This window comes from Ranitomeya imitator, unplaced genomic scaffold (genome assembly GCF_032444005.1).
Source record: "Ranitomeya imitator isolate aRanImi1 unplaced genomic scaffold, aRanImi1.pri SCAFFOLD_166, whole genome shotgun sequence".
Classification (NCBI taxonomy): Eukaryota; Metazoa; Chordata; class Amphibia; order Anura; family Dendrobatidae; genus Ranitomeya; species Ranitomeya imitator.
The window spans coordinates 120574-192662 of record NW_027194586.1 but is presented as its reverse complement, the minus strand read 5'-3'; positions in this window follow the sequence as shown (position 1 = coordinate 192662).

Here is a 72089-nt window from a genome sequence, read left to right as displayed (position 1 = left end):
CAGCAGGCAGGCTGTCCCTGCCCTGCACAGGCATGTTGAGGCAAACATAAAACATGCGCTACTGAACGCCGTCAGTAGCAAGGTCCACCTCACCACCGATGCGTGGACCAGTCAGCATGGACAGGGGCGATATGTTTCCCTCACTGCCCATTGGGTTAATGTTGTTGAGCCAGGTACAGATCGTGCGAGTGGCGCAGGACGTGTCCTGCCCACTCCAAGGATTGCAGGAATCCAGGTCTGTACGCATCGACTCCTCCTCTTACACCAGTTCCTCTGATTCCTCTCTGCAGGATCCGTCACAGTCCACCCCCACATGGACCCCGTGAACGTTTACCTATGACCGACATGAGCACAGCCGTGGCCAAACGTCAGCAGGCCGTCTTGAAACTAGTTTCATTGGGGCATCGAAGCCACACAGCGCAGGAGCTCTGGAATGCCATAAAGCAGGAGAGCGATGTGTGGTTACTGCCAGCGAATCTCCAGCCAGGCATGGTAGTGTGTGACAATGGCCGAAATCTGGTGGCAGCTTTGGCCCTTGGCAACCTCACTCACATCCCATGTCTGGCACATGTGCTCAATTTGGTTGTGCAGAGTTTTCTGAGGGACTATCCGGATCTTGATGCCCTGCTGCACAAGGTCCGCCTAGAGTGTGCTCACTTGCGGCGTTCCAGCTTGGCCAGATCCCGCATTGCTGCTCTGCAGCGCCGATTCCGCCTTCCGGAACACCGCATCATATGTGACCTACCTACCCGGTGGAATTCCACGTTACATATGTTGGAGCGGTTGTGTGAGCAGCAGCAAGCAGTTATGGAGTACCAGCTGCATCAGGCGCAAAGAAGTCGCAGTCAGCGCCGATCAGACTTCACAACCACAGAGTGGGCCACTATGAAGGACGTCTGCCAGGTTTTGCGTCCTTTTGATTATTCCACGCGGATGGCAAGTGCAGATGATGCACTAGTCAGCATGACTGTCCCCCTTATCTGCCTGCTTCAGCAAACTTTGCAAGGGTTAAGGGATGATGTGGTGGAAGAGGTGGAGGATGAGGGAGTCACCTTTTCCATCAGCTTCTGGAGAGTCAGCGCCACGTGGTTCCTCACAAAGGGGTACGCAGGGGCCAATTTGTGAGGAGGATGAGGAGGAGTCAATGGAGGAGGAAGAGCTCCGTCCAGAGGAGGGAGCGACACAATTGTCCAGTGGTCAGTGTGTACAGCGAGGGTGGGGTGATGACGAGCGGGCAGAGATCATGTCTCAAGCAGGGGACAGCGTTTCTGGCCGGTTGGCACTCTGCAGCACATGGTGGATTTCATGCTGCAGTGCCTGAGAAACGACCGCCGCATCGACCACATTCTCAACATGCCTGATTATTGGGGTGTTCACCCTCCTCGATCCTCGCTACCGGGACAACGTCCAAAACCTCATCCCTGCGTTGACCCGGGAGCGTAAATTGCGGGAGTACCACGACACACTGGTGAATTCCATCATCTTCTCCTGTCCAACTGAGAGGAGTGCTGCTAGTGCTTTACAAAGCAGCTCAGTGCGTCGAGGCAGTGGGGGAGGCTCTGCCCAAAGAGGGAGCAGAAGCAGTGCCTCTGCCCAAGGCAAGCCCAGTATGGCACAACTCTGGCACACTTTTGTGTGCCCGCCCCAAATGTCTACACCATCACCGGCGGCTCCAGTCAGCAGGAGGCAACGGTTCCGTCAGATGGTGACAGACTACATGGCTTGCCCTCTTACTGTACTCCCAGACGGCTCTTCCCCGTTCAAGTTTTGGGTCTCTAAGCTGGATACATGGCCAGAGCTAAGCCAGTATGCATTGGAGGTGCTGGCTTGCCCTGCGGCTAGTGTCTTATCGGAACGTGTCTTTAGTGCCGCAGGTGGTGTACTAACAGACCGTCGCATGCGACTATCCTCCGATAACGTTGACCGGCTTACTTTCCTGAAAATGAACCAGGCCTGGATCTCGGCAGGAATTTGCCACTCCTCTGCCTGATTAAGTAATTGGGTGTCATCCAGGTCTCCTGCTGTGTTCATCTTTCTACCACCTGAACTGCTATTCCTGGGCTCCAACACCGCCAGTTGCGGCTCAGAAGTGCAGGCTGCACAGTAAAAACATACGACCCAGTGTTATTGGGTTTCAGTAACGTCAGCTGATCCCCAGCTGTGTAGCCGGCAATGTGTCCTGCGACCGCCACGCTGGCACAACAACCTAAATGTAAGGGAACCTGTCCCCCCCCCCCCCCGTCGTTTGTTACTGAAAGAGCCATCTTGTGCAGCAGTAATGCTGCACAAGGAAAAGGTAGCTCTTTTTTTTTAGCTCTTTGCACACGCAGAACTTAACACTTATAAAATGTGTTCACTGATACCGTTATACCGTCCCGGAGCTGGGACTTTCCTTCGTAATGTGACGCAGCACAGCCGTCATTCCTACCCCCTTGGTGCCATGCGCTGCCTCCTCAGCGTTGTTTTAAGCTGTCACGGAGCCTGCGCTGTTCTGTTATCCCTTGGGCATGCCCTATTTGCGCTGCCTGTCTTCTGACATAATTTGGTGTCAGGCTGGCTGCGCCTGTGCGGCCGCGGTGCCCGAGATCCCGCCTCGCAGTGTCTTCTGATTGAGTCACACTGCGGGCCTGGGATCCATGGGCATGCGCAGTGCATATCTTCCCCTCGGGCTCTCGCTCATTTCCCTCCGCCTTCTTTAGACTGTGCGCCGTCAGCTGATCCCTAGCATGCCACGGCCGTGACACCGCACAGTCTGAAGAAGAGGGAAGGAGGGGAGTGAGAGTCGAGGTTATGCACTGTGCATGCCCATGGTTCCAAGGCCCGCAGTGGGATTACGTTAGATGAGACTGCGAGGTGGGATCTGGAGCAGCGTGGACGCACAGGCACTGACAGCCTGACACCAAATTATGTCAGAAGACAGGCAGCGCTAATTGGGCATGGCCAAGGGCTAACAGAACAGCGCAGGCTCCGTGGCAGCTTAAAACAACGCTGAGGAGGCAGCGCACGGCATCAAGGGGATAGGAATGACAGCTGTGCTGTGTCCCATTACGAAGGAAATTCGCACCTCCGGAACGGTTTAACGGTATAAAGGGACACATTTTTAGTGTTTACTTCGGTGTTTGCAAGGAGCATAATTAAAAGAGCAACCTTTTCCTTTTGCATCCTTAGTGCTGCACAACATGGCTCTTTCAGCTACAAACGTCTTGGGGGGGGGGGGTTAAAGGTTTCCTTTCAACTTGCTCCAATCAGGCTTCGGCCTACACTCTGTTCCTCTGCTCCTCCTGCTGTCCCTGGGCTCTAACACCGCCAGTTGGTGCCTGGAAGTGCTGTGTGCACAGTCAACAGTCGCTCCTCTGTTATTGGGGTTCAGTAACGTCAGCTGATCCCCAGCTGTGTGTGCGGCAATACCTCCAATCTGCTCCTCCTGCTGTCCCTGGGCTCTAACACCGCCAGTTGGTGCCTGGAAGTGCTGTGTGCACAGTCAACAGTCGCTCCTCTGTTATTGGGGTTCAGTAACGTCAGCTGATCCCCAGCTGTGTGTGCGGCAATACCTCCAATCTGCTCCTCCTGCTGTCCCTGGGCTCTAACACCGCCAGTTGGTGCCTGGAAGTGCTGTGTGCACAGTCAACAGTCGCTCCTCTGTTATTGGGGTTCAGTAACGTCAGCTGATCCCCAGCTGTGTATCCGGCAACGTGTCATGCGACCGCCACGCTGGCACAACTAAAATGTAAGGGGACCTGTCCCCCCCCCCCCCTAGGCGTTTGTTACTGAAAGAGCCACCATGTGCAGCACTAATACTGCACAAGGGAAAGGTCGCTCTTGAAATTATGCTCCTTGCAAACGCTGAACTACACACTCATGTAATGTGTCCCCCTCACACCGTCCAACCGTCCCGGAGGTGGGACTTTCCTTTGTAATGTGACGCAGCACAGCCGTCATTGCTACCCCCCTTGGCACCGTGCGCTGCCTCCTTAGCGTTGTTTGATTCCGTCATGGACCCTGCGCTGTTATGTTATCCCTTGGCCATGCACAGTTTGCGCTGCCCGTCCTCTGACATCATTTGTTGTCGTCCTGGCTGCGCCTGTGCGTCCACGCTGCCCGAAATCACACCTCGCAGTGTCGTCTAATGTGATCCCACAGTGGGCCTGGTATCCATGGCCATGCGCAGTGCATATACTAGCCTCTCACTCCCCTTCTTCACGCTTCTTCAGACTAGGCGGCGTCAGCTGATCCCTAATAGCATGCCACGGCCGTGACGCCGCACAGTCTGAAGAAGCAGGAAGGAGGTGAGTGAGAGGCGATGATATGCACTGCGCATGCCCATGGATCCCTGGCCCGCAGTGGGACTACATTAGATGACACTGCAAGGTTGGATCTCGGGCAGCTTGGACGCACAGGCACTGCAGCCTGACACCTACATGATGTCAGAAGACGGGCACCGCTAACTGTGCATGGCCAAGGGATAACATTACAGTGCGGGCTCCGTGACAGAACCAAACAACGTTGAGGAGGTGGTGCCCGGCACCAAGGGGGTTGGAATGACGGCTGTGCTGTGTCACATTACAAAGGAAAGTCCCACTTCCGGGATGGTTTGACGGTGTGAGGGGACACATTATATGAGTGTGTACTTCAGCGTTTGCAAGGAGCATAATTTTCGGAGCCACCATTTTCCATGTGCAGTATTACTGCTGTACAAGATGGCTCTTTCAGCAACAAATGCCTGGGGGGGGGGGTTAAAGGTTCCCTTTCAACTTGCTCCACTGCAGGCTTCGGCCTACACTCTGCTCCTCTTTGATTCCCTGGGTTTCAACACTGTCAGTTGCCACCTGGAAGTGTTGTCTACACAGAAAAAAACACTAGGTGATGTGTCAGTGGGGTTCAGCACCGCCAGCTGTTCCCCTGCTGTGTAGTCGGCAACGTGTCCAGCACAAGCCACGCTGGCACAACAGAACAAAAGCTGCCACCAGTGCAGGCTTCGGCCTACACTCTGCTCCTCTCCTCCTCCTGCTGACCCTGGGCTCAAACACCGCTAGTTTTTGCCCGGAAGTGCTAGCTGCACAGAGAAAAACACCAGCCAATGTGTTAGTGGGGTTCAGCAACGCCAGCTGTTCCCCTGCTGTGTAGCCGGCAACGTGACCTGCAAACGCCATGCAGGCACAGGAACTGAAATTAAAAGGGAACCTGGCCCCACCCCCCCAGGTGTTTCTATGTATAACAGCCACCTAGTACAGCAGTACTGCTGCATTTGTACAAGGTGGCTGACTTTTTCTCCTTGCCCACGTGGAACTCAACACGTACAAAATGTGTCTCATTGAGACCATTCCACTGTCCCTGAGGTGTGACTTTCCTTTGTAATGATACGCAGCACCCCCCTTGGTAGCGTTTCCCGTCTTTTGTCATCATGGTTAGCTGGCTGCGCCTGTGCATCCGCCCTGCTAGAAACAACGCCCCTCGTTGTCATATTTATTTTGTCAGCGAGGGTGTGGTTTATGGGCACGAGCAGTGCATATGTTCGCCTGTCTTAACTCATCTCCTTCCGCCTTCTTCAGACTGTGCGGCCTCCTGGCCGTGGTAGGCGATAAGGGATCAGCTGAGGCCGCCCAGTCTGGAGCAGGTGTAAGGACATGTGTAAGCGGCAAACCTATTTACTGCACAAGGCCACGAATCCCAGCCACGCAGTGTGATTTTTTGAAAACACACTGTGGGTCTGGGATTCATGTCCATCGCTAACCGCAACGGCCGACATGAAATGAGGTCAGAAGACAGGAAGCGCTCACAGCGCATGGCCAAGGGATCACAATAGCGCAGACTCCTGTACAGCAAATAACAACGCTCAGGAATCTGCGCCCAGTACCTAGGTGCAAATTTTGACACCTGTGCTGCGTCTCGTTAAAAAGACAAGTCACGCCTCCACAACTGTTTGACAGTATAATGGGCTAAATAGTGTACGTGTTTTAGTCAGCGTGTGCAAGGAGCAAAACAAATAGAGCAACCTTTTACTTGTGCAGCATTAATGCTGCACAAGGTGTGGCTCTTGTACCTTGCAACACCTGAGGGGGGGGTTAAAGGTAACCTTTGAAATTGGTTCAACTAGGCTTCGGCCTACACTCTGCTCCTCTACTCCTCCTGCTGACCCTGGGCTCAAACACCGCTAGTTTTTGCCCGGAAATGCTAGCTGCACAGAGAAAAACACCAGCCAATGTGTTAGTGGGGTTCAGCACCGCCAGCTGTTCCCCTGCTGTGTAGTCGGCAACGTGTCCAGCACAAGCCACGCTGGCACAACCGACCAAAAGCTGCCACCAGTGCAGGCTTCGGCCTACACTTTGCTCCTCTCCTCCTCCTGCTGACCCTGGGCTCAAACAACGCCAGTTTCTGCCCGGACATGCTAGCTGCACAGAGAAAAACACCAGCCAATGTGTTAGTGGGGTTCAGCACCGCCTGCTGTTCCCCCGCTGTGTAGCCGGCATCGTGTCCAGCACAAGCCACGCTGGCACAACCGACCAAAAGCTGCCACCAGTGCAGGCTTCGGCCTACACTTTGCTCCTCTCCTCCTCCTCCTGCTGACCCTGGGCTCTAACACCGCTAGTTTTTGCCCGGACATGCAATCTGCACAGAGAAAAACACCAGTCAATGTGTCAGTGGGGTTCAGCAACGCCAGCTGTTCCCCTGCTGTGTAGCTTGCAACGTGACCTGCAAACGCCACGCAGGCACATGAACTGAAATTGAAGGGAGCCTGCCCCCCACCCACAGGTGTTTCTATGTATATCAGCCACCTTGTACAGCAGTACTGCTGCATTTGTACGAGGTGGCTGACTTTTTCTCCTTGCCCACGTGGAACTCAACACGTACAAAATGTGTCTCATTAGAGACCATTACAATGTCCCTGAGGTGTGACTTTCCTTTGTAATGACACGCAGCACCACCCTTGTTAGCGCTGCCCGTCTTTTGACATCATTGGTTAGCTGGCTGCGCCTGTGCATCTCCCCTGCTCGAAACAACGGCCCTCGGTGTCTTATTTTTTTGGACAGCGAGGGTGTGATTGATGGGCATGTGCAGTGCATATGTTTGCCTGTGTTCACTCATCTCCTTCCGCCTTCTTCAGACTGGGTGTCCTCATGGCCGCGGCAGGCGATAAGGGATCAGATGAGGCCGCCCAGTCTGAAGCAGGTGTAAGGACATGTGTGAGCGGCAAACATATTTAGTGCACCAGGGCACGAATCCCAGCACCGCAGTGTGATTTTTTAAAAACACACTGTGGGTCTGGGATTCATGTCCATCGCTAACCGCAACGGCCGACATGAAATGAGGTCAGAAGACAGGAAGCGCTCACAGCGCATGGCCAAGGGATCACAATAGCGCAGACTCCTGTACAGCAAATAACAACGCTCAGGAATCTGCGCCCAGTACCTAGGTGCAAATTTTGACACCTGTGCTGCGTCTCGTTAAAAAGACAAGTCACGCCTCCACAACTGTTTGACAGTATAATGGGCTAAATAGTGTACGTGTTTTAGTCAGCGTGTGCAAGGAGCAAAACAAATAGAGCAACCTTTTACTTGTGCAGCATTAATGCTGCACAAGGTGTGGCTCTTGTACCTTGCAACACCTGAGGGGGGGGTTAAAGGTAACCTTTGAAATTGGTTCAACTAGGCTTCGGCCTACACTCTGCTCCTCTACTCCTCCTGCTGACCCTGGGCTCAAACACCGCTAGTTTTTGCCCGGAAATGCTAGCTGCACAGAGAAAAACACCAGCCAATGTGTTAGTGGGGTTCAGCACCGCCAGCTGTTCCCCTGCTGTGTAGTCGGCAACGTGTCCAGCACAAGCCACGCTGGCACAACAGAACAAAAGCTGCCACCAGTGCAGGCTTCGGCCTACACTTTGCTCCTCTCCTCCTCCTGCTGACCCTGGGCTCAAACAACGCCAGTTTCTGCCCGGACATGCTAGCTGCACAGAGAAAAACACCAGCCAATGTGTTAGTGGGGTTCAGCACCGCCAGCTGTTCCCCCGCTGTGTAGCCGGCATCGTGTCCAGCACAAGCCACGCTGGCACAACCGACCAAAAGCTGCCACCAGTGCAGGCTTCGGCCTACACTTTGCTCCTCTCCTCCTCCTCCTGCTGACCCTGGGCTCTAACACCGCTAGTTTTTGCCCGGACATGCAATCTGCACAGAGAAAAACACCAGTCAATGTGTCAGTGGGGTTCAGCAACGCCAGCTGTTCCCCTGCTGTGTAGCTTGCAACGTGACCTGCAAACGCCACGCAGGCACATGAACTGAAATTGAAGGGAGCCTGCCCCCCACCCCCCCAGGTGTTTCTATGTATAACAGCCACCTTGTACAGCAGTACTGCTGCATTTGTACAAGGTGGCTGACTTTTTCTCCTTGCACACGTGGAACTCAACAAGTACAAAATGTGTCTCATTACAGACCATTACAATGTCCCTGAGGTGTGACTTTCCTTTTTAATGACACGCAGCACCCCCATTGTTAGCGCTGCCCGTCTCCTGACATCATTGGTTGGCTGGCTGTGCCTGTGCGTCCCCCCTGCCCGACACAACGCCCCCCGTTGTCTCATATATTTTGACTGCGAGGGTGTGATTGATGGGCACGAGCAGTGCATATGTTCCCCTGTTTTCACTCCCCTCCTTCCGCCTTCTTCTGACTGTGCGGCCTCATGGCCGCGGCATGCGATAAGGGATCAGCTGAGGCCGCCCAGTCTGAAGCAGGTGTAAGGACATGTGTGAGCGGCGAACATATTTACTGCACAAGGCCACGAATCCCAGCACCGCAGTGTGACTTTAGGAAAAGCCACTGTGGGTCTGGGATTTATGGCCATCGTTAACCGCACCGGCCAACATGAAATGAGGTCATGAGACGGCCTGCACTAACAGGGTATTGCCAAGGGATAACACAAGAGCGCAGTTTCCTGTACTGCAAATAACAACGGTAAGGAATCTGCGCACAGCACCTAGGTGTAAATTTGTACACCTGTGCTGCGTCTCCTTAAAAAGACTAGTAGTCACGCCTCCACTACTGTTTGACAGTATAATGGGCTAAATAGTGTACGTGTTTAATTCAGCGTGTGCAAGGAGCAAAATTAAATAGAGCAACCTTTGACTTGTGCATCAATAATGCTGTTCAAGGTGTGGCTCTTGTACCTTGCAACACCTGAGGGGGGGGTTAAAGGTAACCTTTGAAATTGGTTCAACTAGGCTTTGGCCAACACTCTGCTCCTCTACTCCTCCTGCTGACCCTGGGCTCAAACACCGCTAGTTTTTGCCCGGAAATGCTAGCTGCACAGAGAAAAACACCAGCCAATGTGTTAGTGGGGTTCAGCACCGCCAGCTGTTCCCCTGCTGTGTAGTCGGCAACGTGTCCAGCACAAGCCACGCTGGCACAACAGAACAAAAGCTGCCACCAGTGCAGGCTTCGGCCTACACTTTGCTCCTCTCCTCCTCCTGCTGACCCTGGGCTCAAACAACGCCAGTTTCTGCCCGGACATGCTAGCTGCACAGAGAAAAACACCAGCCAATGTGTTAGTGGGGTTCAGCACCGCCAGCTGTTCCCCTGCTGTGCAGCTTGCAACGTGACCTGCAAACGCCACGCAGGCACATGAACTGAAATTGAAGGGAGCCTGGCCACCACCCCCAGGTGTTTCTATGTATAACAGCCACCTTGTACAGCAGTACTGCTGCATTTGTACAAGGTGGCTGACGTTTTCTCCTTGCCCACGTGGAACTCAACACGTACAAAATGTGTCTCTTTGAGACCATTCCACTGTCCCTGAGGTGTGACTTTCCTTTCTAATGATACGCAGCACCCCCCTTGGTAGCGCTTCCCGTCTTCTGACATCATTGGTTGGCTACTTGCGCCTGTTCGTCCGCCCTGCCTGAATAAAATGCTCCTCGTTGTCTTAATTATTTTGACTGCGAGGGTGTGATTGATGGGCACGAGCAGTGCATATCTTCGCCTGTCTTAACTCATCTCCTTCCGCCTTCTTCAGACTGTGCAGCCTCATGGCCGCGGCATGCGAGAAGGGATCAGCAGAGGCCGCCCAGTCTGAAGCAGGTGTAAGGACGTGTGTGAGCGGCCAAAATATTTACTGCTCAAGGCCACGAATCCCAGCACCGCAGTGTGGCTTTATGAAAAGACACTGTGGGTCTGGGATTTATGGCCATCGTTAACCGCACCGGCCAACATGAAATGAGGTCATAAGATGGGCAGCGCTAACAGGGCATTGCCAAGGGATAACACAAGAGCGCAGACTCCTGTACAGCAAATAACAACGCTCAGGAAGCTGCGCCAAGCACCAAGGCGTTATTTTGGACACCTGTGCTGCGTCTCATCAAAAAACCAAGTCACGCATCCACTACAGTTTGACTGTAGAATGGGGTAAATTGTGTATGTCTTTCATTCAGCGTGTGCAAGTAGACAAATTAATAGAGCAACCTTTCACTTGTGCAGCATTAATACTGCACAAGGTGTGTCTCTTGTACTTTGTAACACCTGAGGGGGGGGTTAAAGGTTTCCTTTGAAATTGGTTCAACTAGGCTTCGGCCTACACTCTGCTCCTCTCCTCCTCCTCCTGCTTCAACACGGGCTCTAACATCGCAAGTTTTTGCCCGCAAGTGCTAGCTGCACAGATAAAAACACACGCCATTGTGTTAGTGGGGTTCAGCAACGCCAGCTGTTCCCCCAGTGTGTAGCCGGCAAAGTGTCCTGCAAACGCAACGCAGACACAAAGCTGCCTCCAGTGCAGGCTTCGGCCTACACTCATCTCCCCCTGCTTACCCTTTGCTCCAACACCGCTAGTTGGGGCTCTAGGAAGACAATCTTTAATAGGCAAGGCAACGCATCCGGGTTCCAGCACCGCCAGCTGGTTCTCGGCAGTGTTCTTGTCACAGGTACTCCCTCGTGCCAAGCCTGGTTTCAGCACCGTCAGCTGTTTCCGGGTTGTGTCAACTTCACTGAGACGCCTATGCTTGCCCCGTCGTGGGGCGGTCGAGTTAGCCAACTCCAGGGTGCCTCCAGTTTAGGAGCTTCCTATGTGGGCTGCGTGAACTGGTAGTCAAGGCTGGTTCTGTAGTGCCAGTAGGCCCAGCTCCCCCTGTAGGACTGTTGGGGTTCGGTAACTGCGGCTGCCTCGCGGCCTAGCTGTTCTCTCCTCTCCTGTGGGCCTTGGGGTCCACCACCTGGTTCCAGCACCGTCAGCTGGTTCCGGGCCGAGCCTTTGGCTTAGGTGCCTCCTCCTGGGTATCCGAGTTCCGCCAACGCCAGGCGGTCCTTGGTAGTGCTTTTAAGCGCGGGCACCTACAGCTTAGTAACCGGGTTCCAGCACCGTCAGCTGGTCCTCGGTCGTGCCATTGGCTCTTGCACACTGGGGCAACGCATCCGGGTTCCAGCACCGCCAGCTGGTTCTCGGCAGTGTTCTTGTCACAGGTACTCCCTCGTGCCAAGCCTGGTTTCAGCACCGTCAGCTGTTTCCGGGTTGTGTCAACTTCACTGAGACACCTATGCTTGCCCCGTCGTGGGGCGGTCGAGTTAGCCAACTCCAGGGTGCCTCCAGTTTAGGAGCTTCCTATGTGGGCTGCGTGAACTGGTAGTCAAGGCTGGTTCTGTAGTGCCAGTAGGCCCAGCTCCCCCTGTAGGACTGTTGGGGTTCGGTAACTGCGGCTGCCTCGCGGCCTAGCTGTTCTCTCCTCTCCTGTGGGCCTTGGGGTCCACCACCTGGTTCCAGCACCGTCAGCTGGTTCCGGGCCGAGCCTTTGGCTAAGGTGCCTCCTCCTGGGTATCCGAGTTCCGCCAACGCCAGGCGGTCCTTGGTAGTGCTTTTAAGCGCGGGCACCTACAGCTTAGTAACCGGGTTCCAGCACCGTCAGCTGGTCCTCGGTCGTGCCATTGGCTCTTGCACACTGGGGCAACGCATCCGGGTTCCAGCACCGCCAGCTGGTTCTCGGCAGTGTTCTTGTCACAGGTACTCCCTCGTGCCAAGCCTGGTTTCAGCACCGTCAGCTGTTTCCGGGTTGTGTCAACTTCACTGAGACGCCTATGCTTGCCCCGTCGTGGGGCGGTCGAGTTAGCCAACTCCAGGGTGCCTCCAGTTTAGGAGCTTCCTATGTGGGCTGCGTGAACTGGTAGTCAAGGCTGGTTCTGTAGTGCCAGTAGGCCCAGCTCCCCCTGTAGGACTGTTGGGGTTCGGTAACTGCGGCTGCCTCGCGGCCTAGCTGTTCTCTCCTCTCCTGTGGGCCTTGGGGTCCACCACCTGGTTCCAGCACCGTCAGCTGGTTCCGGGCCGAGCCTTTGGCTAAGGTGCCTCCTCCTGGGTATCCGAGTTCCGCCAACGCCAGGCGGTCCTTGGTAGTGCTTTTAAGCGCGGGCACCTACAGCTTAGTAACCGGGTTCCAGCACCGTCAGCTGGTCCTCGGTCGTGCCATTGGCTCTTGCACACTGGGGCAACGCATCCGGGTTCCAGCACCGCCAGCTGGTTCTCGGCAGTGTTCTTGTCACAGGTACTCCCTCGTGCCAAGCCTGGTTTCAGCACCGTCAGCTGTTTCCGGGTTGTGTCAACTTCACTGAGACGCCTATGCTTGCCCCGTCGTGGGGCGGTCGAGTTAGCCAACTCCAGGGTGCCTCCAGTTTAGGAGCTTCCTATGTGGGCTGCGTGAACTGGTAGTCAAGGCTGGTTCTGTAGTGCCAGTAGGCCCAGCTCCCCCTGTAGGACTGTTGGGGTTCGGTAACTGCGGCTGCCTCGCGGCCTAGCTGTTCTCTCCTCTCCTGTGGGCCTTCGGGTCCACCACCTGGTTCCAGCACCGTCAGCTGGTTCCGGGCCGAGCCTTTGGCTTAGGTGCCTCCTCCTGGGTATCCGAGTTCCGCCAACGCCAGGCGGTCCTTGGTAGTGCTTTTAAGCGCGGGCACCTACAGCTTAGTAACCGGGTTCCAGCACCGTCAGCTGGTCCTCGGTCGTGCCATTGGCTCTTGCACACTGGGGCAACGCATCCGGGTTCCAGCACCGCCAGCTGGTTCTCGGCAGTGTTCTTGTCACAGGTACTCCCTCGTGCCAAGCCTGGTTTCAGCACCGTCAGCTGTTTCCGGGTTGTGTCAACTTCACTGAGACGCCTATGCTTGCCCCGTCGTGGGGCGGTCGAGTTAGCCAACTCCAGGGTGCCTCCAGTTTAGGAGCTTCCTATGTGGGCTGCGTGAACTGGTAGTCAAGGCTGGTTCTGTAGTGCCAGTAGGCCCAGCTCCCCCTGTAGGACTGTTGGGGTTCGGTAACTGCGGCTGCCTCGCGGCCTAGCTGTTCTCTCCTCTCCTGTGGGCCTTGGGGTCCACCACCTGGTTCCAGCACCGTCAGCTGGTTCCGGGCCGAGCCTTTGGCTTAGGTGCCTCCTCCTGGGTATCCGAGTTCCGCCAACGCCAGGCGGTCCTTGGTAGTGCTTTTAAGCGCGGGCACCTACAGCTTAGTAACCGGGTTCCAGCACCGTCAGCTGGTCCTCGGTCGTGCCATTGGCTCTTGCACACTGGGGCAACGCATCCGGGTTCCAGCACCGCCAGCTGGTTCTCGGCAGTGTTCTTGTCACAGGTACTCCCTCGTGCCAAGCCTGGTTTCAGCACCGTCAGCTGTTTCCGGGTTGTGTCAACTTCACTGAGACGCCTATGCTTGCCCCGTCGTGGGGCGGTCGAGTTAGCCAACTCCAGGGTGCCTCCAGTTTAGGAGCTTCCTATGTGGGCTGCGTGAACTGGTAGTCAAGGCTGGTTCTGTAGTGCCAGTAGGCCCAGCTCCCCCTGTAGGACTGTTGGGGTTCGGTAACTGCGGCTGCCTCGCGGCCTAGCTGTTCTCTCCTCTCCTGTGGGCCTTGGGGTCCACCACCTGGTTCCAGCACCGTCAGCTGGTTCCGGGCCGAGCCTTTGGCTTAGGTGCCTCCTCCTGGGTATCCGAGTTCCGCCAACGCCAGGCGGTCCTTGGTAGTGCTTTTAAGCGCGGGCACCTACAGCTTAGTAACCGGGTTCCAGCACCGTCAGCTGGTCCTCGGTCGTGCCATTGGCTCTTGCACACTGGGGCAACGCATCTGGGTTCCAGCACCGCCAGCTGGTTCTCGGCAGTGTTCTTGTCACAGGTACTCCCTCGTGCCAAGCCTGGTTTCAGCACCGTCAGCTGTTTCCGGGTTGTGTCAACTTCACTGAGACGCCTATGCTTGCCCCGTCGTGGGGCGGTCGAGTTAGCCAACTCCAGGGTGCCTCCAGTTTAGGAGCTTCCTATGTGGGCTGCGTGAACTGGTAGTCAAGGCTGGTTCTGTAGTGCCAGTAGGCCCAGCTCCCCCTGTAGGACTGTTGGGGTTCGGTAACTGCGGCTGCCTCGCGGCCTAGCTGTTCTCTCCTCTCCTGTGGGCCTTGGGGTCCACCACCTGGTTCCAGCACCGTCAGCTGGTTCCGGGCCGAGCCTTTGGCTTAGGTGCCTCCTCCTGGGTATCCGAGTTCCGCCAACGCCAGGCGGTCCTTGGTAGTGCTTTTAAGCGCGGGCACCTACAGCTTAGTAACCGGGTTCCAGCACCGTCAGCTGGTCCTCGGTCGTGCCATTGGCTCTTGCACACTGGGGCAACGCATCCGGGTTCCAGCACCGCCAGCTGGTTCTCGGCAGTGTTCTTGTCACAGGTACTCCCTCGTGCCAAGCCTGGTTTCAGCACCGTCAGCTGTTTCCGGGTTGTGTCAACTTCACTGAGACGCCTATGCTTGCCCCGTCGTGGGGCGGTCGAGTTAGCCAACTCCAGGGTGCCTCCAGTTTAGGAGCTTCCTATGTGGGCTGCGTGAACTGGTAGTCAAGGCTGGTTCTGTAGTGCCAGTAGGCCCAGCTCCCCCTGTAGGACTGTTGGGGTTCGGTAACTGCGGCTGCCTCGCGGCCTAGCTGTTCTCTCCTCTCCTGTGGGCCTTCGGGTCCACCACCTGGTTCCAGCACCGTCAGCTGGTTCCGGGCCGAGCCTTTGGCTTAGGTGCCTCCTCCTGGGTATCCGAGTTCCGCCAACGCCAGGCGGTCCTTGGTAGTGCTTTTAAGCGCGGGCACCTACAGCTTAGTAACCGGGTTCCAGCACCGTCAGCTGGTCCTCGGTCGTGCCATTGGCTCTTGCACACTGGGGCAACGCATCCGGGTTCCAGCACCGCCAGCTGGTTCTCGGCAGTGTTCTTGTCACAGGTACTCCCTCGTGCCAAGCCTGGTTTCAGCACCGTCAGCTGTTTCCGGGTTGTGTCAACTTCACTGAGACGCCTATGCTTGCCCCGTCGTGGGGCGGTCGAGTTAGCCAACTCCAGGGTGCCTCCAGTTTAGGAGCTTTCTATGTGGGCTGCGTGAACTGGTAGTCAAGGCTGGTTCTGTAGTGCCAGTAGGCCCAGCTCCCCCTGTAGGACTGTTGGGGTTCGGTAACTGCGGCTGCCTCGCGGCCTAGCTGTTCTCTCCTCTCCTGTGGGCCTTGGGGTCCACCACCTGGTTCCAGCACCGTCAGCTGGTTCCGGGCCGAGCCTTTGGCTAAGGTGCCTCCTCCTGGGTATCCGAGTTCCGCCAACGCCAGGCGGTCCTTGGTAGTGCTTTTAAGCGCGGGCACCTACAGCTTAGTAACCGGGTTCCAGCACCGTCAGCTGGTCCTCGGTCGTGCCATTGGCTCTTGCACACTGGGGCAACGCATCCGGGTTCCAGCACCGCCAGCTGGTTTTCGGCAGTGTTCTTGTCACAGGTACTCCCTCGTGCCAAGCCTGGTTTCAGCACCGTCAGCTGTTTCCGGGTTGTGTCAACTTCACTGAGACGCCTATGCTTGCCCCGTCGTGGGGCGGTCGAGTTAGCCAACTCCAGGGTGCCTCCAGTTTAGGAGCTTCCTATGTGGGCTGCGTGAACTGGTAGTCAAGGCTGGTTCTGTAGTGCCAGTAGGCCCAGCTCCCCCTGTAGGACTGTTGGGGTTCGGTAACTGCGGCTGCCTCGCGGCCTAGCTGTTCTCTCCTCTCCTGTGGGCCTTGGGGTCCACCACCTGGTTCCAGCACCGTCAGCTGGTTCCGGGCCGAGCCTTTGGCTAAGGTGCCTCCTCCTGGGTATCCGAGTTCCGCCAACGCCAGGCGGTCCTTGGTAGTGCTTTTAAGCGCGGGCACCTACAGCTTAGTAACCGGGTTCCAGCACCGTCAGCTGGTCCTCGGTCGTGCCATTGGCTCTTGCACACTGGGGCAACGCATCCGGGTTCCAGCACCGCCAGCTGGTTTTCGGCAGTGTTCTTGTCACAGGTACTCCCTCGTGCCAAGCCTGGTTTCAGCACCGTCAGCTGTTTCCGGGTTGTGTCAACTTCACTGAGACGCCTATGCTTGCCCCGTCGTGGGGCGGTCGAGTTAGCCAACTCCAGGGTGCCTCCAGTTTAGGAGCTTCCTATGTGGGCTGCGTGAACTGGTAGTCAAGGCTGGTTCTGTAGTGCCAGTAGGCCCAGCTCCCCCTGTAGGACTGTTGGGGTTCGGTAACTGCGGCTGCCTCGCGGCCTAGCTGTTCTCTCCTCTCCTGTGGGCCTTGGGGTCCACCACCTGGTTCCAGCACCGTCAGCTGGTTCTCGGCAGTGTCTTTTGCTCTTGTACCTTCTGCTCCCCATCCTGGTTCCAGTACCGTCAGCTGGTTCCGGGCAGAGCCTTTGGCTTAGGTGCCTCCTTCTGGGTATCCAAGTTCCACCAATGTCAGGTGGTCCTTGGTAGTGCTTTCAGGCACGGGTACCTCCTGCTTAGTAACCGGGTTCCAGTAACGTCAGCTGGTCCTTGGTAGTTCCATTGGCTCTTGGACATTCGGCTACCCATCCGGGTTCCAGTACCGTCAGCTGGTTCTCGGCAGTGTCTTTTGCTCTTGTACCTTCTGCTCCCCATCCTGGTTCCAGTAACGTCATCTGGTTCCGGGCAGAGCCTTTGGCTTAGGTGCCTCCTTCTGGGTATCCGAGTTCCGCCAACGTCAGGCGGTCCTTGGTAGTGCTTTTTAGCACGGGTACCTCCTGCTTAGTAACCGGGTTCCAGTAACGTCAGCTGGTCCTCGGTAGTTCCATAGGCTCTTGAACCTTCGGGTAGCCATCCGAGTTCCAGTTCCATCAGCTGGTTCTTGGCATTTTCTCAGCCTTCTTGTACCTTCTGCTACATTTCCAAGTTGAAGACCCTAACGTCGACAACCCGGAAGACCACCCCGATGACGACGACCCGGAAGACCACCCCGATGACGACGACGACGACGACGGCGGAGACGACGACGGCTGAGACGACGACGGCGGAGATGACGACACTGGAGACGAAGACCCTGGAGACGACAACATGGAAGACCGAGAAGCAGAAGAACAAGAGGCTGCAGAACAAAGAGCAGAAGAACATTAAGCATAAGACTTAATATCAGAGCAAAAGATATTATCTAAATTATATGCAGAAGAAGACTAAGCAGTGTATGGGGGTGAGTCCGTTCCTCCTCGTGGTGCCCCTGGATAAAGCCTGATGCTGCAGGCCAAACTGAACGCGGACAAATGTAACTTTTGTGACTGGCAGAACGGAAGGTGTAATCTTCCAACTTTTATAGATAACAACTACGGGAATGCCTGTCACAAATGAGAATATGATGAAGAAGTAGAATAGGAAGAATAATAACAGTGGAATAAAAAGAATATGTAGAATAGGAAGAATAATAATAGTTGAAGAAAATGAATATGAAGAATGTAATAAAAAAAAAAATAGGTAGAAGATGAAGAAGAAGATGAATAAGGTGAAGAAGTTGATGTCAAGGATGCTGATGATGATGAAGATGAAAGTGTGGGAAAAGAAAAAAAAAAAAAAGAAAAAAAAGAAGGGGAAGGGCGTGGAATAGTGAAACATCAATATCTGACAAAATAAAAAAAATTTACATACTCAATATCTTTTTCAATCCGAACTTCTTTAAAAAAAAAAAAAAAACATGCTATTCTATTTGATTGGACTAATCCTCATTGCCTTTAATGTCTCCGCCACCTCCCCCATACATCCTACATTATTCTTAGTTGTTTTCCTTCAGGTAGAATGAACCTACAAGGAAAGAAAGGGTTTATTTTAATTCCGATATTTTGGTCCCATTGACTTGCATTGGGATCGGGTATCGGTATCGGCGATATCCGATATTTTTTGAATATCGGCCGATCCAAACCGATACCGATACTTTCCGATATCGGAAGGTATCGCTCAACACTAATAATCACTATACCACCTATATGATGTATGTATAGCAATCTATATCTTATATAGGTGACACTCTGCTACTGATGCGTATATACCTTATATAGGTGACACTGCGGTGTGTATGTATATATATGTACATGTATACACAGCAGTATCACCTATATAACGCATATACTGTACATCAGTAGCAGTATTGCCTATATAAGATATAGACTGCTATACATACATTAGGTGGTATAGTGATTATATACAGCAGTTGTACCTATATAATGTGTATAGACTGTTCTATATACCTTATATAGGTGATACTGCTGTATATAATCAGTATACCACCTATATAATATTGTCTATATGTTATATAGATGACACAGCTACTGATGCGTATATACCTTATATAGGTGGCACTACAGGGTGGGTGTGTATATATCACACCATTGTTATACACAGCAGTATCACCTATACAACGTATATACACACATCAGTAGCAGTATTGCCCATATATAAGATACAGACTGCTATACATACATTATATACAGTAGGTGATACTGGCTGCTACTGCTGTATATAATCACAGTATCACCTATATAATGTATATACAGCAGTCTATATACATTATGTAGGCAATACTGCTACTGATGTGTATATCGTTATATAGGCGATACTGGTGTGTGTGTATATACACACACACACGTACATATACACAGCAGTATCACCTATATATAATGTATATACACACCAGTAGCAGTATTGCCTATATAATGTATATAGACTGCTGTATATACACTATATACAGTAGGTGATACTATCATATACAGCAGTAGAAGTATCGCCTATATAATGTGTATCTAACATTTGCAGTATCACCTGTATAATGTAGACCACTGCATATACATTATATAGTTGATACTGCTGTGTATATTCGCACTATATATCTATCTATGTATGTATGTATGTATGTGTGTGTGTGTGTGCTATATATATATAATATATAGCAGTTTCACCTATAGCAGTTTCACCTATACAATGTGTGTACAGCAGTCACAGTATCACATACAATATATACTGTAGGTGATACTACAACTATACACATCAGTCGCAGTATCAACTATATATTGTATATACAGTAGTTTCAATGTGATATATATTCAGCAGTCGCGGTATCTCCTATGTGATGTATGCTGTTGTGAATTCTGTGGCAGAGCTCCCTCCTGTGGTCACAAGTGCTACTTCGGCTGATTCTCTCTGTGAGCTTCCATTGGTGGAGGAAAGTGGTACTGCGGCTTCTGAGTTTCCTTCCTCAGGTGATGTGGTGAAGTCGTTAGGTGCTGCTCTATTTAACTCCACCTAGTGCTTTGATCCTGGCCTCCAGTCAATGTTCTAGTATTGGACCTGTTTCCTCCTGGATCGTTCCTGTGGCCTGCTGCTCTGCATAGCTAAGTTCCGCTTTGCTATTTTGTTTCCTGTTTTTTTCTGTCCAGCTTGTCTATTTGTTTTTTCCTGCTTGCTGGAAGCTCTGGGACGCAGAGGGTGTACCTCCGTGCCGTTAGTTCGGTATGGAGGGTCTTTTTGCCCCCTTTGCGTGGTTTTTGTAGGGTTTTGTGTTGACCGCAAAGTTACCTTTCCTATCCTCGCTCTGTTCAGAAAGTCGGGCCTCACTTTGCTAAATCTATTTCATCTCTATGTTTGTCTTTTCATCTTAACTCACAGTCATTATATGTGGGGGCTGCCTTTTCCTTTGGGGTATTTCTCTGAGGCAAGGTAGGCTTATTTTCTATCTTCAGGCTAGCTAGTTTCTCAGGCTGTGCCGAGTTGCATAGGGAGCATTAGGCGCAATCCACGGCTGCCTCTAGTGTGGTTGGAGAGGATTAGGGATTGCGGTCAGCAGAGTTCCCACGTCTCAGAGCTCGTTCAATGTTTTTGGGTTATTGTCAGGTCACTGTATGTGCTCTGACCTCTATGTCCATTGTGGTACTGAATTACCTTATCATAACAGTACTGGAGGCCTAAAGTACTAATGATTCTCAATAGAGGGAAAAAAGAAGTTCTGAGACCATTTTTTTTTCTCTGCACTGTGTTTTGCCTTTTTTTCCCCTAGACATTTGGGTGGTTCAGGACACAGGTGTAGCGATGGACATTAAAGGTCTGTCTTCATGTGTGGATCAGCTCACGGCAAGAGTACAAAATATTCAAGACTTTGTGGTTCAGAATTCTATGTTAGAACCGAGAATTCCTATTCCTGATTTGTTTTTTGGAGATAGAACTAAATTTCTGAGTTTCAAAAATAATTGTAAACTATTTCTGGCTTTGAAACCTCGCTCCTCTGGTGACCCAGTTCAACAAGTTAGGATCATTATTTCTTTTTTACGTGGCGACCCTCAGGACTGGGCATTTTCTCTTGCGTCAGGAGATCCTGCATTAAGTAATATCGATGCGTTTTTCCTGGCTCTCGGATTGCTGTACGATGAACCTAATTCAGTGGATCAGGCAGAGAAAAATTTGCTGGCTCTGTGTCAGGGTCAGGATGAGATAGAGGTATATTGTCAGAAATTTAGAAAGTGGTCCGTACTCACTCAATGGAATGAAGGTGCGCTCGCAGCTATTTTCAGAAAGGGTCTCTCTGAAGCCCTTAAGGATGTCATGGTGGGATTTCCTATGCCTGCTGGTCTGAATGAGTCTATGTCTTTGGCCATTCAGATCGGTCGACGCTTGCGTGAGAGTAAATCTGTGCACCATTTGGCGGTATTACCTGAGCTTAAACCTGAGCCTATGCAGTGCGATAGGACTTTGACCAGAGTTGAACGGCAAGAACACAGACGTCTGAATGGGCTGTGTTTCTACTGTGGTGATTCCACTCATGCTATCTCTGATTGTCCTAAGCGCACTAAGCGGTTCGCTAGGTCTGCCACCATTGGTACGGTACAGTCAAAATTTCTTCTGTCCGTTACCTTGATCTGCTCTTTGTCATCGTATTCTGTCATGGCATTTGTGGATTCAGGCGCTGCCCTGAATTTGATGGACTTGGAGTATGCTAGGCGTTGTGGGTTTGTCTTGGAGCCCTTGCAGTGTCCTATTCCACTGAGAGGAATTGATGCTACGCCTTTGGCCAAGAATAAGCCTCAGTACTGGACCCAGCTGACCATGTGCATGGCTCCTGCACATCAGGAGGTTATTCGCTTTCTGGTGTTGCATAATCTGCATGATGTGGTCGTGTTGGGGTTGCCATGGCTACAAGTCCATAATCCAGTATTAGATTGGAAATCCATGTCTGTGTCCAGCTGGGGTTGTCAGGGGGTACATGGTGATGTCCCATTTCTGACTATTTCGTCATCCACCCCTTCTGAGGTTCCAGAGTTCTTGTCTGATTACCGGGATGTATTTGATGAGCCCAAGTCCGATACCCTACCTTCGCATAGGGATTGGGATTGTGCTATCGATTTGATTCCTGGTAGTAAATTCCCAAAAGGTCGACTGTTTAATTTATCTGTGCCTGAGCATGTTAGGACTGGCGGAACGCACCAAGAGAGATGATATAGATGCGTTCGCAGTCCGGGGTCCACCGTGCAGGTGAAACCTGCTGCTAGGAAATGACAGACTATATGGCGGTATCCAAAAGTATACACGCGTGGGTTAAACCTCACCCAGCGTGAAGAAAGCGATCCTGTTGCGTCACAGGACCGCGGTACCGCACATAGAGCGCGAGCAAGTGGTCAGCGAACTTAACCACAACAGGGATTGTAGTCCGATTAGACCCTTGCTGGCACTACACCGCTACTGGGTGTGTAAGTAAATATATAATTATAGCACCGAAGTGCGAACTGTGCCGTGCTGGCATGTACCACAAAGCACCCAGACGTGGGTCAGGAAGCGCACACTGGCGCGTGGCACCGCACTGGCGGTCACAGCAATAGACGCTGATACGTGTGTGACACGTTGAGTGATTAGTCGGGCGCTAGATAGCAGCCATACACCATACGCGAACAGTCATACAATAGGGTAGGGGTATTTAAAGAACGACTTGCACTCACAACAAACACACGTATTAAATTGTACACTAGCGCATGGCCGTGCGGTCATGCGCAGTTTATATAGTTGCAGGACAGGAAGTGGCCACAGAAACTTTGCCCTTCCAAGACCTGCCAAGAGGACCAATAGAATGCGCTGCAGAGTCTGAGCACAGGACCCTCGATCTCCAACGGGAGATCTTGCCCTGGGCATGCTCAGTGTGCGCAGACAAGGACTTAGTCCCAGAGAAGTCCACTCGCTGCTGACCAGCACTGACTTTAATGGCAGGAGCTGAAGAAGCAGCAGTAACTCTCTGAACAGAGTGAGACCGAGCAAGACGCTGGGACCGACGTCCCTGCTGAGCAGGCTCCACTGCGGCTGGATAGGAATGGGGGACCGCAGCGGAGACGGCTCGAGATTCCCCATGTGCAGAAGCGGGAACTCGAGACCTAACAGAGCACGCCGCTATGCGGAGTTATGTGAAGGAGTCCTTGGAGAAGGGGCATATTCGCCCGTCATCGTCGCCATTAGGAGCATGGTTCTTTCTTGTAGCCAAGAAGGATGGTTCGCTGAGACCTTGTATAGATTACCGCCTTCTAAATAAGATCACGGTTAAATTTCAGTACCCCTTGCCGTTGTTATCTGATTTGTTTGCTCGGATTAAGGGGGCTAGTTGGTTCACCAAGATAGATCTTCGTGGTGCGTATAATCTTGTGTGTATTAAGCGAGGCGATGAATGGAAAACTGCATTTAATACGCCCGAGGGCCATTTTGAGTATCTAGTAATGCCATTCGGACTTGCCAATGCTCCATCAGTGTTTCAGTCCTTTATGCATGACATCTTCCGAGAGTACCTGGATAAATTCCTGATTGTGTACTTGGATGACATTTTGATCTTCTCGGATGATTGGGAGTCTCATGTAAAGCAGGTCAGAACGGTGTTTCAGGTCCTGCGTGCTAATTCTTTGTTTGTGAAGGGATCAAAGTGTCTCTTTGGTGTTCAGAAGGTTTCATTTTTGGGGTTCATCTTTTCCCCTTCTACTATCGAGATGGACCCTGTTAAGGTCCAAGCCATCCATGATTGTAACATAGTAACATAGTAACATAGTTAGTAAGGCCGAAAAAAGACATTTGTCCATCCAGTTCAGCCTATATTCCATCATAATAAATCCCCAGATCTACGTCCTTCTACAGAACCTAATTGTATGATACAATATTGTTCTGCTCCAGGAAGACATCCAGGCCTCTCTTGAACCCCTCGACTGAGTTCGCCATCACCACCTCCTCAGGCAAGCAATTCCAGATTCTCACTGCCCTAACAATAAAGTATCCTCTTCTATGTTGGTGGAAAAACCTTCTCTCCTCCAGACGCAAAGAATGCCCCCTTGTGCCCGTCACCTTCCTTGGTATAAACAGATCCTCAGCGAGATATTTGTATTGTCCCCTTATATACTTATGTATGGTTATTAGATCGCCCCTCAGTCGTCTTTTTTCTAGACTAAATAATCCTAATTTCGCTAATCTATCTGGGTATTGTAGTTCTCCCATCCCCTTTATTAATTTTGTTGCCCTCCTTTGTACTCTCTCTAGTTCCATTATATCCTTCCTGAGCACCGGTGCCCAAAACTGGACACAGTACTCCATGTGCGGTCTAACTAGGGATTTGTACAGAGGCAGTATAATGCTCTCATCATGTGTATCCAGACCTCTTTTAATGCACCCCATGATCCTGTTTGCCTTGGCAGCTGCTACCTGGCACTGGCTGCTCCAGGTAAGTTTATCATTAACTAGGATCCCCAAGTCCTTCTCCCTGTCAGATTTACCCAGTGGTTTCCCGTTCAGTGTGTAATGGTGATATTGATTCCTTCTTCCCATGTGTATAACCTTACATTTATCATTGTTAAACCTCATCTGCCACCTTTCAGCCCAAGTTTCCAACTTATCCAGATCCATCTGTAGCAGAATACTATCTTCTCTTGTATTAACTGCTTTACATAGTTTTGTATCATCTGCAAATATCGATATTTTACTGTGCAAACCTTCTACCAGATCATTAATGAATATGTTGAAGAGAACAGGTCCCAATACTGACCCCTGCGGTACCCCACTGGTCACAGCGACCCAGTTAGAGACATAGTTTTGTATCATCTGCAAATATCGATATTTTACTGTGTAAACCTTCTACCAGATCATTAATGAATATGTTGAAGAGAACAGGTCCCAATACTGACCCCTGCGGTACCCCACTGGTCACAGCGACCCAGTTAGAGACTATACCATTTATAACCACCCTCTGCTTTCTATCCCTAAGCCAGTTACTAACCCATTTACACACATTTTCCCCCAGACCAAGCATTCTCATTTTGTGTACCAACCTCTTGTGCGGCACGGTATCAAACGCTTTGGAAAAATCTAGATATACCACGTCCAATGACTCACCGTGGTCCAGCCTATAGCTTACCTCTTCATAAAAACTGATTAGATTGGTTTGACAGGAGCGATTTCTCATAAACCCATGCTGATATGGAGTTAAACAGTTATTCTCATTGAGATAATCCAGAATAACATCCCTCAGAAACCCTTCAAATATTTTACCAACAATAGAGGTTAGACTTACTGGCCTATAATTTCCAGGTTCCCTTTTAGCGCCCTTTTTGAATATTGGCACCACATTTGCTATGCGCCAATCCTGCGGAACAGACCCTGTCGCTATAGAGTCCCTAAAAATAAGAAATAATGGTTTATCTATTACATTACTTAGTTCTCTTAGTACTCGTGGGTGTATGCCATCCGGACCCGGAGATTTATCTATTTTAATCTTATTTAGCCGGTTTCGCACCTCTTCTTGGGTTAGATTGGTGACCCTTAATATAGGGTTTTCATTGTTTCTTGGGACTTCACCTAGCATTTCATTTTCCACCGTGAATACCGTTGAGAAGAAGGTGTTTAATATGTTAGCTTTTTCCTCGTCATCTACAACCATTCTTTCCTCACTATTTTTTAAGGGGCCTACATTTTCAGTATTTATTCTTTTACTATTGATATAGTTGAAGAACAGTTTGGGATTAGTTTTACTCTCCTTTGCAATGTGCTTCTCGGTTTCCTTTTTGGCAGCTTTAATTAGTTTTTTAGATAAAGTATTTTTCTCCCTATAGTTTTTTAGAGCTTCAATGGTGCCATCCTGCTTTAGTAGTGCAAATGCTTTCTTTTTACTGTTAATTGCCTGTCTTACTTCTTTGTTTAGCCACATTGGGTTTTTCCTATTTCTAGTCCTTTTATTCCCACAAGGTATAAACCGCTTACACTGCCTATTTAGGATGTTCTTAAACATTTCCCAATTATTATCTGTATTCTTATTTCTGAGGATATTGTCCCAGTCTACCAGATTAAGGGCATCTCTAAGCTGGTCAAACTTTGCCTTCCTAAAGTTCAGTGTTTTTGTGACTCCCTGACAAGTCCCCTTAGTGAAAGACAGGTGAAACTGCACAATATTGTGGTCGCTATTTCCTAGATGCCCGACCACCTGCAGATTTGTTATTCTGTCAGGTCTATTAGATAGTATTAGGTCTAAAAGTGCTGCTCCTCTGGTTGGATTCTGCACCAATTGTGAAAGATAATTTTTCTTGGTTATTAGCAGAAACCTGTTGCCTTTATGGGTTTCACAGGTTTCTGTTTCCCAGTTAATATCCGGGTAGTTAAAGTCCCCCATAACCAGGACCTCATTATGGGTTGCAGCTTCATCTATCTGCTTTAGAAGTAGACTTTCCATGGTTTCTGTTATATTTGGGGGTTTGTAACAGACCCCAATGAGAATTTTGTTACCATTTTTCCCTCCATGAATTTCGACCCATATGGACTCGACATCCTCATTTCCTTCGCTAATATCCTCCCTTAAAGTGGACTTTAGACAAGACTTTACATAGAGACAAACCCCTCCTCCTCTCCGATTTTTACGATCCTTTCTAAACAGACTGTAACCCTGTAAGTTAATTGGACTCAGCCGACATCTCTGAAAAGTCTGCAAAAGTTCCTGGGCTTTGCTAATTTTTATCGTCGCTTCATCTGCAATTTTTCTAGTATTGCTAAACCATTGACCGATTTGACCAAGAAGGGTGCTGATGTGGTCAATTGGTCTTCTGCTGCTGTGGAAGCTTTTCAAGAGTTGAAGCGTCGTTTTTCTTCTGCCCCTGTGTTGTGTCAACCAGATGTTTTGCTTCCATTCCAGGTCGAGGTTGATGCTTCTGAGATTGGAGCAGGGGCTGTTTTGTCGCAGAGAAGTTCTGATTGCTCGGTGATGAAACCATGCGCCTTCTTTTCCAGGAAGTTTTCGCCTGCTGAGCGAAATTATGATGTGGGAAATCGAGAGTTGCTGGCCATGAAGTGGGCATTCGAGGAGTGGCGTCATTGGCTTGAAGGAGCTAAGCATCGCGTGGTGGTCTTGACTGATCATAAGAACTTGACTTATCTCGAGTCTGCCAAGCGGTTGAATCCTAGACAGGCTCGTTGGTCGCTGTTTTTTGCCCGTTTTGACTTTGTGATTTCGTACCTTCCGGGCTCTAAAAATGTGAAGGCGGATGCTCTGTCTAGGAGTTTTGTGCCCGACTCTCCGGGTTTATCTGAGCCGGCGGGTATCCTCAAAGAGGGAGCAATTGTGTCTGCCATCTCCCCTGATTTGCGGCGGGTGCTGCAAAAATTTCAGGCTAATAAACCTGATCATTGCCCAGCGGAGAAACTGTTTGTCCCTGATAGGTGGACGAATAAAGTTATCTCTGAGGTTCATTGTTCGGTGTTGGCTGGTCATCCTGGAATCTTTGGTACCAGAGAGTTAGTGGCTAGATCCTTTTGGTGGCCATTTCTGTCGCGGGATGTGCGTTCTTTTGTGCAGTCCTGTGGGATTTGTGCTCGGGCTAAGCCCTGCTGTTCTCGTGCCAGTGGGTTGCTTTTGCCCTTGCCGGTCCCGAAGAGGCCTTGGACACATATCTCTATGGATTTTATTTCAGATCTTCCCGTCTCTCAAAAGATGTCAGTCATTTGGGTGGTCTGTGATCGCTTCTCTAAGATGGTCCATTTGGTACCCTTGTCTAAATTACCTTCCTCCTCTGATTTGGTGCCATTGTTCTTCCAGCATGTGGTTCGTTTACATGGCATTCCAGAGAATATCGTTTCTGACAGAGGTTCCCAGTTTGTTTCGAGGTTTTGGCGAGCCTTTTGTGGTAGGATGGGCATTGACTTGTCTTTTTCCTCGGCTTTCCATCCTCAGACTAATGGCCAGACCGAACGAACCAATCAGACCTTGGAAACATATCTGAGATGCTTTGTTTCTGCTGATCAGGATGACTGGGTGTCCTTTTTGCCTTTGGCTGAGTTCGCCCTTAATAATCGGGCCAGCTCGGCTACCTTGGTTTTGCCGTTTTTCTGCAACTCTGGGTTCCATCCTCGTTTCTCTTCAGGGCAGCGTGAGTCTTCGGACTGTCCTGGTGTGGATACTGTGGTGGACAGGTTGCAGCAGATTTGGACTCATGTAGTGGACAATTTGACCTTGTCCCAGGAGAAGGCTCAACGTTTTGCTAATCGCAGACGCTGTGTGGGTCCCCGATTTCGTGTTGGGGATTTGGTTTGGTTATCTTCTCGTCATATTCCTATGAAGGTTTCCTCTCCTAAGTTTAAACCTCGTTTCATTGGTCCGTATAGGATTTCTGAGGTTCTTAATCCTGTGTCTTTTCGTCTGACCCTTCCAGATTCTTTTTCCATACAAAACGTATTCCATAGGTCATTGTTGCGGAGATACGTGGCACCTATGGTTCCATCTGTTGATCCTCCTGCCCCGGTTTTGGTGGAGGGGGAGTTGGAATATATTGTGGAGAAGATTTTGGATTCTCGTGTTTCAAGACGGAAACTCCAGTATCTGGTTAAGTGGAAGGGTTATGCTCAGGAAGATAATTCCTGGGTCTTTGCCTCTGATGTCCATGCTCCCGATCTTGTTCGTGCCTTTCATATGGCTCATCCTGGTCGTCCTGGGGGCTCTGGTGAGGGTTCGGTGACCCCTCCTCAAGGGGGGGGGGGTACTGTTGTGAATTCTGTGGCAGAGCTCCCTCCTGTGGTCGCAAGTGGTACTTCGGCTGATTCTCTCTGTGAGCTTCCGTTGGTGGAGGAAAGTGGTACTGCGGCTTCTGAGTTTCCTTCCTCAGGTGATGTGGTGAAGTCGTTAGGTGCTGCTCTATTTAACTCCACCTAGTGCTTTGATCCTGGCCTCCAGTCAATGTTCTAGTATTGGACCTGTTTCCTCCTGGATCGTTCCTGTGGCCTGCTGCTCTGCATAGCTAAGTTCCGCTTTGCTATTTTGTTTGCTGTTTTTTTTTGTCCAGCTTGTCTATTTGTTTTTTCCTGCTTGCTGGAAGCTCTGGGACGCAGAGGGTGTACCTCCGTGCCGTTAGTTCGGTACAGAGGGTCTTTTTGCCCCCTTTGCGTGGTTTTTGTAGGGTTTTGTGTTGACCGCAAAGTTACCTTTCCTATCCTCGCTCTGTTCAGAAAGTCGGGCCTCACTTTGCTAAATCTATTTCATCTCTATGTTTGTCTTTTCATCTTAACTCACAGTCATTATATGTGCGGGCTGCCTTTTCCTTTGGGGTATTTCTCTGAGGCAAGGTAGGCTTATTTTCTATCTTCAGGCTAGCTAGTTTCTCAGGCTGTGCCGAGTTGCATAGGGAGCGTTAGGCGCAATCCACGGCTGCCTCTAGTGTGGTTGGAGAGGATTAGGGATTGCGGTCAGCAGAGTTCCCACGTCTCAGAGCTCGTTCAATGTTTTTGGGTTATTGTCAGGTCACTGTATGTGCTCTGACCTCTATGTCCATTGTGGTACTGAATTACCTTATCATAACAGTATGCATCATAATATAGTATAATGCTGTCTTAATTATCTACTATATAATTGTCTAAGGGTATGTGTCCACGATCAGGATTGCATCAGGATTTGGTCAGGATTTTATGCAGGTAAAATCCTGACCAAATCTGCACCTGAGGTCACAGGCAGGTCACCTGCGCTGTCCTTGCGTTTTTTCTGCAATGTAAGGACATGCTGCGCTCTTAAAAGATGCGCCGTATGTGCGTTTTCGCGGGTCTGCTGCATGCGTCTTTTAATGCATAGTGGAAATGGGATTTCATGAAATCCCCTCCACTATGCTGTAACATCTGGACACTGCGTTTTTGACGCTGCGGCTCAACGCAGCATCAAAAACGCAGTGTTTCCTGAACGTGGAAACATACCCTAAGGGTCACTTCTGCCTTTCTGTCTGTCCTTCTGTCTGTCACGGATATTCATTGGTTGCGGCCTCTGTCTGTCATGGAATCCAAGTCGCTGACTGGTCTCGCCAGCTGCCTGCCATGGCTGCCGCCACCAATCAGTGACGGGCACAGTCCGATTAGTCCCTCCCTACTCCCCTGCAGTCAGTGCCCGGCACCCGCTCCATACTCCCCGCAGTCACCGCTCACACAGGGTTAATGCCAGCGGTAACAGACCGCATTATGCCACGGGTAACGCACTCCGTTACTGCCGCTATTAACCCTGTGTGACCGAGTTTTTACTATTAACCCCTCTGTGACCTTAGACGTACTATCCCGTCGAGGTGCCCTGGGCCTATCTGACCCTGGACGGGATAGTACGTCATAGCGATCGGCAGCGCTCACGGGGGGAGCGCCGCCGATCGCGGCCGGGTGTCAGCTGCTTATCGCAGCTGACATCCGGCACTATGTGCCAGGAGCGGTCATGGACCGCCCCCGGCACATTAACTCCCGGCACACCGCGATCAAAGATGATCGCGATGTGCCGGCGGTGCAGGGAAGCACCATGCAGGGAGGGGGCTCCCTGCAGGCTTCCCTGAGCCCCCCGCAGCAACGCGATTTGATCGCGTTGCTGCGAGGGTCTTACCTCCTTCCCTCCCTGCTCCAGGCCCGGATCCAAGATGGCCGCGGATCCGGGTGCTGCAAGGAGGGAGGTGGCTTCACAGAGCCTGCTCAGAGCAGGCACTGTGAAAGGCTGCAGCGCTGCATGTCAGATCAGTGATCTGACAGAGTGCTGTGCAAACTGTCAGATCACTGATCTGTGATGTCCCCCCATGGGACAAAGTAAAAAAGTTTAAAAAAAAATTTCCAAATGTGTAAAAAAAAAATAAAAAAAAATATTCCTAAATAATGAAAAAAAAAAACCCGACCTATAAAACTGGCCCACTAGTTAACCCCTTCAGTAAACACCGTAAGAAAAAAAAAAAAAAAACGAGGCAAAAAACAATGCTTTATTATCATACCGCCAAACAAAAAGTGGAATAACACGCGATCAAAAAGACAGATATAAATAACCATGGTACGGCTGAAAACGTCATCTTGTCCCGCAAAAAATGAACCACCATACAGCATCATCAGCAAAAAAATAAAAAAGTTATAGTCCTGAGAATAAAGCGATGCAAAAATAATTATTTTTTCTGTAAAATAGTTTTTATCGTATAAAAGCGCCAAAACATAAAAAAAATGATATAAATGAGGTGTCGCTGTAATCGTACTGACCCGAAGAATAAAACTGCTTTATCAATTTTACCAAAATGAAATGCTAGGTGAAATCCCAAGAAACAATGAAAACCCTATATTAAGGGTCACCAATCTAACCCAAGAAGAGGTGCGAAACCGGCTAAATAAGATTAAAATAGATAAATCTCCGGGTCCGGATGGCATACACCCACGAGTACTAAGAGAACTAAGTAATGTAATAGATAAACCATTATTTCTTATTTTTAGGGACTCTATAGCGACAGGATCTGTTCCGCAGGATTGGCGCATAGCAAATGTGGTGCCAATATTCAAAAAGGGCTCTAAAAGTGAACCTGGAAATTATAGGCCAGTAAGTCTAACCTCTATTGTTGGTAGAATATTTGAAGGGTTTCTGAGGGATGTTATTCTGGATTATCTCAATGAGAATAACTGTTTAACTCCATATCAGCATGGGTTTATGAGAAATCGCTCCTGTCAAACCAATCTAATCAGTTTTTATGAAGAGGTAAGCTATAGGCTGGACCACGGTGAGTCATTGGACGTGGTATATCTCGATTTTTCCAAAGCGTTTGATACCGTGCTGCACAAGAGGTTGGTACACAAAATGAGAATGCTTGGTCTGGGGGAAAATGTGTGTAAATGGGTTAGTAACTGGCTTAGTGATAGAAAGCAGAGGGTGGTTATAAATGGTATAGTCTCTAACTGGGTCGCTGTGACCAGTGGGGTACCGCAGGGGTCAGTATTGGGACCTGTTCTCTTCAACATATTCATTAATGATCTGGTAGAAGGTTTACACAGTAAAATATCGATATTTGCAGATGATACAAAACTATGTAAAGCAGTTAATACAAGAGAAGATAGTATTCTGCTACAGATGGATCTGGATAAGTTGGAAACTTGGGCTGAAAGGTGGCAGATGAGGTTTAACAATGATAAATGTAAGGTTATACACATGGGAAGAAGGAATCAATGTCACCATTACACACTGAATGGGAAACCACTAAATCTGACAGGGAGAAGGACTTGGGGATCCTAGTTAATGATAAACTTACCTGGAGCAGCCAGTGCCAGGCAGCAGCTGCCAAGGCAAACAGGATCATGGGGTGCATTAAAAGAGGTCTGGATACACATGATGAGAGCATTATACTGCCTCTGTACAAATCCCTAGTTAGACCGCACATGGAGTACTGTGTCCAGTTTTGGGCACCGGTGCTCAGGAAGGATATAATGGAACTAGAGAGAGTACAAAGGAGGGCAACAAAATTAATAAAGGGGATGGGAGAACTACAATACCCAGATAGATTAGCGAAATTAGGATTATTTAGTCTAGAAAAAAGACGACTGAGGGGCGATCTAATAACCATGTATAAGTATATAAGGGGACAATACAAATATCTCGCTGAGGATCTGTTTATACCAAGGAAGGTGACGGGCACAAGGGGGCATTCTTTGCGTCTGGAGGAGAGAAGGTTTTTCCACCAACATAGAAGAGGATTCTTTACTGTTAGGGCAGTGAGAATCTGGAATTGCTTGCCTGAGGAGGTGGTGATGGCGAACTCAGTCGAGGGGTTCAAGAGAGGCCTGGATGTCTTCCTGGAGCAGAACAATATTGTATCATACAATTAGGTTCTGTAGAAGGACGTAGATCTGGGGATTTATTATGATGGAATATAGGCTGAACTGGATGGACAAATGTCTTTTTTCGGCCTTACTAACTATGTTACTATGTTACTATGTTAAATGCGGAACGGTATAAACGCCTCCCCCAAAAGAAATTCATGAATAGCTGGTTTTTGGTCATTCTTACTCACAAAAATCGGAATAAAAAGCGATCAAAAAATGTCATGTGCCCGAAAATGTCACCAATAAAAACGTCAACTCGTCCCGCAAAAAACAAGACCTCACTTGACTCTGTGGACCAAAATATGGAAAAATTATAGCTCTCAAAATGTGGTAATGCAAAAAATAGTGTGTGACGGCTGCCAATCATAAAAATCCGCTAAAAAACTCGCTATAAAAGTAAAACAAACCCCCCTTCATCACCCCCTTAGTTAGGGAAAAATAAAAAAAATGTATTTATTTCCATTTTCCCATTAGGGCTAGGGTTAGGGCTAGGGTTAGGGTTAGGGCTAGGATTAAGGCTAGGGATAGGGCTAGGGTTAGGGTTAGGGCTAGGGTTAGGGTTAGGGCTAGGGTTAGGGTTAGGGTTAGGGCTAGGGTTAGGGTTAGGGCTAGGGTTGGGGCTACAGTTGGGGTTGGGGCTAAAGTTAGGGTTAGGGTTTAGATTACATTTACAGTTGGGAATAGGGTTGGGATTAGGGTTAGGGGTGTGTCAGGGTTAGAGGTGTGGTTAGGGTTACCGTTGGAATTAGGGTTAGGGGTGTGTTTGGATTAGGGTTTCAGTTATAATTGGGGGGTTTTCACTGTTTAGGCACATCAGGGGCTCTCCAAACACGACATGGCGTCCGATCTCAATTCCAGCCAATTCTGTGTTGAAAAAGTAAAACAGTGCTCCTTCCCTTTCGAGCTCTCCCGTGTGCTCAAACAGGGGTTTACCACAACATATGGGGTATCAGCGCACTCAGGACAAATAGGACAACTTTTGGGGTCCAATTTCTCCTGTTACCCTTGGGAAAATACAAAACTGGGGGCTAAAAAATAATTTTTGTGGGAAAACAAAAAGATTTTTTATTTTCACGGCTCTGCGTTATAAACTGTAGTGAAACACTTGGGGGTTCAAAGTTCTCACAACACATCTAGATAAGTTTGTGGAGGGGGTCTAGTTTCCAATATGGGGTCACTTGTGGGGGGTTTCTACTGTTTAGGTACATTAGGGGCTCTGCAAACGCAATGTGACGCCTGCAGACCAATCCATCTAAGTCTGCATTCCAAATGATGCTCATTCCCTTCCGAGCCCTCCCATGCGCCCAAACGGTGGTTCCCCCCCACATATCGGGTATCAGCGTACTCAGGACAAATTGACAACAACATTTAGGGTCCAATTTCGCCTGCTACCCTTGGAAAAATACAAAACTGGGGGCTAAAATATAATTTTTGTGGAAAAAAATATTTTTTATTTGCACTGCTCTGCGTTATAAACTGTAGTGAAATACTTGGGGGTTCAAAGCGGTCACAACACATCTAGATGAGTTCTTTAGGGGGTCTACTTTCCAAAATGGTGTCACTTGTGGGGGGTTTCTACTGTTTAGGTACATTAGGGGCTCTGCAAACGCAATGTGACGCCTGCAAACCATTCCATCTAAGTCTGCATTCCAAATGGCGCTCCTTCCCTTCCGAGCCCTCCCATGCGCCCAAACGGTGGTTCCCCCCCCCCACATATGGGGTATCAGCGTACTCAGGACAAATTGGACAACAACTTTTGGGGTCCAATTTCTCCTGTTACCCTAGGGAAAATACAAAACTGGGGGCTAAAAAATAATTTTTGTGGGAAAAAAAATTGTTTTATTTTTATGGCTCTGCATTATAAACTTCTGTAAAAGCCCTTGGTGGGTCAAAGTGCTCACCACACATCCAGATAAGTTCCTTAGGGGGTCTACTTTCCAAAATGTTGTCACTTGTGGGGGGTTTCAATGTTTAGGCACATCAGTGGCTCTCCAAATGCAACATGGCGTCCCATCTCAATTCCTGTCAATTTTGGCATGAAAAGTCAAACGGTGCTCCTTCCCTTCAGAGCTCTATCATGTGCCCAAACAGTGGTTTACCCCCACATATGGGGTATCAGCGTACTCAGGACAAATTGTACAACAACTTTTGAGGTCCAATTTCTTCTCTTACCCTTGGAAAAATAAAAAATTGGGGGGAAAAAAATATAATTTTTGTGAAAAAATATGATTTTTTATTTTTACGGTTCTGCATTATAAACTTCTGTGAAGCACTTGGTGGGTCAAAGTGCTCACCACACCTCTAGATAAGTTCCTTAGGGGGTCTACTTTCCAAAATGGTGTCACTTGTGGGGGGTTTCAATGTTTAGGCACATCAGTGGCTCTCCAAACGCAACATGGTGGCCCATCTCAATTCCTGTCAATTTTGCATTGAAAAGTCAAATTGCCCTCCTTCGCTTCCAAGCTCTGTCATGCACCCAAACAGTGGTTTACCCCCACATATGGGGTATCGGCGTACTCAGAACAAATTGTACAACAACTTTTGGGGTCCGTTTTCTCCTGTTACCCTTGGTAAAATAAAACAAATTGGAGCTGAAATAAATTTTTTGTGAAAAAGTTAAATGTTCATTTTTATTTAAACATTCCAAAAATTCCTATGAAACACCTGAAGGGTTAATAAACTTCTTGAATGTGGTTTTGAGCACCTTGAGGGGTGCAGTTTTTAGAATGGTGTCACACTTGGGTATTTTCTATCATATAGACCCCTCAAAATGACTTCAAATGAGATGTGGTCCCTGAAAAAAAAATGGTGTTGTAAAAATGAGAAATTGCTGGTCAACTTTTAACCCTTATAACTCCCTAACAAAAAAAAATTTTGGTTCCAAAATTATGCTGATGTAAAGTAGACATGTGGGAAATGTTACTTATTAAGTATTTTGTGTGACATATCTCTGTGATTTAATTGCATAAAAATTCAAAGTTGGAAAATTGCAAAATTTTCAAAATTTTCGCCAAATTTCCGTTTTTTTCACAAATAAACGCAGGTACTATCAAAGAAATTTTACCACTATCATGAAGAACAATATGTCATGAGAAAACAATGTCAGAATCACCAGGATCCGTTGAAGCGTTCCAGAGTTATAACCTCATAAAAGGACAGTGGTCAGAATTGTAAAAATTGGCCTGGTCATTGAAGTGCAAACCACCCTTGGGGGTAAAGGGGTTAATGCTGCCTATGCAGCGTCAATAGTAAAAGGATCTAATGTTAAAAAAAAAAAAAAAAAATCATTATATACTCACCTTCCGCCGCCTTTCCCGCTGCTCGCGACGCTCCGGTAACCGTTCCATGCAAGCGGCAGGTTCCGGTAGCCAGGATGTTATGCGACAAGGACCTGCCATGATGTCATGGTCATGTGACCGCGACGTCATCACGGGTCCTGCGCTACCAACATTGGGACCGGAATCTGCCGAGTGCATCGCACACAGGTGACATGACTACAAGGGCTCCCCCGGAAGGTGAGTATATGTTTATTTATTAACCTGTAACATATGTGGCTGGGCAATATACTACGTGGCTCTGTGCTGTACACTACGTCTCTGTGCAATATACTACGTTGCTGGGCAATATACTATGTGACTGGGCAATATACTACGTTGCTGGGCAATATACTACGTTGCTGGGCAATATACTACGTGGCTGGGCAATATACTACGTGGCTGGGCAATATACTACGTGGCTGGGCAATATACTACGTGGCTGGGCAATATACTACGTGGCTGGGCAATATACTACGTGGCTGGGCAATATACTACATGGCTGGGCAATATACTACGTGGCTGGGCAATATACTACGTGACTGGGCAATATACTACGTGGCTGGGCAATATACTGTGTTACTGGGCAATATACTAAGTTACTGGGCAATATACTACGTGGGCTGTGCAATATACTACGTCGCTGGGCAATATAATACGTGGTTGGGCAATATACTATGTTACTGGGCAATATACTACGTGGGCTGTGCAATATACTACGTTGCTGGGCAATATACTACGTAGTTGGGCAATATACTATGTTACTGGGCAATATACTACGTGGGCTGTGCAATATACTACGTTGCTGGGCAATATACTATGTTACTGGGCAATACACTATGTTACTGGGCAATATACTACGTGGGCTGTGCAATACACTACGTTGCTGGGCAATATACTACGTAGTTGGGCAATATACTACGTAGCTGGGCAATATACTATGTTACTGGGCAATATACTACGTAGTTGGGCAATATACTACGTAACTGGGCAATATACTATGTTACTGGGCAATATACTATGTTACTGGGCAATATACTACGTAGCTGGGCAATATACTATGTAGCTAGGCAATATACTACGTGGTTGGGCAATATACTACGTGGACATGCATATTCTAGAATACCCGATGCGTTAGAATCGGGCCACCATCTAGTAAAAAAAAAAAAAAAAAATATATATATATATATATATATATATATATATATATATATATATATATATATAATAACTTCTCTACACCATATAAACATCTCTACACTATATAAACACACACACATATATATATATATATATATATATATATGTTTATATAGTGTAGAGAAGTTTATATAATGTGGCGCTATGTATATATTGTGGAATTCACACTATATATACACTGCTGTCACATCTCTACACTATATAATATATACACCGCTCTATATTCCTTAACACGGTATATAATCTTCAGCTGTGTATATAATAGATTGTAGTATGCTGTATATACTCGTGCATAAAGCCGAGTTTTTCAGCATATTTTTTTTTGTGCTGAAAACGCCCATCTCGGCTTATACATGAGTCAGTGTCACAGAAAGACGGAGGGGGAGCAGTGGGTCACAGAGGCAGGAGCCGGTGGCTGAGGCTAAAGCTTGTGCCGCTGCTAAAGAGAAATGAATATTCACTGCGCTGGCAGTGAATATTCATTTCTCTCAGGCCGGCGTCACACTCGGCATAAGACAATACGGTCCGTATTTTACGGCCGTAATACGCTGAAAAGTCCCCAAAATAGTGGTCCGTATCTCCTCCGTAGGCAGGGTGTGTCAGCGTATTTTGCGCATGACATCCTCCGTATGTAATCCGTATGGCATCCGTACTGCGAGATTTTCTCGCAGGCTTGCAAAACCGACATACGGATATACAAGGGATCCATGTGCTCAAAAAATAATAAAAACATATATACTGTCTATATATATATATATATATATATATATATATATATATATATATATATATATATATATATATATATATATATATATATATATATATATATATATATATATATATAGAAACCAAAGAGAAACAGCACTACGAGGACCAAGTAAAATAGAATCAATCTTTATTAAAGTATAAATACAAAGACGGTAAAAAAACAGTTAAAAAACCAGTTAAAAAGACAAGTGGGGAAACAGGAGAGGACAATAGTCACCGAACTCGGGCAGTGTGGTATCCACAGGTAGTAACTATATTAAAGACTGTTGTGATGGTATAACATATACTGAATGATATAACATATCGTGACACCACAGCCTGACAAAGTGCAAGAGTGCATACCATGTAAAGTAATAGAATGGTTAGATAGCGTCAGTGCAATATGTAGCACCTAAACATGCACAGCAAGGCCAGTAGTGATAAAAGCCAAAAAATACATCACCAAACAATTAATCTGTCATAGTACCTGAGGAGGAGACCACACTGCCAGGAACCCCAAAGGGTTAGTGAGACATATATATATATATATATATATTAATATTTCATCAAGCTCTATATAGCTTAAAAGCCGGTAATTCAAGCAGAGGGCGCCTCACCACGAATGAAAGTAACTACAGGTCATTGACCTAGTTTCCATTCATTCGCTGGGCTTTACAGCCACGAGCAGCGCTGCATTATAGCAGACCTCCTGGCTGTAAAAAAAATTAACCCCTTCAGATGAATCTACAACGTGGGACATTACAGATCCTCGGAAGGTATGTATAGTGTTGGTTTATTATTTTTTCTTTGTCACAGAGTGAGGGTCTTCAGCCAGTGGATTGAGCATACAATAAAATATTACAACAAACGGTGTGTTTATCTCATTAAATTACTTTTTAATAATGTGTGTGTGTGTTTTTTTAACCCCTTTACCCCCAAGGGTGGTTTGCACGTTAATGACCGGGCCAATTTTTACAATTCTGACCACTGTCCCTTTATGAGGTTATAACTCTGGAACGCTTCAATGGATCCTGGTGATTCTGACATTGTTTTCTCGTGACATATTGTACTTCATGACAATGGTAAAAATTATTTGATAGTACCTGCGTTTATTTGTGAAAAAAACGGAAATTTGGCGAAAATTATGAAAATTTCGCAATTTTCCAACTTTGAATTTTTATGCAATTAAATCACAGAGATATGTCACACAAAATACTTAATAAGTAACATTTCCCACATGTCTACTTTACATCAGCACAATTTTGGAACCAAAATTTTTTTTTGTTAGGGAGTTATAAGGGTTAAAAGTTGACCAGCAATTTCTCATTTCTACAACACCATTTTATTTTAGGGACCACATCTCATTTGAAGTCATTTTGAGGGGTCTATATGATAGAAAATACCCAAGTGTGACACCATTCTAAAAACTACACCCCTCAAGGTGCTCAAAACCATATTCAAGAAGTTTATTAACCCTTCTGGTGCTTCACAGGAATTTTTTGAATGTTTAAATAAAAATGAACATTTAACTTTTTTTCACAAAAAATTTAATTCAGCTCCAATTTGTTTTATTTTACCAAGGGTAACAGGAGAAAATGGACCCCAAACATTGTTGTACAATTTGTCCTGAGTATGCCAATACCCCACATGTGGGGGTAAACCACTGTTTGGGCGCATGGCAGAGCTCGGAAGCGAAGGAGTGCCATTTGACTTTTCAATGCAAAATTGACTGGAATTGAGATGGGACGCCATGTTTCGTTTGGAGAGCCCGATGTGGCTAAACATTGAAACCCCCCACAAGTGACACCATTTTGGAAAGTAGACCCCCTAAGGAACTTATCTAGAGGTGTGGTGAGCACTTTGACCCAACAAGTGCTTCACAGAAGTTTATAATGTAGAACCGTAAAAATAAAAAATCATATTTTTTCACAAAAATTATCTTTTCGCCCCCAATTTTTTATTTTCCCAAGGGTAAGAGAAGAAATTGGACCCCAAAAGTTGTTGTACAATTTGTCCTGAGTATGCTGATAGCCCATATGTGGGGGTAAACCACTGTTTGGGCGGATGGGAGAGCTCGGAAGGGAAGGAGCGCCGTCTGACTTTTCAATGCAAAATTGACAGGAATTGAGATGGGACGTCATGTTGCGTTTGAAGAGCCACTGATGTGCCTAAACATTGAAACCCCCCACAAGTGACACCATTTTGGAAAGTAGACCCCCTAAGGAACTTATCTAGAGGTGTGGTGAGCACTTTGACCCACCAAGTGCTTCACAGAAGTTTATAATGTAGAACCGTAAAAATAAAAAATCATATTTTTTCACAAAAATTATCTTTTTGCCCCCAATTTTTTATTTTCCCAAGGGTAAGAGAAGAAATTGGACCCCAAAAGTTGTTGTACAATTTGTCCTGAGTACGCTGATACCCCATATGTGGGGGTAAACCACTGTTTGGGTGGATGGGAGAGCTCGGAAGGGAAGGAGCGCCGTTTGACTTTTCAAAGCAAAATTGACAGGAATTGAGATGGGACGCCATGTTGCGTTTGAAGAGCCACTGATGTGCCTAAACATTGAAACCCCCCACAAATGACACCATTTTGGAAAGTAGACCCCCTAAGGAACTTATCTAGAGGTGTGGTGAGCACTTTGACCCACCAAGTGCTTCACAGAAGTTTATAATGCAGAGCCGTAAAAATAAAATAAAATTTTTTTCCCACAAAAATTATTTTTTAGCCCCCAGTTTTGTATTTTCCTGAGGGTAACAGGAGAAATTGGACCCCAAAATTTGTTGCCCAATTTGTCCTGAGTGCGATGATACACTATATGTGGGGGGAACCACTGTTTGGGCACATGGGAGGGCTCAGAAGGGAAGGAGTGCCATTTGAATGCAGACTTAGATGGAATGGTCTGCAGGTGTCACATTGCGTTTGCAGAGCCCCTAATGTACCTAAACAGTAGAAACCCCCCACAAGTGACACCATTTTGGAAAGTAGACCCCCTTAGGAACTTATCTAGATGTGTGCTGAGCGCTTTGACCCACCAAGGGCTTCACAGAAGTTTATAATGGAGAGCCGTAAAAATAAAACAAACATTTTTTCCCACAAAAATTATTTTTTAGCCCCCAGTTTTGTATTTTCCCGAGGGTAACAGGAGAAATTCGACCCCACAATTTGTTGTCCAATTTGTCCTGAGTGCGCCGATACCCCATATGTGGGGGGGAACCACTGTTTGGGCGCATGGGAGGGCTCGGAAGGGAAGGAGCTCCATTTGGAATGAAGACTTAGATGGAATGGTCTGCAGGTGTCACATTGCATTTGCAGAGCCCCTAATGTACCTAAACAGTAGAAACCTCCCACAAGTGACACCATTTTGGAAACTAGACCCCCTAAGGAACTCATCTAGATGTGTTGTGATAGCTTTGAACCCCCAAGTGTTTCACTACAGTTTGTAACGCAGAGCCGTGAAAATTAAAAAAAAAAATCTTTCCCCCCAAAATTATTTTTTAGCCCCCAGTTTTGTATTTTCCCGAGGGTAAGAGGAGAAATTCGACCCCAAAAGTTGTTGTCCAATTTGTCCTGAGTACGCTGATACCCTGTATGTTGGTGGAAACCAACGTTTGAGCGCATGGCAGAGCTCGGAAGGGAAGGAGCGCCATTTGGAATGCAGACTTAGATGGAATGGTCTGCAGACGTCACATTGCGTTTGCAGAACCCCTAATGTACCTAAACAGTAGAAACCCCCCACAAGTGACCCCATATTGGAAACTCGACCCCCCAGGGAACTAATCTAGATGTGATGTGAGAACTTTGAACCCCCAAGTGTTTCACTACAGTTTATAACGCAGAGCCGTGAAAATAAAAAATCTTTTTTTTTCCCACAAAAAATATGTTTTAGCCCCGAGTTTTGTATTTTCCCAAGGGTAGCAGGAGAAATTGGACCCCAAAAGTTGTTGTCCTATTTGTCCTGAGTACGCTGATACCCCATATGTTGGGGTAAACCCCTGTTTGGGCACACGGGAGAGCTCGGAAGGGAAGAAGCACTGTTTTACTTTTTCAACGCAGAATTGGCTGGAATTGAGATCGGACGCCATGTCGCGTTTGGAGAGCCCCTGATGTGCCTAAACAGTGGAAACCCCCCAATTATAACTGAAACCCTAATCCAAACACATCCCTAACCCTAATCCCAACAGTAACCCTAACCACACCTCTAACCCTGACACACCCCTAACCCTAATCCCAACCCTATTCCCAACCGTAAATGTAATCTAAACCCTAACTGTAACTTTAGCCCCAACCCAAACTGTAGCCCTAGCCCTAACCCTAGCCCTAATCCTAACCCTAGCCCTAGCCCTAACCCTAGCCCTAACCCTAGCCCTAACCCTAACCCTAACCCTAGCCCTAACCCTAGCCCTAGCCCTAATGGGAAAATGGAAATAAATACATTTTTTTAATTTTTCCCTAACTAAGGGGGTGATGAAGGGGGGTTTGATTTACTTTTATAGCAGGTTTTTTTAGCGGATTTTTATGATTGGCAGCCGTCACACACTGAAAGACGCTTTTTATTGCAAAAAATATTTTTTGCGTTACCACATTTTGAGAGCTATAATTTTTCTATATTTTGGTCCACAGAGTCATGTGAGGTCTTGTTTTTTGCGGGACGAGTTGATGTTTTTATTGGTAACATTTTCGGGCACGTGACATTTTTTGATCGCTTTTTATTCCGATTTTTGTGAGGCAGAATGACCAAAAACCAGCTATTCATGAATTTCTTTTGGGGGAGGCGTTTATACCGTTCCGCGTTTGGTAAAATTGATGAAGCAGTTTTATTCTTCGGGTCAGTACGATTACAGCGACACCTCATTTATATCATTTTTTTATGTTTTGGCGCTTTTATACGATAAAAACTATTTTATAGAAAAAATAATTATTTTTGCATCGCTTTATTCTCAGGACTATAACTTTTTTATTTTTTTGCTGATGATGCTGTATGGCGGCTCGTTTTTTGCGGGACAAGATGACGTTTTCAGCGCTACCATGGTTAATTATATCTGTCTTTTTGATCGCGTGTTATTCCACTTTTTGTTCGGCGGTATGATAATAAAGCGTTGTTTTTTGCCTCGTTTTTTTTTTTTTTTCTTACGGTGTTTACTGAAGGGGTTAACTAGTGGGCCAGTTTTATAGGTCGGGCCGTTACGGACGCGGCGATACTAAATATGTGTACTTTTATTGTTTTGTTTTTTTTATTTAGATAAAGAAATGTATTTATGGGAATAATATTTTTTTTTTTTTTTTCATTATTTTGGAATATTTTTTTTTATTTTTTTTTACACCTTTGAAATTTTTTTTTTTACTTTTTTACTTTGTCCCAGGGGGGGACATCACAGATCAGTGATCTGACAGTTTGCACAGCACTCTGTCAGATCACTGATCTGACATGCAGCGCTGCAGCCTTCACAGTGCCTGCTCTGAGCAGGCTCTGTGAAGCCACCTCCCTCCCTGCAGGACCCGGATCTGCGGCCATCTTGGATCCGGGGCTGGAGGGAGCAGGGAGGGAGGTGAGACCCTCGCAGCAACGCGATCACATCGCGTTGCTGCGGGGGGCTCAGGGAAGCCCGCAGGGAGCCCCCTCCCTGCGCGGTGCTTCCCTGTACCGCCGGCACATCGCGATCATCTTTGATCGCAGTGTGCCGGGGGTTAATGTGCCGGGGGCGGTCCGTGACCGCTCCTGGCACATAGTGCCGGATGTCGGTTGCGATAAACAGCTGACACCCGGCCGCGATCGGCGGCGCTCCCCCCGTGAGCGCTGCCGATCGCATATGACGTACTATTGCGTCCTTGGGAAGTAAAGCCCACCCCACATGGACGCAATAGTACGTCTAATGGCAGAAAGGGGTTAAACAGATGTTTTTAGCCAGGGGGGGGGGCAATAACCATGGACCCTCTCCAGGCTATTAATATCTGCCCTCAGTCACTGGCTTTACTACTCTGGCGGAGAAAATTGCGCAGGAGCCCACGCCAATTTTATCTGCCATTTAGCCCTTTAATTTAATAGCAGGAACGGCCAAATTTTGCATATACACACTACTAACATTAGTAGTGTGGAATATGCAAAAAAAAGGTGATATGAGATGGTTTACTGTATGTAAACCATGTCTCATATCATGTCGGGTTTAGGAAGGAGATAGCAAAAGCCAGTAATTGAATTACCGGCTTTAAAGCTGTCTAGCGCTGGAAGAAATATTAATATATATATATATATATATATATATATATATATATATATATATATATACAGTGGGGCAAAAAAGTATTTAGTCAGTCAGCAATAGTGCAAGTTCCACCACTTAAAAAGATGAGAGGCGTCTGTAATTTACATCATAGGTAGACCTCAACTATGGGAGACAAACTGAGAAAAAAAAATCCAGAAAATCACATTATCTGTTTTTTTAACATTTTATTTGCATATTATGGTGGAAAATAAGTATTTGGTCAGAAACAAAATTTCATCTCAATACTTTGTAATATATCCTTTGTTGGCAATGACAGAGGTCAAACGTTTTCTGTAAGTCTTCACAAGGTTGCCACACACTGTTGTTGGTATGTTGGCCCATTCCTCCATGCAGATCTCCTCTAGAGCAGTGATGTTTTTGGCTTTTCGCTTGGCAACACGGACTTTCAACTCCCTCCAAAGGTTTTCTATAGGGTTGAAATCTGGAGACTGGCTAGGCCACTCCAGGACCTTGAAATGCTTCTTACGAAGCCACTCCTTCGTTGCCCTGGCGGTGTGCTTTGGATCATTGTCATGTTGAAAGACCCAGCCACGTTTCATCTTCAATGCCCTTGCTGATGGAAGGAGGTTTGCACTCAAAATCTCACGATACATGGCCCCATTCATTCTTTCATGTACCCGGATCAGTCGTCCTGGCCCCTTTGCAGAGAAACAGCCCCAAAGCATGATGTTTCCACCACCATGCTTTACAGTAGGTATGGTGTTTGATGGATGCAACTCAGTATTCTTTTTTCCTCCAAACACGAAAAGTTGTGTTTCTACCAAACAGTTCCAGTTTGGTTTCATCAGACCATAGGACATTCTCCCAAAACTCCTCTGGATCATCCAAATGCTCTCTAGCAAACTTCAGACGGGCCCGGACATGTACTGGCTTAAGCAGTGGGACACGTCTGGCACTGCAGAATCTGAGTCCATGGTGGCGTAGTGTGTTACTTATGGTAGGCCTTGTTACATTGGTCCCAGCTCTCTGCAATTCATTCACTAGGTCCCCCCGCGTGGTTATGGGATTTTTGCTCACCGTTCTTGTGATCATTCTGACCCCACGGGGTGGGATTTTGCGTGGAGCCCCAGATCGAGGGAGATTATCAGTGGTCTTGTATGTCTTCCATTTTCTAATTATTGCTCCCACTGTTGATTTCTTCACTCCAAGCTGGTTGGCTATTGCAGATTCAGTCTTCCCAGCCTGGTGCAGGGCTACAATTTTGTTTCTGGTGTCCTTTGACAGCTCTTTGGTCTTCACCATAGTGGAGTTTGGAGTCAGACTGTTTGAGGGTGTGCGCAGGTGTCTTTTTATACTGATAACAAGTTTAAACAGGTGCCATTACTACAGGTAATGAGTGGAGGAAAGAGGAGACTCTTAAAGAAGAAGTTACAGGTCTGTGAGAGCCAGAAATCTTGATTGTTTGTTTCTGACCAAATACTTATTTTCCACCATAATATGCAAAAAAAATGTTAAAAAAACAGACAATGTGATTTTCTGGATTTTTTTTTCTCAGTTTGTCTCCCATAGTTGAGGTCTACCTATGATGTAAATTACAGACGCCTCTCATCTTTTTAAGTGGTGGAACTTGCACTATTGCTGACTGACTAAATACTTTTTTGCCCCACTGTATATGTGTCTCACTGACATATATATATATACCTATTCTATGTGTACACATTTATTCCACCTATTCTACTGTAAGCTGTCAGTGTGATTTTACTGTACACCGCCCTGAATTGCCGGCTTTTCTCTCTAACAGCGCTGCGTATTTCTCTCAAGTCGCACTGCTGGTCCGTGTGTAATCCGTAGTTTTCTGGCCCCCATAGACTTGCATTGGCGATTTTTTTGCGCAATACGGTGACAAACGCAGCATGCTGCGATTATCTACGGCCCTACAAAGCCGTATAATACTGATCAGTAAAATACGGCAGATAGGAGCTGGGGCATAGAGAATAATTGGGCCGTGTGTAATGCGTGTTTTACGGACGTATTTAATGCGCTCATACATCCGTAAAACTCGCTAGTGTGACGCCGGCCTTACAGTGTACACAGCCACAGCCACCGGCTTCCAGCACACATCCTACTTACCTTCTCTGCGCGCCCTCGCTGAATCTCGTTCCGGGGCCAGCAGCTCTTCAGGCCGAGCGATCACGTGTCCTCCGCTCATTAGCTCATTAAAGGGAAGGTGCCACCAGTTTTCTTGTATTTTTTGTGTGAAATTAAGCTTAAAATAGTAATTAAAATGTATTAATGCAATGTTTGCACTGTTTGCAAACATTTCTATATGAAAAATATTATATATTTTTCTACAAACATACATATTTACCACTAGCACTAGGGGGAGCATTTTCCTTTGCAATGTTACAGATAGGAGATAATAGACCAGCGCTGACCCTATGTCCATGGGGTAGCGTAATCTGACACTGATAGGGCCCTGCTACTGCTGCAAAACCAAGATATCAGCCCCCAGTGCCTTCTTTAAACTCATATAACACATGAAATCTGTTTCACATGCATTTCAAACTTGCTTATAGCAGCATGTTATGCTACATTACAGTGATTTATTAATGACCTACAAACGCGGTACCTTCCCTTTAAGCTAATGAGTATTCACCCCTCTCCACTCCCATAGGTGTGGGTAAATATTCATTACCTTAATGAGCAGGGGACAGCCATAGAAGCTGCTGGCACCAGAACGAGATGCTGGGAGGGCATGCAGGGAAGCTACTGTAAGTAGGATGTTTTTTTTTTTTTAAATAGGAACCATGCATACAAGGACAGAGATAAGGAGCCATGCATACAAGGACGGGGATAAGGAGCCATGCATACAAGGACGGAGATAAGGAGCCATGCATACAATGACGGAGATAAGGAGCCATGCAGACAAGGACGAGGATAAGGAGCCATGCATACAAGGACGGGGATAAGGAGCCATGCATACAAGGACGAGGATAAGGAGCCATGCATACAAGGACGGAGATAAGGAGCCATGCAGACAAGGACGAGGATAAGGAGCCATGCATACAAGGACGGGGATAAGGAGCCATGCATACAAGGACGGAGATAAGGAGCCATGCAGACAAGGACGAGGATAAGGAGCCATGCATACAAGGACGGGGATAAGGAGCCATGCATACAAGGACGGGGATAAGGAGCCATGCATACAAGGACGGGGATAAGGAGCCATGCATACAAGGACGAGGATAAGGAGCCATGCATACAAGGACGGGGATAAGGAGCCATGCATACAAGGACGGGGATAAGGAGCCATGCATACAAGGACGGAGATAAGGAGCCATGCAGACAAGGACGAGGATAAGGAGCCATGCATACAAGGACGGGGATAAGGAGCCATGCATACATTACGGGGATAAGGAGCCATGCAGACAAGGACGAGGATAAGGAGCCATGCATACAAGGACGGGGATAAGGAGCCATGCATACAAGGACGGGATAAGGAGCCATGCAGACAAGGACGAGGATAAGGAGCCATGCTTATACTCGGGTCGACTTATACTCGAGTATACACGGTATATTGTGGAGCTGTGTATACTTCTACTGTCCTGCATAGATGGTGTAATTCTCAGTATCTATTTTTATTATGTATGTGTGTATCTATATATCTACCTATCATTCCGATTAATTGTGAGAAAACTAGCATACTCTTTATTAGTCCATGTGTCAACATTTTGGATCCATAACTGAACATTTCTCTGACATGGAAGTGAAATGTTGCCACGTGGGCTAATAAAGAGTATAAAAAAAAATCTGTTCCATTTCCTTCCACAAAAGTGGTATGATTTTCTTCTCACATCTGATGCCATATTCTACTGTGATTCCATCCTAATGAGTACCTGTATTAAGCCCACGTTCACACTATCAATATTTGGTCAGTATTTTACATCAGTATTTGTAGCCAAAACCAGGAGTGGAACAATTAGAGGAAAAGTATAATAGAAACATATGCACCACTTCTGCATTTATCACCCACTCCTGGTTTTGGCTACAAATACTGATGTAAAATACTGACCAAATACTGATACACACACTGCACAGTACCACTCCTCCTGTATATCTACACTGCACAGTACCACTCCTCCTGTCCTGTATATATACACTGCACAGTACCACTCCTCCTGTCCTGTATATATACACTGCACAGTACCACTCCTCCTGTCCTGGATATATACACTGCACAGTAATACTCCTCCTGTCCTGTATATATACACTGCACAGTACCACTCCTCCTGTCCTGTATACAGTAGATACACTGCACAGTACCACTCCTCCTGTCCTGTATATATACACTGCACAGTACCACTCCTCCTGTCCTGTATATATACACTGCACAGTACCATTTATCCTGTCCTGTATATATATACTGCACAGTACCACTCCTCCTGTCCTGTATATACTCTGCATCGTACCACTCCTCCTGTCCTGTATATATACACTGCACAGTACCACTCCTCCTGTCCTGTATATATACACCGCACAGTACCACTCCTCCTGTCCTGTATATATACACTGTACAGTACCACTCCTCCTGTCCTGTATATATACACTGCACAGTACCACTCCTCCTGTATATATACACTGCGCAGTACCACTCCTCCAGACCTGTATATATACACTGCACAGTACCACTCCTCCAGACCTGTATATATACACTGCACAGTACCACTCCTCCTGTCCTGTATATAGACTGCACAGTACCACTCCTCCTGTCCTGTATATATACACTGCACAGTACCACTCCTCCTATCCTGTATATATACACTGCACAGTACCACTCCTCCTGTCCTGTATATATACACTGCACAGTACCACTCCTCCTGTCCTGTATATATTCACTGCACAGCACCACTCCTCCTGTCCTGTATATAGACTGCACAGTACCACTCCTCCTGTCCTGTATATATACACTGCACAGTACCACTCCTCCTATCCTGTATATATACACTGCACAGTACCACTCCTCCTGTCCTGTATATATACACTGCACAGTACCACTCCTCCTGTCCTGTATATATTCACTGCACAGCACCACTCCTCCTGTCCTGTATATATACACTGTACAGTATCACTTCTCCTGTCCTGTATATATACATTGCACAGTACCACTCCTCCTGTCCTGTATATATACACTGCACAGCACCAATCCTCCTGTCCTGTATATATACACTGCACAGTACCACTCCTCCTGTCCTGTATATACACTGCACAGTACCATTCCTCCTGTCCTGTATATATACACTGCACAGTGCCACTCCTCCTGTCCTGTATATATACACTGCACAGTACCACTCCTCCTGTCCTGTATATATACACTGCACAGTACCACTCCTCCTGTCCTGTATATATACACTGTACAGTACCACTCCTCCTGTCCTGTATATATACACTGCACAGTACCACTCCTCCAGACCTGTATATATACACTGCACAGTACCACTCCTCCAGACCTGTATATATACACTGCACAGTACCACTCCTCCAGACCTGTATATATACACTGCACAGTACCACTCCTCCAGACCTGTATATATACACTGCACAGTACCACTCCTCCAGACCTGTATATATACACTGCACAGTACCACTCCTCCTGTCCTGTATATATACACTGTACAGTATCACTTCTCCTGTCCTGTATATATACATTGCACAGTACCACTCCTCCTGTCCTGTATATATACACTGCACAGTACCACTCCTCCTGTCCTGTATATATACACTGTACAGTACCACTCCTCCTGTCCTGCATATATACACTGCACAGTACCACTCCTCCAGACCTGTATATATACACTGCACAGTACCACTCCTCCAGACCTGTATATATACACTGCACAGTACCACTCCTCCAGACCTGTATATATACACTGCACAGTACCACTCCTCCAGACCTGTATATATACACTGCACAGTACCACTCCTCCAGACCTGTATATATACACTGCACAGCAACACTCCTCCTGTCCTGTATATATACACTGCACAGTACCACTCCTCCTGTCCTGTATATACACTGCACAGTACCACTCCTCCTGTCCTGTATATATTCACTGCACAGTACCACTCCTCCTGTCCTGTATATATACACTGCACAGTACCACTCCTCCTGTCCTGTATATATACACCGCACAGTACCACTCCTCCTGTCCTGTATATATACACTGCACAGTACCACTCCTCCTGTCCTGTATATATATATACTGCACAGTACCACTCCTCCTGTCCTGTATATACACGCTGCACAGTACCGCTCCTCCTGTCCTGTATATAAACTGCATAGTACCACTCCTCCTGTCCTGTATATAAACTGCACAGTACCTCTCCTCCTGTCCTGTATATATACACTGCACAGTACCACTCCTCCTGTCCTGTATATATACACTGCACAGTACCACTCCTCCTGTATATATACACCGCACAGTACACACTCCTCCTGTCCTGTATATATACACTGAACAGTACCACTCCTCCTGTCCTGTATATATATACTGCACAGTACCACTCCTCCTGTCCTGTATATATACACCGCACAGTACCACTCCTCCTGTCCTGTATATATACACTGCACAGTACCACTCCTCCTGTCCTGTATATATACACTGCACAGTACCGCTCCTCCTGTCCTGTATATATACACTGCACAGTACCACTCCTCCTGTCCTGTATATATACACTGCACAGTACCACTCCTCCTGTCCTGTATATATACACCGCACAGTACCACTCCTCCTGTCCTGTATATATACACTGCACAGTACCACTCCTCCTGTCCTGTATATATACACTGCACAGTACCACTCCTCCTGTCCTGTATATATACACTGCACAGTACCACTCCTCCTGTCCTGTATATATACACTGCACAGTACCACTCCTCCTGTCCTGTATATATACACTGCACAGTACCACTCCTCCTGTCCTGTATATATACACTGCACAGTACCACTCCTCCTGTCCTGTATATTTACACTGCACAGCACCATTCCTCCTATCCTGTATATATACACTGCACAGTACCACTCCTCCTGTCCTGTATATACACGCTGCACAGTACCACTCCTCCTGTCCTGTATATATACACTGCACAGCACCACTCCTCCTGTCCTGTATATATACACTGCACGGTACCATTTCTCCTGTTCTGTTGTCAGAAAGGTGACATTGGTCTTTGGGAAGGTCAATACTGGTTTATTATTTTCAGGGTTTTTTTTATGGGAAAATTAAAAAAAAATTGGAAAATCCATTTAAATGGATTATCCCAAGTAATCTCCTATGCCGAGAACTTAGAATCGCCGGGGTCCAACCGTTGAGACCCCCATGATCCCGAGAGCTGGAGCTCTAAAGAGCACCATGTAAATGGACCTGTGGTCGATCATGCACGCTTCGGCGCCATTCACGTGTGGCTCTTCAAATAACGCCTTTAAAGGGACTCTGTCACCTGAATTTGGAGGGAACAATTTTCAGCCATACGGTCATGGCCAAAAGTATTCACATCCCTTCAATTCTGTCAGATAATACTCAGTTTCTTCCTGAAAATGATTGCAAACACAAATTCTTTGGTATTATTATCTTCATTTAATTTGTCTTAAATTAAAAAGCACAAAAGAGAATGAAGCAAAAAGCAAAACATTGATCATTTCACACAAAACTCCAAAAATGGGCCAGACAAAAGTATTGGCACCCTCAGCCTAATACTTGGTTGCACAACCTTTAGCCAAAATAACTGCGACCAACCACTTCCGGTAACCATCAATGAGTTTCTTACAATGCTTTGCTGGAATTTTAGACCATTCTTCTTTGGCAAACTGCTCCAGGTCCCTGATATTTGAAGGGTGCCTTCTCCAAACTGCCATTTTTAGATCTCTCCACAGGTGATCTATGGGATTCAGGTCTGGACTCATTGCTGGCCACCTTAGAAGCCTCCAGTGCTTTCTCTCAAACCATTTTCTAGTGCTTTTCGAAGTGTGTTTTGGGTCATTGTCCTGCTGGAAGACCCATGACCTCTGAGGGAGACCCAGCTTTCTCACAATGGGCCCTGCATTATGCTGAAACATTTGTTGGTAGTCTTCAGACTTCATAATGCCATGCACACGGTCAAGCAGTCCAGTGCCAGAGGCAGCAAAGCAACCCCAAAACATCAGGGAACCTCCGCCATGTTTGACTGTAGGGACCGTGTTCTTTTCTTTGAATGCCTCTTTTTTTCTCCTGTAAACTCTATGTTGATGCCTTTGCCCAAAAAGCTCTACTTTTGTCTCATCTGACCAGAGAACATTATTCCAAAACGTTTTAGTCTTTTTCAGGTAAGTTTTGGCAAACTCCAGCCTGGCTTTTTTATGTCTCGGGGTAAGACGTGGGGTCTTCCTGTGTCTCCTACCATACAGTCCCTTTTCATTCAGACGCCGACGGATAGTACGGGTTGACACTGTTGTAGCTTGAACTAGTTTAGATGTTAGTCTAGGTTCTTTATCCAACATCTGCACAATCTTGCGTTGAAATCTCTTGTCAATTTTTCTTTTCCATCCACATCTAGGGAGGTTAGCCACAGTGCCATGGGATTTACACTTCTTTATGACACTGCGCACGGTAGACACAGGAACATTCAGGTCCTTGGAGATGGACTTGTAGCATTGAGATTGCTCATGCTTCCTCACAATTTGGTTTCTCAAGTCCTCTAACAGTTCTTTGGTCTTCTTTCTTTTCTCCATGCTCAATGTGGTACACACAAGGACACAGGACAGAGGTTGAGTCAACTTTAATCCATGCCAACTGGCTGCAAGTGTGATTTAGTTATTGCCAACACCTGTTAGGTGCCACAGGTAAGTTACAGGTGCTGTTAATTACACAAATTAGAGAAGCATCACATGATTTTTCAAAGGGTGCCAATACCTTTGTCCACCCCCTTTTTTATGTTTGGTGTGGAATTATATCCAATTTGGCTTTAGGACAATTATTTTTGTGTTTTTTTAATTTAAGACAAATTAAATAAAGATAATAATACCAAAGAATTTGTGTTTGCAATCATTTCCAGGAAGAAACTGAGTATTATCTGACAGAATTGCAGGGGTGTGAATACTTTTGGCCATGACTGTAAGGGAGGGGTTTTTGGGTGTTTGATTCACCCTTTCCTTACCCGCTGGCTGCATGCTGGCTGCAATATTGGAATGAAGTTCATTCTCTGTCCTCCATAGTACACGCCTGCGCAAGGCAAGATTGCCTTGCACACTGCTGTGTGCTTGCCCCCCAGGCTAAAATTTGCAAGTCAGCCCCTGACCGCACGGCCATACGCTAGTGTATATTTGTAAACGTGTGTGTGTTGTGAGTGAAAGTCGTTCATTAATTATCCCCTCCCTATTGGATGACTGTTCGCGGAAGGTGGATGATTGCTATCTAGCGCCCGACTTAGCTACCAGCACGTTACACACCATATAGCATCTAATTGCTGTGACCGCCAATGCGGCGCCGTGCGCTTTCACAGCGCTTTCCTGACCCAAGCCTGGGTGGTTAGTGGCGTCCACCAGTGCGGCACCTCATGCACTCTCGTGCATCTTTAATTATTATTTTGGTTACGCTGACATCCCATTAGCGGTGTCGAGCGCAAGTAGTCTAGACGGACTCGGATCCAAAGTCTTGGGACTGAGCTCGGTGACTCCTTGCCTGCGCTCTTGTGTGCGCTTAACAGAGTTCGCTTCCTTCACACAGGGTGAAGTTAACCCGTGTGTGTATTCACATTGTACCGCCATATAGTCCGTCATTACTTGGCAGCAGGTTCCATCTCTGCACGGTGGACCCCGGGTTGCGAACGTACCTTATTCTACCTATCTTATTATTTGGTGCGTTCCGCTAGCCCTATCAATAGGTTGAACTCAATGGACTTAAAACTCTACCTTACATCTTAAAACTATGAAACTATGTTACACCCATAAGCTTAAATGTATTTTTGGGGGGATTTTATGTGATATACCAACACCAACTAGCAAGTATTTATAAAGGGTAAAGGAAAAGATGCATGGTTTTCTAATTGTTTAAAATTTATAACTCTTAAAATTGAGACATAAATTTGTATTCAGGCCCTTTGAGTCAATACTTTGTAGGATAACCTTCCACTGCAAATACTGCTGCGAGTCTTTTGGGGTCTATCTCTACCAGCTTTTCAAATCTAGAGGCTACGATTTTTGCCCATTATTCTTGGCAAACTATCGCTAGCTCAGTGAAATTAGATGGAGACGTCTGTGAGCAGCAGTTTTCATGTCTTGCCACTGATTCTCAACGGCATTTCAGTGACTTGGCCATTTACAAACATGAATCTGCATTGGCCTAAACCATTCATTGTAGCACTGACAGGATGTTTATGGATGTTTTCCTGGAAGGTGAACCTATGCCCCAGTCTCAATTCTTTTGCAGCCTCTAAAAGGTTTTTGCTCCAAGACTGCCCTGTGTTTGGCTCTATCCATCTTCCAATCAACTCTGACCAGCTTCCCTGTCCCTGCTGAAGAAAAGTCTCCCCACAGTATGATTCTGCCACCACCATCAAAGATGGTGGGAATGAAATTTCAGGGTTATGTGCAGGGTTCGTTTTCAGCAACATATAGCGTTTTGCTTTTAGCCAAAAAGTTTTACTTTGGTGTCATCTGACCAGAGTACCTTCTTTCATGTGGCAGCCATGTCCTCTACACGTCGTTTTGCAAACTGCAAACGGGCTCCATATAGCTTGCTTTCAGAAATAGCTTTCATTTTGCCACTCTTTCATAAAGGCCAAATGTGTGTAGCAATATCCTGTAGGCAGATTCTCCCACTTGAGCTTTAGATCTCTGTAGCTCCTCCAGAGTGACCATGGGCCTCTTAGATGCTTCTCTAATTAGTGCTCTCCTTGCTTGGAATGTCAGTTTAGGTGGACGGCCATTTCTGGGCAGGTTTGCAGTTGTGCCATACTCCTATGTTTGGATGATGGATTGAACAGTGCTCCGTGAGATGTTCAGAGCTTGGGACAATTTTTTTTATAACCTAACTCTGCTTTACTATTCTCCACAACTTTATCCCTGACCTGTTTGAGATATTTCTTACTGTTTGTTCCCTAATGATCTCAAACAAACCTCTGAGGCCTTCAGAGGACACCTGTAGTTATACTGAGAATATATGAAACTTATTTACTAATTATGTGACTTCTAGAGGCAAATGGTCACTTAGAATTCTACTTAGGGGTGTCGGACATCAGAGGGCCGAGTACAAAAGCACGTCACGTTTTTCATATTCAGATTTTTAAAATAATTACAAAATCTCATAATTTCCTTTACACTTAACAAATACTTGCTGCTTAGTTTTGGTATATGTCACATAAAATCCCCTCAAAAATGCACTTAAATTTGTGAGTGTAATGTGAAAAAAAGGTATGCATATTTTTTCAAGGCACTGTACATGTCACCATCTACAACATTGGCAGAGGACAAAGCTTTATGAGCAGCCTTCTCACCTGTCCAGGATCTGAAGACCACCTGAGACCCCAAGTGTAAAAGTATCTTGAAGTAGGTAGAGGAATGTGGAAAAGATGTGAAAGTTAAAAATACTAAAACCCCCGGTGTTTCAAAAATAAGTGTTACAATCATTCCTTATAATAGCCCAGAACAGGCTGTGCCGTCAAACCGGTTTGGTATCCACATGACTGTGACGTGTGTGCACATGCAGATATATCCCGAGCTCGTTCTTTCTCTTGAGCAGAGTGGCAGGCCAGATCGCCTTTATCCCAGTGAATATTACAGTTCATTTCTTTATAGATCATAAAAAAGATCAGAAGATCATTTCATTCGCCATAAAGATTGTCTTTCAAGAATATAAACCTAATAACATTTTGATTTATTTTTAGTTCAGTGAGTAGTAGATCTTCACTGGGAGCTTTATTCCTGATCTCCGAGTCTGTAGTCATCGTGTACCTTACGTTACTTAGTGTTTTTATGCATTCCCGTGTAAGCCTTGATGCAAATCCCATAGGAATTCAAGGAGAGACCGACTTCTGATTCAGACAGAAGACACTTTGTGATCTGGGTTCTCGAGAGTGCGAGGCATGCTGTACAACTGAGGATCTAAAAGTAGGCTGCGAAATTAGGAATGGAACAGCTGAGAAATGAATTAAGGGCATTCTTGTCATTTTATAGTAAAAGATCAAAGGATAAAAGAAATCCCAGAGAGCGTCTTTAAAAAATAACTAGCTTACGTTTTTTTATGACCATCTCCAGCGCTGAAATTTATGACACTTTGCAACGTATTTCATTTGGTGATTTGGCTTAATATCTGTAGAAAAATCGCATTAATGGGGCCTCTAATCCTCTGTTTTTCAAAGTTGTAATTGCCTCACTGTATACATTTGGAGTACGGATACATGTGCAGTTGGCAGTACCTTAAAGGGTTTTCCAGGTTCAGAATGAAAGTCTGCAGTAACTCAATCATGCTGTCGGGTTTCACGGGTGTCGGCGGCAACAGCAGATGATCACGCTATTCGCATGCATACGGTCACATGCCGACTAGAATTGAGTGAGGTTGCACACATCTAGTCGGAATGTGGCCGGAATTATACCAATCGTATTCAAGTGTTTGCCAGCGCACCGAGGAATCTTGACAGTGTGCGGTGCGCACCATGTGAGGATTTAGAAGTCTGTAGTCACACAACTGAAGAAATAAGTGCAGAAAGTACTTCAGCACAAAAATCTGAAAATCAAAAAATTACTTAATTGTACAAATTCAGTAGGTATAAACAGACCTAAAAGACAACATTTTAACCATAATAGTCTTTTTCAGGGTAGTGTAAATGTATAACATAAAATAAAAAGTTAAGGTATTTACACATATGTGCACATAATAATAAGACAAATTTCATAGAAAACCATGCGAAGACACAGATCTGTATGATGCTTAACAAGAAAAAAGAATTTATTATCAACACACCGTCCTCGTCTCACTCCAGGAGTCCGTCTGTCAGCCAGGGTCGCGGCTCAGCAGCCACAGCAACAAAATCCGAAAAAGTATAAATGACCCTGCGATTAAGAATCCGTTGCACCTTCAGAGGTCTTATATAGTTACATAGTTACATAGTTATTAAGGTTGAAGGAAGACTTTAAGTCCATCTAGTTCAACCCATAGCCTAACCTAACATGCCCTAACATGTTGATCCAGAGGAAGGCAAAAAAAACCCATGTGGCAAAGAGTAAGCTCCACATTGGGGAAAAAAATTCCTTCCCAACTACACATACGGCAATCAGACTAGTTCCCTGGATCAACGCCCTATCAAGGAATCTAGTGTATATACCCTGTAACATTATACTTTTCCAGAAAGGTATCCAGTCCCCTCTTAAATTTAAGTAATGAATCACTCATTACAACATCATACGGCAGAGAGTTCCATAGTCTCACTGCTCTTACAGTAAAGAATCCGCGTCTGTTATTATGCTTAAACCTTTTTTCCTCCAAACGCAGAGGATGCCCCCTTGTCCCGGTTTCAGGTCTATGATTAATAAGATCATCAGAAAGGTCCTTGTACTGTCCCCTCATATATTTATACATTAACATAAGATCACCCCTTAGTCTTCGTTTTTCCAAACTATATAGCCCCAAGTGTAATAACTAGTGTTGAGCGATACCGTCTGATACTTGAAAGTATCGGTATCGGATAGTATCGGCCGATACCCGAAAAATATCGGATATCGCCGATACCGATATCCGATACCAATACAAGTCAATGGGACATCAAGTATCGGAAGGTATTCTCATGGTTCCCAGGGTCTGAAGGAGAGGAAACTCTCCTTCAGGCCCTGGGATCCATAGGGATGTGTAAAATAAAGAATTAAAATAAAAAATATTGATATATTTACCTCTCCGGCGGCCCCTGAACTCAGCGCGGGTAACCGGCAGGCTTCTTTGTTCAAAATCAGCGCTTTTAGGACCTGAGAATCACGTCCCGGCTTCTGATTGGTCGCGGGCCGCCCATGTGACCGCCACGCGACCAATCACAAGCCGCGACGTCACCGCAAGCTATTAACGCGCTCATTTTTAAAAATGAGCGCGTTAATGACTTTCAAAGACGTAGCGGCTTCTGATTGGTCGCGGGCCGCCCATGTGACCGCCACGCGACCAATCACAAGCCGCGACGTCACCGCAAGCTATTAACGCGCTCATTTTTAAAAATGAGCGCGTTAATGACTTTCAAAGACGTAGCGGCTTGTGATTGGTCGCGGCCGCGACCAATCACAAGCCGCGACGTCACCGCAAGCTATTAACGCGCTCATTTTTAAAAATGAGCGCGTTAATGACTTTCAAAGACGTAGCGGCTTGTGATTGGTCGCGGCCGCGACCCTATATTAAGGGTCACCAATCTAACCCAAGAAGAGGTGCGAAACCGGCTAAATAAGATTAAAATAGATAAATCTCCGGGTCCGGATGGCATACACCCACGAGTACTAAGAGAACTAAGTAATGTAATAGATAAACCATTATTTCTTATTTTTAGTGACTCTATAGCGACAGGGTCTGTTCCGCAGGACTGGCGCATAGCAAATGTGGTGCCAATATTCAAAAAGTGCTCTAAAAGTGAACCTGGAAATTATAGGCCAGTAAGTCTAACCTCTATTGTTGGTAAAATATTTGAAGGGTTTCTGAGGGATGTTATTCTGGATTATCTCAATGAGAATAACTGTTTAACTCCATATCAGCATGGGTTTATGAGAAATCGCTCCTGTCAAACCAATCTAATCAGTTTTTATGAAGAGGTAAGCTATAGACTGGACCACGGTGAGTCATTGGACGTGGTATATTTCGATTTTTCCAAAGCGTTGGATACCGTGCCGCACAAGAGGTTGGTACACAAAATGAGAATGCTTGGTCTGGGGGAAAATGTGTGTAAATGGATTAGTAACTGGCTTAGTGATAGAAAGCAGAGGGTGGTTATAAATGGTATAGTCTCTAACTGGGTCGCTGTGACCAGTGGGGTACCGCAGGGGTCAGTATTGGGACCTGTTCTCTTCAACATATTCATTAATGATCTGGTAGAAGGTTTACACAGTAAAATATCGATATTTGCAGATGATACAAAACTATGTAAAGCAGTTAATACAAGAGAAGATAGTATTCTGCTACAGATGGATCTGGATAAGTTGGAAACTTGGGCTGAAAGGTGACAGATGAGGTTTAACAATGATAAATGTAAGGTTATACACATGGGAAGAGGGAATCAATATCACCATTACACACTGAACGGGAAACCACTGGGTAAATCTGACAGGGAGAAGGACTTGGGGATCCTAGTTAATGATAAACTTACCTGGAGCAGCCAGTGCCAGGCAGCAGCTGCCAAGGCAAACAGGATCATGGGGTGCATTAAAAGAGGTCTGGATACACATGATGAGAGCATTATACTGCCTCTGTACAAATCCCTAGTTAGACCGCACATGGAGTACTGTGTCCAGTTTTGGGCACCGGTGCTCAGGAAGGATATAATGGAACTAGAGAGAGTACAAAGGAGGGCAACAAAATTAATAAAGGGGATGGGAGAACTACAATACCCAGATAGATTAGCGAAATTAGGATTATTTAGTCTAGAAAAAAGACGACTGAGGGGCGATCTAATAACCATGTATAAGTATATAAGGGGACAATACAAATATCTCGCTGAGGATCTGTTTATACCAAGGAAGGTGACGGGCACAAGGGGGCATTCTTTGCGTCTGGAGGAGAGAAGGTTTTTCCACCAACATAGAAGAGGATTCTTTACTGTTAGGGCAGTGAGAATCTGGAATTGCTTGCCTGAGGAGGTGGTGATGGCGAACTCAGTCGAGGGATTCAAGAGAGGCCTGGATGTCTTCCTGGAGCAGAACAATATTGTATCATACAATTATTAGGTTCTGTAGAAGGACGTAGATCTGGGGATTTATTATGATGGAATATAGGCTGAACTGGATGGACAAATGTCTTTTTTCGGCCTTACTAACTATGTTACTATGTTACTATGTTATTTTACACATCTCTATGTATCCGATACCGATACCCGATACCACAAAAGTATCGGATCTCGGTATCGGAATTCCGATACCGCAAGTATCGGCCGATACCCGATACTTGCGGTATCGGAATGCTCAACACTAGTAATAACCTATCTTGGTATTGCAGACCCCCCAGTCCTCTAATAACCTTGGTCGCTCTTCTCTGCACCCGCTCCAGTTCAGCTATGTCTTTCTTATACACCGGAGACCAGAACTGTGCACAGTATTCTAAGTGTGGTCGAACTAGTGACTTGTATAGAGGTAAAATTATGTTCTCCTCATGAGCATCTATGCCTCTTTTAATGCATCCCATTATTTTATTTGCCTTTGTAGCAGCTGCCTGACACTGGCCACTGAACATGAGTTTGTCATCCACCCGTACACCCAGGTCTTTTTCATTGATGGTTTTGCCCAGAGTTTTAGAATTAAGCACATAATTATACATCTTATTACTTCTACCCAAGTGCATGACCTTACATTTATCCCCATTAAAGCTCATTTGCCATTTATCAGCCCAAGCTTCTAGTTTACATAAATCATCCTGTAATATAAAATTGTCCTCCCCTGTATTGATTACCCTGCAGAGTTTAGTGTCATCTGCAAGTATTGAAATTCTACTCTGAATGCCCCCTACAAGGTCATTAATAAATATGTTAAAAAGAAGAGGGCCCAATACTGCCCCCTGTGGTACCCCACTGCTAACCGCGACCCAAGTCGAGTGTGTTCCATTAATAACCACCCTTTGTTTCCTATCCCTGAGCCAGCTCTCAACCCACATATTTTCCCCTATCCCCATAATTCTCATTTTATGTATCAACCTTTTGTGTGGCACCGTATCAAAAGCTTTTGAAAAGTCCATATACACTACATCTACTGGGTTCCCTTGGTCCAGTCCGGAACTTACCTCTTCATAAAAGCTGATCAAATTAGTCTGACATGAACTGTCCCCAGTAAACCCGTGCTGATACTGGGTCATGAGGTTATTCCTCTTCAGATACTCCAGTATAGCATCCCTTAGAATGCCCTCCAGGATTTTACCCACAGTAGAGGTTAAGCTTACTGGCCTATAATTACCGAGTTCAGTTTTTGTCCCCTTTTTGAATATTGGCACCACATTTGCTATACGCCAGTCCTGTGGTACAGACCTTGTTGTTATGGAGTCTTTAAAAAGATTAAAAATAATGGTCTATCAATGACTGTACTTAATTCCTGCAGTACTCGAGGGTGTATCCCATCCGGGCCCGGAGATTTGTCAATTTTAGTGATTTTTAGACGCCGCTGTACTTCCTGCTGGGTTAAGCAGGTGACATTTAATGTGGAATTTTTGTTATCACTGATCGTATTGTCTGCCATGGGATTTTCTTTTGTAAATACTGAGGAAAAAAAGTCATTTAGCATATTGGCTTTTTCCTCATCCTCATCCACCATTTCACCCAGACTATTTTTAAGGGGGCCAACACTATCATTTTTTAGTTTCTTACTATTTACGTAGTTAAAGAATATTTTGGGATTATTTTTACTCTCTCTGGCAATGAGTCTCTCTGTCTCAATCTTTGCTGCCTTGATTTGCTTTTTACAGACTTTATTTAATTTTCTGTATTTATTTAATGCCTCATCACTACCTACTTCCTTTAATTCTCTAAATGCTTTCTTTTTGTCACTTATTGCGCACCTTACAGCTCTATTTAGCCATATTGGTTTTCTCCTATTTCTGGTATATTTATTCCCATACGGTATATACTGTGCACAGGTCCTATCCAGGATGCTAATAAATGTCTCCCATTTTCTTTGTGTATTTTTATGTCTCAGGATATCGTCCCAGTTAATTGCACCAAGATCATCTCTCATCCGTTGGAAATTTGCCCTCCTGAAGTTTAGTGTCCGTGTAACCCCTCTACTACATATCTTATTAAAGGATACATGAAAACTTATTATTTTGTGATCACTATTCCACAAGTGACCCCCAACCCTTATATTTGATATGTGGTCTGGCCTGTTGGTTAATATTAGGTCTAGCAGTGCCCCCCTTCTTGTTGGGTCCTGAACCAGTTGTATATGTATAAAATTTCCATTTTATTGAAGAATAATAGAAAAATATAAAAGAGCACAGTTACATGCAGTCAGATTAGCCAGTGGACATCTAGAACCAACATGTTTCGGCCTGCAACAAGGCCTTAATCATCTGACTGCATGTAACTGTGCTCTTTTATATTTTTCTATTATTCTTCAATAAAATGAAAATTTTATACATATAAGACCTCGGAAGGTGCAGCGGATTCTTCATCGCCGGATCATTTACACTTTGTTAGATCTGTATGATGGTACATATACACAGATACATGTGCTGGTGGGGCAGCGCGGTCTGAAGACATCGGGCCACCTGCCCTGCCTGTGCATTGCCGCTGTGGCGGTGGTCGGCGCGCAGCTCCGTTCGGGCAGTAGGACCCACTACAAGGTTTGCCATGACGTGGCAGTGGGCTTCATACAGTCTTATCAGAATGTTAAACTAAGAACCTCATGTTCAGTTTTATACATTTTTGCCTAACAGCTTTAAATCAAACGTATGATTTTTGGAGGTGTGGTTCATGCTCATTTTTTTTTTTTACATATACAGTACAAACCAAAAGTTTTGACACACCTTTTCATTTAAAGATTTTTCTGTATTTTCATGACTATGAAAATTGTACATTCACACTGAAGGCATCAAAACTATGAATTAACACATGTGGAATTCACATTGAACCGCGCGTTGAAACCGCGCACCGTAATTTTTGCCTGTAGGATATTATTGCAAGAGAGCTTGGCTGAGTAGATTACACAAGAAGGAAAACACACAGCAAGTCAGCAGGATCTAGGAGCAACATGGCAGATGTGACAACCTACATGGTGAGCTGCAGCATGTGCTACATGTTCACAGATCGACCAGAAGAAGAATCAAATTTCACCTGTCAGAAGTGTAGACTAGTGGCCCTTTTAGAAGAAAAGGTGCGGGGTCTGGAAGAAAGAATAGCAACTTTGAAACTCATCAAAGAGAATGAAGACTTTCTAGACAGAACAGAAGCATCTCTACTGGTCACAGAAGGTGAAAAAAGTGTCAGAGAACCTCCAAAAGCAGATGAGTGGAAGCATGTGACCAAAAGAAGCAAGAAGACCATGGAGAAATCACCAACCACACAACTGAAGAACCGATATCAAATCTTTGTAGAGGATGAAGATGGCACACCTAAGGATGAAGCAATACCAGCAAGCAAAAAAGAAAAGGGTACACAGCAACAAGTGACAGCAAAAAGTACAGCCAAGAAGCAACGAAGAGTGGTGGTGGTGGGAGACTCACTACTGAGAGGCACAGAAGCAGCCATCTGCAGACCGGACATAACTGCAAGAGAAGTATGCTGCCTTCCAGGTGCGATGATCAAGGATGTGACCGATAGGATACCAAAGCTCTTCAGCTCCAAGGACGTCCACCCATTTCTTCTGATACATGTTGGCACCAATGACACGGCAAGGAAAGACCTACCGACAATCTGCAAAGACTTTGAAGAGTTGGGGAAGAAAGTAAAGGAACTGGATGCACAGGTAGTTTTTTCTTCTATCCTTCCAGTAGACGGGCATGGCACCAGGAGATGGAACAGGATCCTTGATGCAAACAACTGGCTAAGACGATGGTGCAGACAACAAGGATTCGGATTCCTGGAACACGGTGTGAATTACTGGTACGATGGACTCCTCGCCAGAGATGGACTACACATCAACAAACCTGGGAAACACACATTCGCCAGAAGACTCGCTACACTCATCAGGAGGGCGTTAAACTAGAAGAAGAGGGGACGGGAAGAAAAACATTAGACTTGAACAAAGAAGACCCAGGAAAACATACTCAGATGGGAGGTAAGAACATTTCTAAAGCAATCCACAGCGAGGAGATTGGAACAAAACAAAATCCTCTAAACTGCATGCTCGCAAACGCCAGAAGCCTGACAAACAAGATGGAAGAACTAGAAGCAGAAATATCTACAGGTAACTTTGACATAGTGGGAATAACCGAGACATGGTTAGATGAAAGCTATGACTGGGCAGTTAACTTACAGGGTTACAGTCTGTTTAGAAAGGATCGTAAAAATCGGAGAGGAGGAGGGGTTTGTCTCTATGTAAAGTCTTGTCTAAAGTCCACTTTAAGGGAGGATATTAGCGAAGGAAATGAGGATGTCGAGTCCATATGGGTCGAAATTCATGGAGGGAAAAATGGTAACAAAATTCTCATTGGGGTCTGTTACAAACCCCCAAATATAACAGAAACCATGGAAAGTCTACTTCTAAAGCAGATAGATGAAGCTGCAACCCATAATGAGGTCCTGGTTATGGGGGACTTTAACTACCCGGATATTAACTGGGAAAGTGAAACCTGTGAAACCCATAAAGGCAACAGGTTTCTGCTAATAACCAAGAAAAATTATCTTTCACAATTGGTGCAGAATCCAACCAGAGGAGCAGCACTTTTAGACCTAATACTATCTAATAGACCTGACAGAATAACAAATCTGCAGGTGGTTGGGCATCTAGGAAATAGCGACCACAATATTGTACAGTTTCACCTGTCTTTCACTAGGGGGACTTGTCAGGGAGTCACAAAAACACTGAACTTTAGGAAGGCAAAGTTTGACCAGCTTAGAGATGCCCTTAATCTGGTAGACTGGGACAATATCCTCAGAAATAAGAATACAGATAATAAATGGGAAATGTTTAAGAACATCCTAAATAGGCACTGTAAGCAGTTTATACCTTGTGGGAATAAAAGGACTAGAAATAGGAAAAACCCGATGTGGCTAAACAAAGAAGTAAGACAGGCAATTAACAGTAAAAAGAAAGCATTTGCACTACTAAAGCAGGATGGCACCATTGAAGCTCTAAAAAACTATAGGGAGAAAAATACTTTATCTAAAAAACTAATTAAAGCTGCCAAAAAGGAAACAGAGAAGCACATTGCTAAGGAGAGTAAAACTAATCCCAAACTGTTCTTCAACTATATCAATAGTAAAAGAATAAAAACTGAAAATGTAGGCCCCTTAAAAAATAGTGAGGAAAGAATGGTTGTAGATGACGAAGAAAAAGCTAACATATTAAACACCTTCTTCTCCACGGTATTCACGGTGGAAAATGAAATGCTAGGTGAAATCCCAAGAAACAATGAAAACCCTATATTAAGGGTCACCAATCTAACCCAAGAAGAGGTGCGAAACCGGCTAAATAAGATCAAAATAGATAAATCTCCGGGTCCGGATGGCATACACCCACGAGTACTAAGAGAACTAAGTAATGTAATAGATAAACCATTATTTCTTATTTTTAGTGACTCTATAGCGACAGGATCTGTTCCGCAGGACTGGCGCATAGCAAATGTGGTGCCAATATTCAAAAAGGGCTCTAAAAGTGAACCTGGAAATTATAGGCCAGTAAGTCTAACCTCTATTGTTGGTAAAATATTTGAAGGGTTTCTGAGGGATGTTATTCTGGATTATCTCAATGAGAATAACTGTTTAACTCCATATCAGCATGGGTTTATGAGAAATCGCTCCTGTCAAACCAATCTAATCAGTTTTTATGAAGAGGTAAGCTATAGGCTGGACCACGGTGAGTCATTGGACGTGGTATATCTCGATTTTTCCAAAGCGTTTGATACCGTGCCGCACAAGAGGTTGGTACACAAAATGAGAATGCTTGGTCTGGGGGAAAATGTGTGTAAATGGGTTAGTAACTGGCTTAGTGATAGAAAGCAGAGGGTGGTTATAAATGGTATAGTCTCTAACTGGGTCGCTGTGACCAGTGGGGTACCGCAGGGGTCAGTATTGGGACCTGTTCTCTTCAACATATTCATTAATGATCTGGTAGAAGGTTTACACAGTAAAATATCGATATTTGCAGATGATACAAAACTATGTAAAGCAGTTAATACAAGAGAAGATAGTATTCTGCTACAGATGGATCTGGATAAGTTGGAAACTGGGGCTGAAAGGTGGCAGATGAGGTTTAACAATGATAAATGTAAGGTTATACACATGGGAAGAAGGAATCAATATCACCATTACACACTGAATGGGAAACCACTGGGTAAATCTGACTGGGAGAAGGACTTGGGGATCCTAGTTAATGATAAACTTACCTGGAGCAGCCAGTGCCAGGCAGCAGCTGCCAAGGCAAACAGGATCATGGGGTGCATTAAAAGAGGTCTGGATACACATGATGAGAGCATTATACTGCCTCTGTACAAATCCCTAGTTAGACCGCACATGGAGTACTGTGTCCAGTTTTGGGCACCGGTGCTCATGAAGGATATAATGGAACTAGAGAGAGTACAAAGGAGGGCAACAAAATTAATAAAGGGGATGGGAGAACTACAATACCCAGATAGATTAGCGAAATTAGGATTATTTAGTCTAGAAAAAAGACGACTGAGGGGCGATCTAATAACCATGTATAAGTATATAAGGGGACAATACAAATATCTCGCTGAGGATCTGTTTATACCAAGGAAGGTGACGGGCACAAGGGGGCATTCTTTGCGTCTGGAGGAGAGAAGGTTTTTCCACCAACATAGAAGAGGATTCTTTACTGTTAGGGCAGTGAGAATCTGGAATTGCTTGCCTGAGGAGGTGGTGATGGCGAACTCAGTCGAGGGGTTCAAGAGAGGCCTGGATGTCTTCCTGGAGCAGAACAATATTGTATCATACAATTATTAGGTTCTGTAGAAGGACGTAGATCTGGGGATTTATTATGATGGAATATAGGCTGAACTGGATGGACAAATGTCTTTTTTCGGCCTTACTAACTATGTTACTATGTTACTATGAATTATATACTTAGCAAAAAAGTGTGAAACAACTGAAAATATGTCTTATATTCTAGGTTCTTCAAAGTAGCCACCTTTTGCAGAAGAGACTTGTTTGGGCTAAAGAACACAAGGAATGGACATTAGACTAGTGGAAATCTGTGCTTTGGTCTGATGAGTCTAAATTTGAGATCTTTGGTTCCAACCACGGTGTCTTTGTGTGATGCAGAAAAGGTGAACGGATGGACTCTACATGCCTGTTTCCCACCGTGAAGCATGGAGGAGGAGGTGTGATGGTGTGGGGGTGCTTTTCTGGTGACACTGTTGGGGATTTATTCAAAACTGAAGGCATACTGGACCAGCATGGCTACCACAGCATCTTGCAGCGGCATGCTATTCCATCCGGTTTGCGTTTAGTTGGACCATCATTTATTTTTCAATAGGACAATGACCCCAAACACACCTCCAGGCTATGTAAGGGCTAATTGACCAAGAAGGAGAGTGATGGGGTGCTACGCCAGATGACCTGGCCTTCACAGTCACCAGACCTGAACCCAATCGAGATGGTTTGGGGTGAGCTGGACCGCAGAGTGAAGGCAAAAGGGCCAACAAGTGCTAAGCATCTCTGGGAACTCCTTTAAGATTGTTGGAAGACCATTTCCGGTGACTACCTCTTGAAGCTCATCAAGACAATGCCAAGAGTGTGCAAAGCAGTCATCAAAGCAAAAGGTGGCTACTTTGAAGAACCTAGAATATAAGACATAATTTCAGTTGTTTCACACTTTTTTTTTAAGTATATAATTCCACATGTGTTAATTTATAGTTTTGATTCCTTCAGTGTGAATGTACAATTTTCATAGTCATGAAAATACAGAAAAATCTTTAAATGAGAAGGTGTGTCCAAACTTTTGCTTATACAAGAGTCATTGTCCCAGAAAGACGGCAGGAAGGGGGAGTGGCAAAGCAGTGGGCCACAGAGGCTAAAGCCTGTGCCTGCTGCTAAAGAGAAATGAATATTCACTGCACTGGCAGTGAGTATTAATTTCTCTTATAGCGCGCACAGTTACAGCTGCTGGCTTCCAGCACACACCCTACTTACTTTCCCTGCGTGCCCTCGCTGCATCTCGCTCCAGTGCCAGCAGCTCTTCCGGCCGAGCGATCACGTGCCCCCACTCATTAAAGTAATGAATATTCTCCTCTCTCCACTCCCATGCATACCAGGATAGGGATGAGGGGACAATGCATACCCGGCTTATACTCAAGTCAATAAGTTTTCCCAGTTTTTCCTGGCAAAATTAGGTGCCTCGGCTTATACTCGGGTCGACTTATACTCACGTATATACGGTAAGTAATTTTTCGATTTTCACCAAACACGGGTTTTGTGCTGAAGTTCTTTCTGAACTATTTTCTTCCAGACATTCCTACTACCTATGCTACCTCAGTTGTTATGAAAAATCAGGGAGTACCAGGTAATATGGGAGTCTGTATTTTTTAACTGGCTACTAGTTAACTTAAAGGGGTTGTCTTGGCTTTAAACACTGGTGGTCTACCATTCTTATACGCCATCAATGTCTGATTGATGGGGGTAAGACACCCGGCATCCCCACCGATCAGCTGTTTCCAGTGTCAGCTGCAGTCAGAAAAAGGACCATTGTGGTGGAAACGTCAGCTTGTAGGTCTGTTTATACATATGTAATCTGTACAATAAAGGAATTTTTTTATGTTCACTAAACCCGATTTTTGGGTCGAAGTGACTTTGGAAGCATATTTAATTATGGAGTTCATTACTTCTGAGCCATACAATGTGTTTAGTATTGCACCTCAGCTGTATGTAGGGCTCACCTACAATACCACACATAACCCGTGGACACAAGTGGAAGAAAGTTTGGAAGAAAGTTTTTCTGATGCTGTAATACTCTCTGACATGCTGTAATATGCTGCAGACAACCTTGTAAGAATTTTTTTTCACATAAATGGCATAATGGCCCCAGATGACTAAACATTTAGTTATGTAGAGTGCAATCACAGTGACTATTCCCTGTTTTATATGATGTGGAGTTTGTGTTACATTACCGCTTCCTGAATAACTAAAAACGGTTTTGATTTTTGAAAATTAAATCAAGTTTAGGGAGGGAATGAAAAAAGTGCTTGATTCATTAGGATTGGCATTGTGTACACCAGTCTTAAAGAAACCCTCCTTCCATCAAAGTTTTTATCCTATTAATATATTGCAGTCATCACATTATACAGCACTGTGTACTTACAATTACACATTTTGCCTTTCTACCCAGCTAATTATTCTCGTTTGTCTGCTGTATGTAGAAATAGAAAGTCTATTTTCCCTGCAGAAATCCCTCTCCTCTTCAACTCCTGATAGCCTGCTCCCTCCTCCCTCTACCAGGGAATATTGCACTCACTATTGACACATGCAGGAAAAATTGACCTTCTGTTTCTACATAGAGCCTAGAAGAATTCAGCTAGTCCATTTTTAATCACGTGATGTCATAGACCTAATGGAATAGATTTAGCTGGATACAAAGGTAAAATGAGCAATTGTAAGTACCCAGTGCTATATTCTATGATGCCTGCAATATGCTAAGAGGATAACAATTTTGATTAGTTCGTTTCTTTAACGGATGGAACCAATGTAACAAAAAGTAACTTCCATAATTAATTAAGAGGCGCACTCCATTTATTAAATGAGGCGTAACTTACAACTGGCGTGTACCTCCAATGAAAAAATTACTCCAGCCAGGTAATGGCCTAAATTTCTGGCAAAATTTATACCCAAAATTTGGTGACAATTTTATTCAATTTTTTCGGCTTAGGCTTTGCCATGCTCCATTCTGCCTACTTTTGCCTGTTGTAAAATAGTTAGAAGGAGCAACATTTTTTTTGCATCTTCAAATCATGTAAAATGTTGCCACAGTTCTTGTTTTTGTCATGCTTTGATGGTATTCGGTATGGAAATCTCAAATTGTCCCTGGAACTTGGACCCTAACTATCCCTGTCCAAGGGGCACTCTTTAAGGAAGAGAGGCCCAAGTGTATGACCTTACTATGCTCCCCTGGTCTGTCCCAAATGAGCTAAGGGACAGGAATGTAATGCAAACAGGACACAAGACAAAACAAGGTTAATATAATACCTATATCATACAAAAGCACTAACCAACAATTGGGTGGAGAATAGGGACAGGGAGGAGTAAACTAAACGTGAACAGGGACAAGGAGAAAAACACACATGTACTACAGCAAACCACAGAACACTTCTACAACTCCACTTCAAACACTTAGCTTTAGCACACAGAACAAGAAGATGAATCTTTCACTGGCAGGAACAAGAAGGTCTGATCAATTTACACAGGAAGAGGTAATGACCAGATCAGAAGCAGCTGAAATGTAGCTGCATGTTTCTGACCAGCACACAATGAGTCGTTAACCTATTCAGCACTAAAAGAAACTAAATCCATTTAATATGGAAAACAAATTACACCATTTCTAAAGAAGACCTGCGATTCATTACTCGATTTGAACATCTAACTCCAGGTCTTCCACCGAGACGTGACACACGTCGTGACAGTACCTCCCCTTCTATGAGGGGCCACTGGACCCTTGGGACTAAGTATATCCAGATGGGCCACATGGAAGAACCAAATTAGTTTACTGGCATTAACCTCAGATGATGATAACCGCATCCTCTCTTCAGGACCATTCCCCTTCCAGTGCATCAAGTATTGCAAAGAGCGGTGAACCATACAAGAATCCACAATTCATGCCATCTGAAACTCCAAATTACTATCAACAATAATCGGTGGTGGCTTCTCCACCTTCGAGAAAAACTGATGCTGCTCTGAGTTGGATCAGAATAACTGGTCCCTTTTTTTCTTGTGTGTGGAGAAAACAGTTGTTTGAACTGACAAACCAAATCCAGATGGAGCCTATATTAAACAGTCTAGTCCCTCTGCTTCCATTTCCATTATTTGTCAAACTAATCTGCTTTGTACATTAATTCCATTTCATTGATCCTCCTAAAGGAATAAACAGAATATGCAAACAGAGGTGTTAACAAAGCCTAACATGCATCGTTCACACTTCTTACATACACAAAGTTTTTATTTGTTCCTTTTTTTTTATTTCCATCTGTAAACAGGCAAACAAAACACAGACAAAAGAAAATATAATCAGGTTTTCCCTTTTTTCCATCTGTAAACAGGCTACGAAAACACAGGGAAAAGAGAAAATACACTGCTCAAAACATAAAGTGAACACTGAAATCCCACATCCTTGATATCACTGAATAAATATTCCAGTTGTAAATCTTTATTTATTATATAGTGGAATGTGTTGAGAACAATAAAACTTAAAAATGACCAATGTAAATCACAACTAATATCCCACAGAGGTCTGTAGTTGGAATGATGCTCATAATCAAAGTGGAAAATGAAGTTACAGGCTGATCCAACTTCAGTGGAAATGCCTCAAGACAAGGAAATTATGCTCAGTAGGGTGTGTGGCCTCCACGTGCCTGCATGATCTCCCTACAATGCCTGGGCATGCTCCTGATGAGGTGGCGGATGGTCTCCTGAGGGATCTCCTCCCAGACTTGGACTAAAGCATCCACCAACTCCTGGACAGTCTGTGGTGCAACGTGACGTTGGTGGATGGTGCAAGACAGGATGTCCCAGATGCGTTCAATCGGATTCAGGTCTGGGGAATGGGTGGGCCAGTCCATAGCTTCAATGCCTTCACACTGACACACTCCAGCCACATGAGGTCTGGCATTGTCCTGCATTAGCAGGACCCAGGGCCATCCGCACCAGCATATGGTCTCACAATGAGTCTGAGGATCTCATCTCGGTACCTAATGGCAGTCAGGCTACATCTGGCGAGCACATGGAGGTCTGTGCGGCCCTCCAAAGAAATGCGACCCCAACCGGTCATACTGAAGGATGTTGCTGGCAGCAGATCGCTCTCCACGGCGTCTCCAGATTCTGTCACGTCTGTCACATGTGCTTTGTGTGAACCTGCTTTCATCTGTGAAGAGCAGAAGGGCGCCAGTGGCAAATTTGTCAATCCTTGTGTTCTGTGGCAAATGCCAAGCGTCCGGCACGGTGTTGGGCTGCGAGCACAACCCCCATCTGTGGATGTCGGGCACTCAGACCATCCACATGGAGTCGGTTTCTAACCATTTGTGCAGACACATGCACCTTTGTGGCCTGCTGGAGGTCATTTTGCAGGGCTCTTGCAGTGCTCCTCCTGTTCCTCCTTGCACAAAGGCTGAGGTAAGGGTCCTGCTGCTGGGTTGTTTCCCTCCTACAGCCCCCTCCACGTTTCCTGGTGTACTGGCCTGT